The sequence below is a fragment of the Mauremys mutica genome, chromosome 5, assembly GCF_020497125.1.
Source record: "Mauremys mutica isolate MM-2020 ecotype Southern chromosome 5, ASM2049712v1, whole genome shotgun sequence".
Taxonomy (NCBI): Eukaryota; Metazoa; Chordata; order Testudines; family Geoemydidae; genus Mauremys; species Mauremys mutica.
The window spans coordinates 79,652,648-79,724,736 of NC_059076.1; the positions used below are offsets into that span (position 1 = coordinate 79,652,648).

A 72,089-nucleotide genomic window follows, 5' to 3' on the forward strand; every position below is an offset into this window, starting at 1 on the left:
CCTCCTTTCACTGCATTTATGTCCATAAACTCATTGGGGCAATGACTCTCTCTTTCTTTTGTGCTTATACAGCACCTATCAAAGGGGTCTTGGTCCATGACTGGAGCTCCTAGGCACTACCACAATGCAAATAAACAAAGAAAAATATTGCACATTCAGGCCCAGTTACCTTGATAGTTCTGAGGTTAATAAAGAAATCTCAGCATCATCATTACTGGATGTACTGCCACTTTCCCTTCTATGACTTCCAATCTATTGAAATCAATGACTGCTCAGCCACTCTCAGTCTCCTTCTTCTGTTCCTCCTTCAACTATTTCTGTTGCTTTCTCCATCTACTCTCCACTCTCTCAATGCTTTCACCATTAGGATATGGGTTGCAGTAGTACAACTATGCAGAAACCTATTTTGGTCATGAGCACATCTTGGGTGTTTTGTCAATTTTTATTTAATTGTGTTCCCATATAGTGATTTGCTTAACACTAATACATGTCTGAAAGTCTGCTCTGGGGCCTTGGACAATCAACTCATAAAATAATGCTGGACACTTCCATGATACTTGACATTCTGCCTACTAGATGATATAAAAACTGTCTGCTGCAGATATTATACCTGTCCAAAAAGAAGGAGGAGGGGGGAGTGTCTTAACCTTAGCTATAATAACTTAAGCTCTGAATCATGATATTTCCGATTGTCACTTTTTCTGAGTTAAAATGATGCAAATCCTTTTTGTCTGGTTGTAATTTTTTAAGCTATCAGACCCCCTAGAAACAAACAAATTTGTTCAGTTTAAGGCAGGTCGCTACCACACTGGCAGGTATAGTTACTAATGCTGACTCCATGTACTCCCCCCCCACCCCCCGAGGTATGGCTCAATTCTGCTCCCTGTTGTTTCTTGCTTGGATTGGCTTCTTTCCACTCCTGATGTGGGTTGAGTCCTGGGTTCTTTTTCATGGTGCCTGAACTTATAATTGACACACCGACAGTGACTCCACACTGTGCCTGAGATATGAGCTGTTCCTTTGGAAAAGAAATAACGGTACAATTTCTGGCAAGGAGAATAAAACCCAGAACACAAGAAACAAAGTTCATCAGCACAAACCCCAGCAAAGAAATGATGTATCCAAAAATAACAGTACAACAAAAGGGGTTTTTTTATTGGGAATGGGAAGATAGGCTCTGGGGAAGGAAAGGGCTAGGATTAGCTAAGAAGCACTAACATACCAGCAAGTTAACAAATTTTCCACCTCCCAGTACTCCCAGTTCTTCCCAATCCCCAGGTGCCTCCATGGCCCCTGCTCAGGCAGATGGTAGGCTGAGAGAGTCCAGAAACAAGGGCTGCTGGGTTATGAATGTTGGCTCTCATAAGCAAAAAAAAAAAAAAAGATAAATCAACCACCAAGCGCTCTCCCATCGACTCTGATACTCCACTGGAGCAAGAGGCACAGGCAGAGTCAATGGGGGACCGTCAGCAGTCAATTTACCACTGTGAAGACACCGCAGTAAGTAGATCCAAGTACGTCGACTTCAGCTATGTTATTCACGTAGATGAAGTTGCATAACTTAGATCGATCTCACCCCTAGTGTAAACCAGACCTTAAAGGAGTCTCTGTCTCTGAATCAGGCTTTCCCTCCCAATGAGGGGGCAGGATTAGCAGCCATGGCTCATCAAGCAAACTGCTTCACCATATTATCCCATGCAGAAGCCTACCATTTGGCTTCAGTAGGAGTTTCTAGTCCATTTTCCCCCCACCTCTGTCTCCAGGCATGTTTGTAAATGGTGTCAGAAGGCTCTGGTCTCCATTATTATTTTAGTCTATAGGGTAATACCACCTAGAGGCTCAATCTAGAGTTCCAGGAACTGACAGACTCCATTTCCATTTTCCCCAGTGTGTTTCAAGGCTTCCAATAGGCAGAGATTACAATAGAACCCAAAGAGCAAGAAAGCCAGATAAAAATGGTATGTTTTCTTCAACACACAAAGTATGTTCATGGTTTGTAAAAACTGTAAGATTCTGGTAGAATGAAAGAATTTATGGCTGTCAAGAACCACCATAATATGTTGGGGAAAGCCTTGCCAGCCCCCCAGGATTGTCCTGTAGTCTCCAGGAATTAAACATTAATCTTCAATTAAAGATTGTCATGTGATAAAATCTCCTGGAATATGACCAACCAAAATTGGCAACCCTAGTCATGACTAAGGCACATTTCTTTAAATGTCAAAACAGCTGAAATCCATGTACTAAAATAATTCACATAAACCATTAGTGGAATAATTTTGAATAACAAATGCAAAAGAATTTGTCTGTTCTGGGATAATTTGTGAAAAGAAATCAGTTTAATGAATTGATTAAATTGTTGGTTTTGTGTGGGAGATAAGATCCACTGCATCACTTTCACTGTCTGTTCCTGGAATTAAACTCTTTATATCAAAGCCCTGGCATTCTTAGAAGAATGCCAATTCAGAATTCATTTCCTCCAGTGGTTTGCCAGAGTCTGAATCAAATGAGTGTCAGAGCACAGTGCAAGACTTAGGTTATGCAGTTCAGCCTACCTGATGTGAATAGCTGTGCTCACCAAAGTGTTGTAACTCCCTTATATGGGTGCTGTGGGCATGACCTAAAAGGCTCCCTGTTTGCATTAATGTTTACATTACAGGATTACATGAATTCAAGCTACGGACCTTTCAGTTTGTGCCTGCAGCATCCACATGGGGGAGTTACAGAGCAGCACTTTGGTGTGCACTGCTATTCACACCCAATAAACAAGCTCTTATTTTTCTGGTCAAGAATGAATTTTGGTTTAGTTTAATAATGATAATTGGGACTGAGGGTTTTAAGTTGTTTTGGAGAGGGGTAATTTATTGCTGACTTTTAAGATGAAATGCTGGTGTAACGGAGTGTGCTTGTCCCTTGAGGAGCAGGTGCTGCTCAAGTGCCTATTACTGGGGCTTGGCCCTTTAAAGCCAGACATTTAGGATGGTTGTGGGGATTCCCAGAGATCTCATGTGACCAACAAGGAACCATGTGACTGGGGACAGGGCTATATAAAATGCAGCCTTTCCTCAGAAAGGAAGGGGTTCTGGCTGTTTGCTGGGAACTTCCTTCAAAGAGATTAGACCTATTTTGGAGCTTTTTGCAAAGAAAGCTGGGGAAGCACTAATTCCAGGAGCAGGTTGCAGAAAAGGATGGTTTAAAAAAACCCAACAGGATGCCGGGAAGGATACATTGTTGAAGACCTGAAGAGGTAGGATTCTGGGGATGAAAATGTAGAAAAAAGTAATAATAGTAGAAGTACTAGTTGTCACTTTGGGGCACCTTGACTGGATCTTCCAACATTTGCATCAAGAGAGTAAGATTTGAGCCATGAGGAAGGACACAAAGACTGTTTTGTTGTTTGTTTATACTTTTTTTATACTAAGAGGAGAGCTCCTAATGAGACTTAGCTGGGGCGGGGGTCAAACTATTTTATCAGAAGAGAAACTAAGGATGAATTACCTTACTGCCAGAAGAGATGGTGTCCAGGACACAAACTACTTTATCAGTGGAGATGTTAAGACTAAGTACTAAAAGGAAGATTGAGATGAAGAAATGGAATCAATGACACTAGAGAGATAAGAATTCATTACAGTTGATATTTGTCATTTTATAGCTGACTAATATAAACATAGTTCATAAGTGCCTAGTAATGGATGCCGGTACATTTTTTGAAATAAATGTTTCTCATTAAATTCAGGGAAAAAAAGCTTCCTATTGGTGATATCATTCCCAATATTTGATGAAAATAACTAATCTTTCAAACAACATTCTCTAATATGCTTATAAAGAAATCTCATTATGGCTACATAGAAAAAAATGTCCATTAGCCAAGTAGGTAAGGCACAAATGGAGAGTTCAGAATAGAATCTATGGTGACATTCATGATGTCACCCCCCAGACTTTGTGTTGCCACAGAAGCAGATAATTTTTGGGTAGGTTGTTTCTAGGTATTATGTATGATGAGTTCAACTGGGCATACACTATAGCATACACATTAGCTTCAAGGAAGAAGCTTTTCTTATGGTAGCTAGCTTTTGTTCTTTATCTGGACACTTGTTAACATGCTCTTATCTGTGGGCTAATGCATTTGATACAGTAGGTTATAAAATATGTAATTGTTTCTGCCTCTAAAGATTACAGCAGGCTATGGAGATAGGCAACAGATCTGGCAGTGCACGTGTTTCAGATAGTAGCTTCGCCCTTGTACAGTTGGCAGTATACAAAGCCAGGAAGATATAATATCTGTTGTAATAATTGGGCCTACAAATTTACTGTAATTGTGAGGTCAACTGTAAAAAGTAAATGAAAGTTCACAATGACATGTCACTTACAGTGACAAATGTTGAGGGAGAGGGAAGGTATTAAAGGGAGGCAGACTGAATTATTCCAAACAAAAAGGCCTACTGAGAACTCCTCTTGTTTACCTGGCATGATCATAATATAGTCCTTGAGTTAAGAACAGAAAATTAAAAAAAAAAAATTGGCGTCAGAAATTAGACCAAATTAGTGAACAAAATAATAAGGGGGTGGGCTATTCTGCCATCACTCCCTTCTAGGATCCTTTTACAAAGAGATTTTGGGGAGAAAAACTGGCTACTGGAGCGAGATTCACCAGCATGGCTGCCATTCCCACCATCTTCTGAGACCCCAGATCTTCTTGATCCTAATCCTGAGAGAGGTCCTCACCAGACTGGGCCAGTGAGTGAGGCAGATGACATTGCTACCTTCACCAACTCCAGCTGAATCCCATATACCAGCTGGAATGTGAAACTTCATCACACACACACCCTCCACCCACCCACCCACACACACCCCACCCACACACACACCCACACATCCTCTCCACCCTGCATACATACTCCTCCTTCCCCACCTTATTTCTGCTCTTTCCTTTCTTTCTCCCTTTTACTTCTATCTAATCAGAGTCTGGTTTAGCCAGCCAAGACTGCATATTGTGCAATATTGCTGTAAGCCTGTGATCAGAGAGGCAGAGAAAAGTAGTGCCCTAAACAGCCCAATGATGGTATGAATTTGCCAGGTCCCAGAGTGGCTGATAAGACCTTGTGCTGTGCCTGAATTTTTTCCAGCAATGAGATCACAAGTGAGACTCAACATCAGAGACAGAAGCTGCATTTTCTATCTTTGCTGCTCTTCCCTTTCCCCCTTTGTGCATGTTTGTCTATTTTTGCCTTGTAGCAAACAGATTTGGACTTTAACAACAACTACAACAGATCCAGTCCATATCAACTAACTTCTTCACTTTTCTCAAAAAAAACCAGTAGTTCTTTAATAGTTCTTTAATACCATCTAAAAGATTTTCAAAACAAATTTGAAACAAGTTTTTTTCCCCTTGTAAAATCTCTCTCCAGCTAAAGGGAAAGGGGAGAGATGTTGTTAAAATGAAATACTTAATTAATACTTTAAATTTCAAATGCTTTAACTGTTTCTCTTCTTTTCTGTGTCCTTAATACAAAGTAAAATGGGTTTTTTTACTGGTCTGTTTGCCATGGTACTAAGCAGGCTATACCAGATCCCTTGGTTAAAATTGTTTCATGTTGGACACTTTCATAATCATGTTAACGCTTATGCCTGCCTGCCTAGCCAGTGGGATAGCTTAAAGTTAATGGCTAAAACAACACGAGTAAGTGGGTCTTAGTTCCCTGTTTGTCATAAAACCATTCTTCAGTGGTAGAGTGGAAAATGAGCGACAAGAGGTTGCTAAAAATGTCAGGTGCTAGACCAACATGGAAAAGGACAACCTTCGTTGTGTGTACTTACAATTGTAGGTCACTGGCGAGGGAGGAAACGTTAAACCATCTGAAGGAGAAGAAGAAAAGGATAAGATGCGATATCCTTGGTATCTGCGAAACCCAATGAAAGAAGGAGTTGGAAGTCAGCTGGAAGGATGGAAGCACTGTGAGGCTCAGAAAGGGAGATGGTGCTAGAAACATTGGAGGAGTCGAATTTATCATCAGTAAGGATTGGGTTTCGAAAATCAGATAATGCCAGCTAATATCATCATGTATTGGTGTGCTGCATCTTCAGATGGAGTCAAAAGCTAGCCTCAAGGTAATCCAGGCCTACGCTCCCACACGTGCAAGTGAGGACAAAGAAGTGGAAGAACTCTACCAAGAGCTCGAAAGAGCCCTCACGCAAAAGTCCACTTACACTATCACGATGGGAGATTTCAACACTAAGGTCGGGTGAGGGAAAGCTGGCAAAAGGTTCATAGGGAGATAAGGCAGCGGCGAAATAAATGAAAGAGAAAAGAGGCTGGTAACGATGGCAGAAATGAAAGAACTGAACGTGGCAAACACCTGGTATGAAAAAAAGATCACAAAAAGGTGGACATGGATCATGCCAAACACGAAGAGTACGGATGAAATCGACTATATTTTAGTCAATAAAAGGTGCATCGTTCAAGACATCTGAGGTGCAGCCCTTCAACACTGGCAGTGACCATCACCTGCTTAGAGAGAAGTTGATTTTCGACGAAGTAGTGGAAAAGAAAGCTTTACAGATGGCAAACAGGAAACAGTTCCTAAAGACATTCGATGAAGCAAAGCTGAAGAAAATGATTTCTGGGTTTGACTGGAGCCAGATGGAAAAGTGTGATGAGGACTATAGTATCTTTGTTGACAAGCTGAGACAATGCATAAAAGCAGCTGAAATTGAAAAGATGAAGAAGGCAAAGAGAAGAATCTCAAATGAAATGAAAAAGCTTGTTAGAGAGGCAGAGAAATATGAAAAGGAGCTCGGATAACAACCTTGTATACTCCATTCTGTGCAAGCTTATACAGCGAAAACTGAAGGACAACTTTGAGAACTTCCGGAAAGAAAATTTCCTTAAAACATCTGATTCACACAAGAGCCTCAGGACATGCAAGAGGGAATTGGCGCAGTATAGATTGAGCGTAACAGCATTGAAGAACAAGGATGGAGAGACAGTAATTGACAAAGCAGGGATGGAACAGGTCTGCAAGGACTTCTATACAGAACTGTTCAAATCAAGAATCAATGTCCCTCTCCCAGTGCTCCAAGTGTCAGAAGAACGTGTACCCCAAATAATCGTCAGCAAAGTCCGAAGGGCACTACACTAGATGAAGAAGGGAAAAGCTCCAGGCAAAGATGGAATAACATCAGAAATTATTTCCGCAGGAGGCGAAAAACTTTGGAAGGCCCTCACTTTAAGATTCAGTTGATATCTCGAAGAAGGAAAAATACCATCAATCAGGAAGGCATCAAATACCATCTTGCTGTACAAGAAGGGGGATCGAGAAAATCTTAAGAACTATCACCCTATATGCCTCTCTCATATCTATAAACTCTTTACAAAGGTGATAACAAACCGACTCTCACAGAGACTGGATGAACAGCAGCCGAGAGAGCAGGCAGGGTTTCGAAGAAATTTCAGCACGATCGACCATATATTTATCCTTAGCCAGCTCTTAGAAAGAGCAAGGGAATACAAACTCCTGCTGTGCATTGCTTTTGTTGACTATGAAAAGGCCTTTGATAGCGTCAAGTTCAATGCAATATTAAAGGCACTCACAGAGCAGGGCATTAACACGCAGTACATCAGTCTGTTAAAGGAAGCAAATACTGGATGTACAACAGACATTACTCTCCTTGAACCCTTCCGCATCCCAATCGAGAAAGGCGTAAAGCAAGGAGACACGATTTCACTGAAACTATTTACTGCCTGCCTCAAAATGGTTATGAACAAGATCAATTGGAGAAGTGGTGTTAACATAAATGGAGCAGTGAAACGTGCGCACTGACAAAGAGAGAAGAACAGCAGCTGTTGGTAGCTGAAAGGGCAATGGAACGAGCTATGTTGGGAATTTCCCTTCTGGATCGTATCCCAAATGAAATTACTAGAGAATGCAGCGGCGTGAAAGATATTGTCATGGAAAGCAGATATAATAAGATACGATGGGCAAGCCACATAGCATGGCTCACAGACAATAGGTTGACTGCAATCATTACTGAGTGGTACCTGCGAGAACAGAAAAGACCATCTGGTGGGCCTCCAAGAAGATGGGAAGATGACATTGTTAAATGTTTCAGGTGAACATGGAGAAGAAAGGCAAGAATGTGAGAAGAATGGTGGATGTGTAGTGATCAGCGCAGTCTTAACAGCTGAAGACCGATTGATCCAGGTGATCCAGGTGTTAACACTTTTGGCTCTCTAGGCCCATATATTCCATCTAAATTAATACCACAGACCTGTAGATGGACCCATATGCAAGAAAAGAAACTATCTAGTTGTTGTCAACTAGTATCACTGAGGGGTTCATTCTGTAGAAGGTGCAAAAAACCTGACTATTGGAGGAGAGCCACTGTGATACAAAGAGCACACAGGAGTTAGAGCAGAATATGTTACTTAATGACTGTAGAGAGCTCAGTTGGCAAGAATTTACCTCCTTACACCAAGACTAGTGAATCTGCTGCAGGAAGGTATGTAATCTTGTTTCCCAGTTTCTTCTCTCTGTCATTTTGACACAAACTAAACTGTATAAGACTGAACTTGTCAGCTAATGTCAGAAATGAGTCTCTGTGTGTGTGTGTGTGTATGTGTATATTAATACTCCAATGATATGGGAGTGCAGTTTCAGTTTTTCAATGTAGCCTGTTTTATTAGTAAATCAGTGCAAGCTGATTTTCAGTGGCACTCACACTGCGTGGGTCCTGGCCAGGGGGCTCTGCATTTTAATTTAATTTTAAATGAAGCTTCCTAAACATTTTGAAACCTTATTTACTTTACATACAACAATAGTTTAGTTATATATTATAGACTTATAAAAAGAGACCTTCTAAAAAGGTTAAAATGTATTACTGGCATGCAAAAGCTTAGAGTGAATAAATAAAGACCCGGCACACCACTTCTGAAAGGTTGCCGACCCCTGATATAGTGTTTTATGTCTCTTTGTATTGATAACTTTATGATATTAGCACTAAACATGTGCCTAAAACTGACATGCCTGTGCAACAACCTTTCTGATGGAAAGGATGAACTTCCTTCAGAAGCTGCACACATTTTACAGACTTGCCCAGTTCTCTATAATTTTCAGTTGTAAATAACACTCTATTTTTCTGATTGTAGCTTTTTGAAAAGCAATGATAATAAGAGCCTGTCTTTCCCTTAATGGACTAAAGCAATGTGCATCTGACTTAACATTTCTGGACAGATAGTTAATTTTTTCAGGACAGAAATTGCTTCAATTTTTATCTAATTAGAATTCTATCTGCTTCATATTTTTTTAGCCTACATAAAAATAAATACAAAAGATTTCTACAAATCCATTGGTTGAGGTATGTTTCTTTACTTCTACTGACTTCCTCACTTATTCTTCCACTTGTGCAGACTTATCACTCTACTGATTTGAGGAATGGACAGGGATTAATATTTCATGAAGGAAATAGGTTTTAATGAAGGATTTCAAGAAGAAAAAAGGTGGTGTAAAGGTCCCAGTGAAAGCTGTCAGGAAGGTGAAAATGAAAAAAGAACACAGGGAGTATGTGAACAAATGGGATGTAGTCCATTTTGCAATCAAAATAAGACTTGCTACGCAGCATGTGTTGAGGCAATTCTTGTAGCTCTCAGGGAAAAGTAACTCAGCACTGAAAGTTCTGGTGGATGAGAGGAATCCTGTAGAAATCCAAAAATGATAGTGAGGGATGGGGTTTCTAATCTGAAGTCTGCCCATGAATAAGTTAAGATGGAAATTAGAAAAATGATTTCTAACCATCAGAGAAATGAGGTTTTGGAACAGCCTCCCAGTAGGAATTGTGGGGGCAAACAACCTAATTTAGTTTTAAGATACAGCTTGATAAATTTATGAATGGAATCATCTGCTGTAGATAGGCAAAAGGAATGAAACGTAGTTAAAAGGCTTCAATTAAATCTCCACAGAGGAGTTCCTTCCAATATGTATCCTTTGCCTTGCCAGCAAAAGTCAGAGCAATTGAATGAGCCTTGCAATATGCCATGAAACTAAGCAAACTCAGGTACTGTCAGACCAGCAAGGGCAGTATTTTATGTGATTTTTTGTTTGTATATTTGATATTTCTTGCACCCTTTGTTTTCAGTTTTATATTACAAGTTTGTTCAAGACAGGGACTGTCTCTTGCTCTGTCTGTAAAGCACCAAGGAGGTTTTGATAATTTATAGTACCCCTGTTAAGACTGATTCCCCACTCTGGCACTTTGAGTGCAGAAGGTGGGGCCCACAAGGATTCTAAAAAATAATACCGACCACTCCAGACTTGTATTCAATTCCCAAGGTTACAGCTTCTCTCTGACCTTGGATGGGTAGAAGCTGCCATCACCCAAGTGCAAAAAAAACCAAAAACTCTTTTGAGAACCCAAAAAGGAGCACTTGGGAATTCCTTCCTGTGTGGTACCCTCAAGACCTTTAAGCCCCCACCCCCATTCCAGGGAAGAGCTGAGAAAGAAAACAAAGGAAATCAGCTGTTGCCACCAGCTAATTAAATAACATATGCACAAACCTCTTAAGACACCAAAAATCCAATCCTGTTCTTAAAAAAGGTAAATTTTATTAAAAACAAAAAGAGAAAATACATCTGGAACTTAGGTTATTGCTCGATTTAAAAAAGAGAAAATATAATAATTAAGCATCAAGAATGATTTTCTTGAGGTCCAGCTTAAAGGTTACAGGCAAACGAAAAGCATTTGGGGGTTAGCACAGGGTGAGAGTTGTCCACAAGCCTTACAGAAAAAAATAAATAAATCTAATCACATCTTCCTAGACATCCCTAATCTACTTACATATCTGGGATTCCAGATAAGTAGATCTGATTTGATTTTTCATACCTGGTTTTTAAAGCTTCTTACAGCACTGCTGCTCTGTGTCTCCTCTCTCCAGAGAACAACAACAGGTGGACAAAGGGAAAGTTTTTTTCCCAATTTTAAAAAGTTCTAGCCCTCCCATTGGTTCTTTTGATCAAGTGGCCACTCACTTCCTTTTACCTATGCATATGTCAGACTTTAAAACCCTTTACAGGTAAAGAAGAGAACAGCTACAGAGAGGAATGTCTGGGTGTCCATAAAAGGGAACAACACCCCCCTTCCTTCATTTATCACAACCCCTATAATAATTGTGTATTCTGGAGTACAAGCCCTATGCCAGATATATAATAGTTCTGATAGTGTTCAATGTGAATGGCTTTATCTCAGTTGCCTTGAAAGGAACATGAAGAGAAATTACCTCTAAAATAGACATGACACAAATCATAAGGGATGTTATACATAAAAAACAACAGATTTGGATTGGGGGAGATGGAGCCTCACTACCAACATGCAGGAGGCTTCATGGATTGCTCATGGATACTTTGACTAGGGTATTAGATACACTATATTACTGTACATCACTGAGTGCTTTCCACATATAATAAGTAACAAATATATAGCACAGGTGTATGATAAATGACAGATATCTTTACTTTTTAAAAACTTCTGAAGATGCCACAGTCCAAGCACAAGACTGCGGAAAACTTTTTTGTTGCAACCAATGATTTTTCAGGAGACCTGAACCATGGCCACCACTGTCTTTTCAAACACATTGTCAAATGTTTATCCTGGAATAGTACAAGTTAGTGAAATAAATGTTTGAGCAAATGTTATGAAAAGCTGATGTTTTGCAGAATTTTATGACAGCCCAACAAAGAAAACTTGTGGGGACTTTTCCTTAATCTGAGTGAGAGACTAGATGAGACAGAAGCCATATTATTCTATCCCAAGAGCAGGCAAAAGTTGTATTTATAGAGTAAAGTTGAATGCCTGACTCATCTTTCATTAGGAGCACCACTGGCTTAGAATGGAAAATAGAAAGCTTAGACTCGCAATTAAGACTACACAGTCTGAGATTATTGAACACCTGCATAAAAAGAATCCTGCTGAATGATGTGGCCTAGTTATTTGTTAAATTATTTGATTTAAGGTTGGAGAAAGATATATCAATATTTAAAAAGATATTCAATCCCAACTTGGATGAATTAACTCAGACTCAATTGTGTATCTCTTATAAAAGATAAAGGACAAATCTTTCAAGATGTGAAAAAAAACAAAACATCTGGAAAAGATCTTCACTCTTCTTTACTTGAGCCCTATCAAGAAAAGCATAAGGAAAGAATTTATGAGAAATTTATGGATGATGGATTGTAAGTATTTTGGGTGAAATATCTTCTCTAAATACATGTTTTTACTGGGTTATAAAAGCAGCAAGTAATTTCCTAAAAGATTCCAAAAAAGACAATGCAAAAATCTCTGAAGACTATATGCTTCCTGGATTCATGAGTACCTAAATTCCCCCTCCTCTACCTCGGAACTATTAAATATCACCTTGTCTCTCAAATACCTCCAATGTTAGGTTATTATCTTACTCCACCATAGTGGGTGTACGGAGAACTCTAGGAATTGTGTGGGGTTCAATTAATTTCTTGTCATAGTTTTATAAGCCCTATTCAAATTGACTTGTTTAATGCTTTTTTAAAAAAGACTGTGAAGGACATTCTGAGCTCTAGATGAGCACTCCAATTATAGTTTCCAAAAAAAAAACCCTAAATAAATATAACCTGAATATTAACAGTTCATTTAGTATAGTGTTCTCTTATGATATATGTTATTTTCCTGGACAGCACAAGGATAAGAGTTTAAAACTTCCAGGGGCTAGATCCTTGATTCTTAAGTCTTCCTTGCACTACTCTGATAGTCCAATAGAGACTTCAAGTTGCTTTAAGGCAGCAGCTGAGGATTCCCCCAGAGTAAGACTGTTACATTATATGGACTCTTCATTAGGAAATTATATGTATTGGGGATATTTGGCAGAATGGATCATATGTTGCTGACTTACCTGACATGCCGGCCAAAAATGTGTGGAGTTTCATTCAGCTGGATTATTAGTCAAACAAATCACAGAGTTTGAGATAGCTCAATTTCTGCTTTATGAGCTCTTACCTGTGGCTTCATGCAGAATTCAATCTCATACTCCTCTTGTCTTTCTACATATATTTAAAATATATATAGGAAATATGGTTAGGTGACGTTCTTTAATGCAGAAGGCACCTTGTTCTAAGCACTCTTCATGCCAAACATCTCTGGGTGACTGAGCAAAATGATCTAGATAAAGAACAGCTGGCTGAAGTAAAACCAGGTCAAGACAGATGATGCTGGCATTTTGATGGACTGACTAAAATCATAGTAACATACTCCATTAACTGTGTCTCAAGGTAAGTCACAGCTTTGGGGTCCTTCTGGATACTTTTGCAGCTCTTGAATAAACAGATAACAGGAGGAGCAAGATATGCATTTAGTTTAGCCAGGAACCTATGCCCATTCCTATCTAATGATGATATGGACCATGTATATTCACATATTCATTGCCTCTCGGTGCTGTTTCTTCAGCACACTCAGACGTGGTTATGATGGAATGCCATGAAGAATATTCAACTAGTCCACCATGCAGCATGCTTTCAGAAGAACACATCGTTCTGGTGATCTGAAATCTGTGTTGAGTGCCCATTCTCTGCAGAATGTAACTTAAAACGCTGATCTTAGGCACTGAATTCATTGTGCCAAAGAACATATCTGAAATAACTTCACACAACAGCATAGGTCATGGGAATTATGTAGTTTACAGAAGCAAGAACAAGAATTGTAAGGGCAGGGAAGGGAGGCTTCTCAGCAGCTGGCTCATGAGTCTAGAATTCCTTGCCACCTCACTACATTTCATCACATTCAGAAATGTAGCTTTCCCTCGTAATTATTTCCAAGAATAGGTTCATGTGGCTAGACAGATTAAGGAAGAAACTGAAGAGTAAAGGGAAGTTGAAGGAGCAGGAAGTAAAAGAAAAAGGAAAAAAGTAAATTATAATTAAAGCCTATTCAAGTATACACCCCAACAGCATTTATAAAGAAATGATAGGGAAAAAAACTGCTCTCTTCTTGCATGTCTAAATTTTGTTAGCACGATGAGGCATACATTGTAAATAACCAGACTGACATGTCCCATGGACATTTAAAATATGCATTATAGAACTTATCAAGCATCCACTGAACTCAGAGAGCCTTTATATTGATTTCAATGGGCATCAGACCAGGCTGTTTGGAAGGAAATTGAATACAGCTTTGCAAAGAAGATACTAAAATACTTCAACCAAAAGAGTTTAATTTCTGGAAATTGTGTTTAACTTCTGTGAACTTTGGGGTAATTGGGCTGCCTTAAATGGCATAGATTTTCACGAGACTGTGGCTACATCTGCCCTTGGATCTGGGAGTATGATTCCCAGCTCACACAGACATACTTGTACTAGCTTTCATCAAGTTAGCACACTAAACATAATTGTGTAGCTGGGGTAGCACCGTCAGCAGCAACACAGGTCAACTCCCCTTAGTATGTACGCATGGGGTTCAGGCAGGTTTGTACTCAGCATGGCTAGCCCATGCCACTGCTCACTGGTGCCCATACTACCCCTCTTTGTTAAACCTCTTTGTTCCTTCATGAGACCAATGGCCTTTGAGGACTTTATTATGTCATTTAAGGGACTCAAATATTTTCCTCACACATATAGTAGACTATTGCTTTCTTCTTCTGACTCTGCCATACAGGTATGAACAATGCTTCAGTGCATTACACATTAATAAATACTATCCCATATTTTCAAGTGTGAAACAGGGTCACCTTATGAGATGACTCATTTCCCCATGTTTTACCTGCCCAGTTACTTACACATTGCTGACTGTCCCTTTGCTGCTGTCCTGAGTCTGTTTTTCTTCTGCCTCAATATTTTGTGTATGAATTTTCCTAATTTTCTCTTGTGTTTACATTTTCAGATTGCTGTGTTGACTACAACACTGGCAGCTAATATTTCATTTTATTTAAATGCAAATATGACTGCCATATTTTTCTACCACAGTACAATAGAAATATTGGCTAGCTGTTCTGATATGTACCAGCTTCAATTTACATTAAAAATAAAAACACAACAGCTCCACTCATATATATTTCCAAGCAATGTAACCATGTGGTCCAATAATTTTTGAAAGGAGACTATTACATCATTAAAGGCATATCAAACACATGTGAAACATAATTTTCCTCTTACCAGGAAAATGCAGCTCAGTTATTTATACTGAACAGTAGCATCAAAGACAAACTTGGCAATAGAATTTTTAGTGAATAATTTATAAGTCCAAAGTAAAGCCAGGGGTGCAATCCAATGTATATAAATGTACTTCATTGTTTGCTGGACTCAAACAATACATCAAACCAAATAACTTACAAAAGCCCATAGACCATATGTGAACTAAATAAAATGAAATTAGAACCTCCTTATCTGGGAAATCACCTTGCCAAAATTTCCATAGGGTGAACCAGCAAAATAGGTTAATATTACATTGGCATTATGCTGTTTAGCATGTTTGAACAAGACAGAAATGGGATCCAGTTTCATGAAATGTGTATATGACACTTGTTTCCTTGTCTGTTCTGGAGACAATGAAAAGCAAGTGACTCTATTACAAGATGGTAGTGACAACCTTTCACTAATGTAAAGGTAGTGGATCCTCAAAGTCAGATATCAGGTCCCACTCCTTAACAAAGATCTCTGTGCACTTTCTGTGGACTCTGTACCTGATGCCAAATCCAGCATTAACTTGTGCACAGCATTCCACTGGATGTTCATTACAATCTGGACCTTAATGTTTCTGAGGACTGGGTTCTGAACTTGTGTTTATTTGACTAATTCCCTCTGGAGTTCTGAATTCTGTACTTCAGAATATGATACTACCCTTTCGTCTGCAAAAACCTGTTGAACGCCTCTATGCAAGACTTGAAATCAAAGACAGAATCTGATAGTGGATGTTGTTGCTGATCACTCAGAGTATCTCGGTTTAAACTGACTCATTCCTGTTTGTTTGTAGTTTGGAGGTTGAACATGTAGTATTTGATTATTTCAAGTGCATGTAAATGAGCATGTAACAGAACTTTGAACAAGTTATAAAAAATGTAATTTAATGGAAAAGTTGCAATCTGTGCACAAAACACTAAATTATGTAATATTTTTGTATAGAATATTTGAGCTATATTTAGCTCTAGCTGCAATAAAACTATATTGGCATAAATTTAAATGAAGTTTTATTTGATTGTTACCAGTTAGGCTGTCTTGAAAACAATAGTATTTTTTGCTAAGTTAATTAGTTTTTATTTTGTGATTTCATGCAAATATATTCTAAAGCTGAATTGCATCAGCAGGAAGTCAGAGAATCATTTTCATCTTTCTAAATCTGTTTTCATAAAATTTGCCAAAGCTCAAACAGATAATGGGAAATTTTGCAATAGTATGCCACTAAATTAATACTCAGTATCCGTATGGAATCTAAATTTAAAAAATCAGTGGGTTCTTCATGTTGCTGATATAGAGTGATGACTCTAAGATATGGCTCTTTTAGGGGGCACAGATATGCAAGAAGATAAGGGAGGAAGTGCACTGTTTAAATGGTGGTCTCAAGAGACAAATATTTAGTAAGGTGTAATGGCTCCTTGGTTCTTGGGAAAGCATGGTGACTCATGGGATTTGCTGCACCCTAAAAAAGTGAAACCAGTGCTGTCCTACCAGGCCCTGGCAGTGTGATACATGAAGACATGCTCCATTCCCTACCTTACTAAGACCACACCACCTCTGTAGCAGTAAACCCAGCAGGCAGCACTGGCTGGTCAGCCTTTCCCCCACCCCCATCCTTCCCCCTGTACCTACAGCTAAATTATGGTTGCCTCCTTCATGGGTGTGTGGGAGCTTCAAGTGCTATTCTAAAACACCTAGCATACCTGCAGACCCAGCCATAATTTGGTCTATAAAAATTTGCTTTTCATCCACATCTTTGTAATGCACTTTCTAAAAATTATTGTCCCCATTTTTTAAGAAGAGAAATTAAGTCATTCAAAGGTTGAATAACTTGCTCAAGGTCAAACAGCAACTAGAGTAGAGCTGAGAATAAAGGTCCTAACTGAACAAAGTACTTAAACATGTGCCTATGTCCCATCGACACACACATAACATTGTTAAATGGTACATGTACTTACGGCCCATTGAAGTAATTTTACATGTTCAAACATGCAGGAAGGGCTTTGCTGAATTGGGGACTTAACACTGAATTGGAAGATGCAGGGACTGGTACCCTACATATTGGACCAAGTTGCTTCCATAAACAATAATGTAGCTTTCATTATGATTCTCAGCTGGGCAAAACTTGCTGAAGTTCATGGGACACAGTCAATGGGAGTTTTGCTTGGGTAACAGCAGCAGGTTTTGGCTGCAGAGGAATAAAATATGTTGAGCTGTGTATATTTTTAAGGGAGTCATTGAACTGGTATTAATTTTAAAGGGCTTTACCATAGTACATCAACAGCATGAAAGCAGTTCTATAATGCTTGAAATATAGGGTGGGAGTCAGTTATTTTCCTGAGTTAGAACTTATTTTTGGATTTGTAAAAAATCTCTGTTAGATAATAACATAGTGTCAACACTGCAAAATGAATGATGAAGTCTAAAGTGTTCAGAATATCTGAAAATGGATCCTTCTTTATGGTATTCAAAAGTTATGTCATTTTTGTATTAAGCAAATGATTATAGCTCCAGCCATTTGGCAATACCTTCTTCATAGTACAAAATGTGTTATTTGAAATTAATAACATTTATTGTCATGGATAAACAGGTGCCATTATATAAAATTGAATATGTTGCTGAAATGAAAGTCCTGCAGCGGGGATCATAAGTGAATGAAAGGGGGAGAATTGTCACGGGAATGAGTAAAACAAACAAAATGTGAAAGTTTGCCACTTTTTTGAAACAGTTCATATTAGATTCAGCAACATGTATACAGAACTATTGCCAGTATATTGAATCAAAGATTGTCCATAACTTACTCATGTTTTAAACCTCTATGAACTGGTGTGACATTCAGCTGTAACATTCAAAAAATACTGTACTGTAGTTTCTTATTTACTGCAGGATTTTGCTTCTGCTACATACAAAATGCCACTGTTTTTAATAGAGTTAAGCGAGCATCTTGAGAGACAGTCAATTAAAAAAAAATTCTTGTGTTCATAAAAGACCTGATCCTTGCTCCCATAAAGCTGGATTCTATTGAAGTGAATAGGAATAGTTGTGAGAAAAGTTGATTTCACTGAGTCAGAGTGTGGAAATATTGGGTTCCTGAATACTTTACTGCTTAGGGTTCTGGAAATTTTCTCCTGTCATCCAATCCAAAATAAACATGTGCACATACAGAGAATACTCCTGCTACTATATGAAATGGAATCCTCATATACAGACCGTATTCTGCCTTTCTGAATGTACAGGGCACATTGAACCAATACATTGAATTAACCAAAGAAAGGAGAAAGTAAATACATTTTAAGAAAAAGGAATTCTTACATTTCTTAATTTTTAGAGGAAAGCAACCTGCTATCACCTTATTTTAGTATAGGACAAGAAAGGGTGCTAAACACACTTAGGGAAATGGAACTCATGACATTGGCAATACAACTTGATTATTGAAGAAAACATATGTGTGTGTGTGATAAAAATAATCTAATGTGAAAACTAACTTAAGTCTTTCAAGCAACATACAGCAATATTAACCATAAATGGTTCAAAACAATTGCACAAATCCTATAATGTTTCATTAATTCTGAAGCCCTCATTCTCCCCTCTGCCCCTCCCAGCTCAGCCTTACTCAAAGTAATAATCCATTAGCAACCTCTCCCAGTGGAAACTAGAATTACTGCTATTTAATTAATTTTTTCATGAAGACAAAACACTTTTTAATGATCATTTAATTTCAATATACACTAAGTCAAAGAGATATATTTTTAAAAGGAAATTAATATGTAACAGGAATTAAGATGACCATAAACTATTTTTTTTAAAGGAATTGAACCGACAAATTAAGAAATAGTGGACCAAATAATGCTCACCTTAATTAAGTAGCCTCATTGAAACTGATGTGAATAAGGCAATACAATTTGACTGAAATGTAACATTTAACAACATTTTTACAACTCTAATATCTGGCGAGTAGTATATTCTTCCTCAGAGCATCTTCTATTGTAAATGTTGTATGAATAGGAGCAAGAATGCTAGTCTTTGCCTTACATCTACTTTCTGGGCTGGGTTGCATGGCTTTTATTATTGCAGCAGTGCTTATGCAATTCAAATCTATGGTTGCTTTTCATTATTTTCCAGCAAGGTCTGTAACTATGTTTGAGTATCTTATATCGGTCTCCATCTGGATGTCTGTTTTTCTCACATAAAATACGGACATCATAGAAGATGTATTAAGACTGTCTGGAGTACATATTCATTAATTCCTAGATATCCGGTCAATGTCTTTGTTTCCCGCATAGTCAGCCAAGAACTAAGGTGTTCTTTTTTTCTTGACATTGTTTTTATCTCACACTGATTCTTTAAGTTTTGTTAATTATTGACCTCATTCATGTACACTTAGCTGTTTCTGGCTGATGAAACAGTAAACCATGCTCTTCTGACTTCACAATAGGACTAATGCACATAGCACAGTAGCCAGGCTTCTTCCCCTCTTGATTGCTTTTCTGTAGCTGGTTCATAATCTATTAGTGTTTATTTTTCTACTTCTTTTATGGTGCTCATGTTGCACCTTTTGTTGCTGAGTTGCATCCTTTAAATTCCCAGTTCTTAAACTTATGGTGTCATTGTACTTGTCTAATTTCATGGATGTATGTGTTCTTATACAAGAATATTTGGGGACTACCTTACTTTTTTCAGAGTAGGCCAATGCTTTGTCCAGTATTTTGAAAATGGCATAACATGGACATAAATTTAGAAATTACTAGTTATTTTGAGTGTCTCAATTTTGGGATGTTCACCTCAACCTGAGATACTTTGGGGATTTTATTTTGAGGGTGGGTGCTCAGCACTCTCTAAAATCAGACCCCTTTAAAGTTGTCATTCAATTTGGGCAGTCAGAATTATCTAGTCACTTTTGAAAATCCTGGGCATACTTTTTTTCATCCAGTCACTTTTAATTGTATATTAATGGTGATGAGCATAAATCATGCATTAGCATACTAATATATTACTCTAATGGGATTGTAGCCCACTTGCCATTAGGTGGTTTGAAAGAAGCAGCTCCTGTAGACAGCACCAAATAGGTAGAGGATCGGAATCTGAAATTGTCTATCTAGCCTGTGCCTAAGATCCAGACCAGTGATGGGGGCTTGGATGGAGAAGAGGTGGAGTTCATGCACCTTAGATCTGACTGACATTCTTGGACAAGCGTCCCCAAAATAGGCTGCACAAGGCTGGGACCACCCAGATGTGTGCCAAGCCGAAATCCACACACTATTTAGGAGAGAGTACATCTGCTTCCAGCCACAGAAGCACACAGATGTTCACAAGCAAGTGGGCCCTATAATTCTTTTACTCCAGGAGTAAATTATGCAAGCTCCATAACTGGAAGAACAAGTCTTATTGCTTACTAGATGTTTCCGGAATCCATCAAATGTTATTGTCATCTGGTGTAGAACTGGCTGGGAATTTTTTTATTTTTATTTATTTATTTATTTATTTTGTCAGATAAACTACACCAAAACATTTTGTGGAAACATCAGTTTTGATAAAAAATTTCTCAGGAAGGAGGGAGATAGAAATAATTAGATAAGTTCATGGGATATAGCTCCATCAGTAACTATTAGCCAAGATGCTCAGGGATTCAATCCCATGTTCTGCGTACTCAGCCTCTGACTGACTACCAAATCCTGGAACTGGACAACCGTGGAAGGATCACTGGATAATTACCCTGTTCTGTTCTTTCTCTTTGAAGAATCTGACACTGGCCATTGTCAGAAAAAAGGATTGGTCTGACCCAGTATGGTCATTCTTATGTTTTTACACAGCAAAGTACCCCCCAAGAGCCAGTAGCCTGGCTAGGGCACTCACCTGGGATGTGGGAGACCAAGTTTCAAGTCCTTTCTCTGAATGTCCCAGGAATGTGCCCTAACTGCCGGGCTATTGTCTATTGCAGGGTGGGTCTTTCTTTCTTGTGTTCACACAATTTAGAAAGGTCTCATTTATGTTCTGCATTGGAATAAACAGATTTTGAAAACTCATTATTTTTCAAAATGGAATTCTTGTTTCTCTGTCATCCTTAATCTGATGCTCTTGCCCTAACTTTGGCATGGTTGGTGTTGAGGCATCTGTTCTTTCTTGAACCACCTTTATAAAGTGCTATCCTATCCTTTATGGCAGAAGTTCCACAGAATATATGCATTTAGCCATAAAACAAAACTGGAAAATGAGGCCTCCATACAGCAAACTTGGGTGATTGCCTGTGTTTGTAAAGGAACCTGTGCCCTACAAGATACAAATGTTAGAAAAGATTTGCTTCACAGAACTCACACTTCAGTAGGGGTGTTTTCAATTATCTTTACTAGTAAGTATGTTTACTCCTGCTCTGATTTCTGTGACACAAAGCAACTTGAGGCTTTTTCATAAAAAGCCATAGTCTTGGTATAGTTTTGATTATGTATAGTCACATAATCTAAAGCACGCTTTCCAAACAAGATTTGCTAGCTGGGATGTAACTTTTATATATTTTTCTGTGAATTTTGGTGTATTACTATTCTCGTCTATTTAGTGAGAGAAATAAACTTGATGATCAAAATATATTCTGCAATGAATTTTCCATTTTACTAAAATAATTTTTGTTTTGATAAAACTGTGACTCTTCAAACTTTTGCTGTCACAGATAGGCCACAACAATTCAGAAAAGGACAGTTGGTTTGCATGCGGACAGGTCTACAACAGTCTAATAATATGGTTGTGAATATTTTAAGTACTTTTTAAAACCCCATTACCAGAGTATCAGACCTTATAGTCTTTCAGTGTAGGATCCTCACAGCATCAATATATTCCCACAACACCCTGGTCAGACAGAAAGAAAGGAAATGTTCAGGGATATCCTTGGGATCATGCCCCCAAGTTGAGAACTTCTGTTCCAAGATGTAAGGGGGGTGCAGTACACTGATGTTTTGTGTAGGGTTGTTGTTGTTTTGTGTATCACAGGCTTTGTCTAGTTTAATCAAGTTCAATTTCCATAGAGCACAGGGCCCACAAATTCTTTAATCTGAAGCTGGTGAGAAGAAGCATTGGTCCAGCCCCAGATCTGCATTGGTCATTCTGTTTTGTAAGATGCCTCTTCCTCTCCACCTCAACTGCCCTCGTGCCTGTGTTCTGTTGGTAGATAATTCCACGGCTCTGGTGGAATGGAACTCTCGGGGGGGGCTGTGGTTGTAGAGGGATAGGTCATTTCTCAGATAGCTAGGTCTCTCCCAGGTCAGAGACCTTACAAACAGCTTTGCAACCAATATCTCTTCTCACTGCCTCACTGCCTTAAATATAGACAGGGAGTACTGGGGCAATGGGTCCTGGCAACATGAGCAACTAAACTACAGCATTTTGAACAAGGTGAAGTTTTTTAGTTATGTCAACTAATCCAGTCTGGAGGCCATGAATGTCTGGATAACCATGGACAAATAAGCGATAATCAGGGGCACAATCTTCTGGCCAGTTGCAGATGGAAGTGGAGTTTTTGCTGTTATGACTATGTGGGCATGCACTCGCATCGAGGTGATCAGAAGGACCCCAAGCTTGTAGATAGACTGAACTATCTAAGGGAAGATGTCCTTGATTAGTGGGGTATCTATCCCTTCATCCCCTTAATTTTTCATCTCTGTACTCCTGAATTGTGTATGATCCCTTCTAACCACTGAACATATTTCCTTCTCTTTTCTTATTATTAATAATCTAAATCCTTCCCAGTTGCCCTAATCTCTCAATTGCCACATATTCATTTCAAACAAATCATCTCACCTCAATATACCTGCTGAATCTACTCATTCACAACTGAGGATATCTGAGAAGGCTACTCAGCACTGAGTGCAATGCACTAGGTGTCTTGGCAGTCAGAGGAAGACACAGATAAGAGTGCGTCAGAATTTCTTTTATGGTCTCCCTCCTAGAGTGGCCTAGCTGCACATCACCCTTACACTAGGCTGAGCCCACAGGCTCAATAGAGACCTAAAGAAATAAGACTGCACATACAAATGCAACAATACAATGCCTAAACATACATTTCCATTTGTATTCAGTTAACACTTTATTGAAGAGAAATGAAAAGTGGAGACTTAAACTGTACTGAAACTAATCTGGCCTGAGTAACAGAAGGTTAGCAAAACACTTCAGAGGTAAATCTCCCATGGTCTTACCTTGATGTCTGAATACCTTTGATCATTAATACAATAGGAGCCTCCAGAATCAAAGAACTCCTAACTGCGAGTGAAAGACTGTCAGTGTGAGAACACTAGAATTGAGTTACTTACATCTTGGTATTGTAAGCAAATTGGGATTTAGTTTTTAATGGACAGGGAGAGATTTGAGAAACTGTTAAAAAAATAAATTTTCCAGAGTTTTGCTTAGATCTTGTAAGACCTAACAAAGGGATGAAAAAGGTTTCAATATTTGACTAACAGCAAGATGACTTATCAAGTATCTTTTTAAAAAGTCACCTTGGTTCAATCTCTAGACACCTTTTTGGAGTGTACAGGGCTGACTACATATGAGAGGGACTGTTAATACTGTCATGGAATTGTATTTACTTTAATTGCATTTTACAGTTGTTGGCACTTCTAATCATAGTCAAATTGTGTTTGTAGTCCTCTACAGTGCAAAGACGATGTATGCAAGATGCACTATCCCTTTGCTTAGAAGAACCTGCTTCCTATCACACTCAGTCAGCACTGCAGGCCAGTATGTGAAAGAGGTCAAGCAGTGATCTTAAGGCAAAAAAGGAGTACCCCTGAACATATGGACCGTAACTATCCCTGGCATTGCACAGGATGCACAAGTGGTTGGGGAAACGTTCCTTGAGCAAAAGGTTATTATGAACAGAGGCATTCTGTAAGATAGTTATGCCCATGTCTATGGAAAGCTTTGAAAATCAGGACTGAGTTAGAATTTGACTCAAGAGTGACCCTAAGAACCACTCAGTGCCAGCTGACAAAGGGTTCATTGTTCTGTAACAGTAACCCCTGGCAGGCCTGATAAACTCACTACACCCAACACATTTTTCATAGTATTTATCCAAAGAAGGGATAGTGAGGTAGCTAATAAAAACTTATGTAACTGATCTTTGTGAGATGTACATACAGATGATATTTAGGAGTTCTGTACATATTCTAGAAAATATGTTTTAAAGTCTGAATCAAAGCAGAATTGACAAGCAAGTTTTGACTAGACAAAGTATGTATATGTACCTGTCTACTTAGTTCACATGTCAAATAAGCACTGTAAGCCAACACAATGGAATCCTGTTTTCACACAACATCAGCATGAGGATGTGAAAGTAACACATAGCCAAAGTATCAGGGAATAAACCACAAGTGTCATCTTGAAGCTGAGGACAAAACAATGAATTTTGGGGGTACAAGAAGCCAAACGTACACCTTTTCCTCCTTCTCTGAGGAAGCAGAAAGGAGACCGAGCTTTTTGCTTTCTTGAATGCTGGATCCCAGCCACATTATTGGAGATGCTGGGAGATTTCTTTGAGTAAGAAACTACCTTTGACAAGGGTTTTAGCCTCTTAATGTTAAATTTAGACTCTAGAAAGCATATATGGATTTTGTTTTATATGCAACCATTTCTGTTTCCCGCATTATCCTCATTCACTATCTCTTAAACTTAGCTTTGATAATAAACGTAAGATTGTTGTCACTGTAAATATATCTCAGGGCTGTGATGTTATTTTGGAGCTGGTATTCAGTTGAACCAAACAAGCTGGTGAGTGCATTTTTCCTTTTGGGACAGCATACCTGGTAATTTTCTGTGAATGTCTAGTAGTAAAAGGTTGGACGGCAGGGGAACATTTCAAGTGGACTTTGATTATATTGAGAATCTTGCAATATTTGGTGTCTATATTTAAAGGCCTTGCTCGTGGAATCAGTTGAATACATGATAACTCAATTCTCATTTTTCTGGGGGAAAAAATGAAATAAGCATCTATCTCATGGCTGTGGAGAAAAGCTTGAGAACATGATCTATGTGCACCTAAAGGCTCAGAAACTAGAAGGCAAATTAAAAGAATCCAAAACATGATTTATATTTTTAAATCATAATTCTGGGGACATGGTTCATGATTCTTGAATGCTTCAGGTTGATAATACTGTGCAATGGGCCCATACAATGGAATGGTGGCTACCATACTGGACTCCAGGTGCACCTACATTTTGGTGTAGCAGTTTGTTGTTAGCTATGGCTAGCAGTGTCAGGCTGGGATGCTAAAGCTATGCTGTTGCTAGTCCTGTTAGGAGGGGCTCCTGAGGCCTGAAAGGTCTGGCAAAAAGACTCTTATTAGGACCATTCTCCCTGTGCTGTTACCTCTCATTTATTAGCTATGTTGATGTTGATGTTGATGTCAAGGCTGCCCAGAGGATTCAGGGGGCCTGGGGTCTTCGGCAGCAATTCGGCGGCGGGGGATCCTTCCGCTCCGGGACCAGCCGCTGAAGTGCCCCGAAGACCCGGAGCAGAAGAAGCTCCGGGAGCCCAGGCCCCATGGGAGTTTTCCGGGGCCCCCGGAGTGAGTGAAGGACTCCCCGAAAAACTCTTATGGGGGCCCCTGTGGGGCCTGGGGCAAATTGCCCCACTTGCCCCCCCTCTGGGCAGCCCTGGTTTATGTAGTCACTTTGCCAGTTTCGAGGCTTGATAAAAGCAGCTCTCAGACAGCAGCACAGAGACTGGGGAAATTGAAACTTAGACTAGCTGTGTAGTCTGTTTGAAAGACAAACAACTTATGGAGGCTGAATGAGCAGTCGGACTAAAAAACAGAACAACCAGCTCCAAATACTGGATAGCCAGCATGTGGCTGGGACTACCTAGACAATGGGAGCTGAGCCCAGGCAGGCACAGTGCTTGTAGAGAGTTGACTGCAGGGATCAAGTTAGAGCAACAGGAGAATATACAGTTTCTGAGCTGTTCTCTGCTGCAAAGGACCTAAGATGCCATTTTGTGTCTCAGCCTGAGTGTAATGCCTGACAGCTGATTCCTGTAGGCCACCCCTGTACCAGGACCCAGCGGTCCTTGAGCCTGGCCAGGAAACCCTGCTGCACAAAGAAAAGTGAGCCTGAAGACTCTGCCTTGCCAGAAAGGACTGAACACCAGCTGTGCCTGGTAGGCCTCCACTGCACTAGAAATCAGGGACCAGCCAGGGCTTCCTAAAAGGTCCCACACTCTGTCTTTGGGTGTCAAGTCCAGAAATCAGCTAAGGCCTGTTTGTGGGGATGCTTTTGGGGGAGTGGTGGGATTATGTTTATTTTTAATGGCTTTTGAGGGAGGAAGTATTTAATTATTGCAGTGGAATATGTTGGTTTCTCATTTACTTGACATTCACAATTCCCTCCCTGTTCATTTTATTCCTTTCTAGAGTTGCTCAGGAACCACAATTCCTATTCTGTGGGAAATACTGTCATTTCAAATAAACTTGCATTTTGAAATCTCAATTTCCTAAGAAAAATCCACTCCCCTGCTCAATGATTTAGGACTATCAAGATATTTTGTTTTGATGTATTAATCTTACTGTACTTATTTTGATATATTAATATACTCTGTTAAATTTTAAATATAAAAGCCAAAATAAAATGAAACATTTTGACTCTCCTATTGAAAATGTCATCAAAATTTACATAATTCAAAAACATTTTAATTTGATAAAACTGCATTTTTGATGGAAAATTGTTCCACCAAAACAAATTTCAACCAGCTCTGTCTTTTTTCTTTCTTTTAACTTCTTTCCCCAGGAATGAAATGTCTATCATGATCTGTTGGTTCTTTATTCACTGCAACTAGAACTTGTAACGTCACAGGGTCCATGCATTAGTTTATGGACCCATCTCCTAGGTGGAGGCACTCAACACTGAGAGCCCAGGGCCCATTGGCCCAGGAGGGTCACCAAACCCTGAAGAGGGAGGAATAATGGGCTATCCCATAGTTGGGATTGGGGTTTCCCCGAGAGAGTACTGCATATAGAATAGTGCTTAACTCCCAGAGCAGTGGGACAGATGTGTCAAAATTTTCACAAGGCTCTTGAGCTAAAGCCCTAACAGAATGATCTCCCTGCACTCATCCCAGTTAGGACTCTATCCAAACGTGCCAATTAGTGTGTTGTCCACTATGGGGAAAACAGACATATAGGGACTCTGTGATGGGGCAGGGTCTGGGGAGCATATTTGACTTGCTTCAGAAGCCAGGTTCTACTGGGATTTTGGTTAAGGAGAAATTAATTCTGGAATAAACAGGGGCCTGTGACACTATCATGAATAAAATTATTCTTTTGCTGCAATCAGAATTTCTTAAAGGAGCATTAATTTTTATCTACACAAAATTCTTAGGTACATCTATTTGCATCTCTGTACATATGTAAGGATCAGAATGATGTTTCTGGGATTGCACCAGCTGCTTCTGTCAGTTCTATAATTTAGTTAGTGAACTTATTCTTTTACAAATGGTGATTAGTGACAAAATAAATATCAGTCACGTGCCTGAAATCCACTTTCCCCAAGCAGCCATATGAACAAAACATCACTCATATGAATGTTTGTATACAATAGAATAAAAAGAGTGATGTACATGGTTGTATCAAAGATTTAGCATATATGAAATATTTGTTTAATTTTTCCAAGTACATTATTCACTCAGCTCTTGTAAAGAGTTACTTAAAGAATGAAATTAAACAGAACCTAAATTATTCAACAGTAATTGCAAGTGCACTATAAGTAGAAATTTCCACTACATGCATCCGACGAAGTGGGTATTCACCCACGAAAGCTCATGCTCCAAAACGTCTGTTAGTCTATAAGGTGCCACAAGACTCTTTGCTGCTTTTACAGATCCAGACTAACACGGCTACCCCTCTGAGACTATAAGTAGAGGTGATCAGGAATTTGATTAATGTTTGTAGGGTTTTTTTGGTCAAAAAATTCCAGTTCATCAAAACCCAAACTGTCTGTGGTTTCCAGGTTTCTTATTTAAAACAATATATTTTTTTAATTTGTGCTAATTAGATGAAAAATGACAAGTCAAAAATGAAAAAAAAATGTTTCAAAGCATTTTTTGATTCATGAATATTTTTGAGGGTGACTTTTTGTCCTGATTTGAGCCAGGAAAATTTGAACTCTCACATATTTGAGAAACAGTCTGTTTACTGCCCAGTGCTAATCAGGAGATAAGTGCTGTGTAAAACCTAAACTGTCATTATGCAATTTATAATCCTATTTTCTTCACTTGTTAATGTGATTTGTCACTGGAGTGCTCCAGTTGGTTACAGAATGTGAAACCATCTAGGTTAAAAGCCAGATTTACTTTATATTTTTGTTTTATCTTTTCCATTTATCATTTATAATGCTCTGATTACCATAGTATGTAGGCACTTAAGAAAAATTATACCAGTATAAAGATGAACTCTGAAAGTACCAGTGCTATTCACTTGCAATTTTTAGCCTCTTGGAATTGGATTTTTTAAAACTTTTCTCTCTCCTCCTCATTGTTCTCTGGCTTATTATTATGGGAAGGTTATGGGGCAGGCAAGAGACAGCAGGGGTTCAATACTCTACATGGTGGCCATGTGAATGAATTAATTCACTAACATGAATTAGATAGCTGCTGACACTGTAAAATTATTTTTATTATACGTGGAAACATTTAATAGTTTAGGGTATCCTGATTTTTAATTTCAGTTCCACAATAAAATTAGTTTAATTGTTCTGTACTTCTGCCACTGTTAACTACAGTTCCAGTCTGAAACCCAGGTGAAAGAGGAGGGCTCTGCAGTTGGGTTTGCAACCCACTCAGCTAAAACTTCACGGCAAAAATACCATATAAACATAACATCACCAGTGAGATGAGATGGGCTGGAGTGGCAAGATGGTGTCTGATGGTGCTACAGTCTTATACTCAGGAGGTGGAACACATGAATGAGGTGTAGGAATTATGCTGGATAACATCACAGCATAGACCCTGCTGGATTCAGAGCTAGCAAATGCCAGAACAACAGCCAGGCTGAATACAAGACATGTCAGGTGCACGGTAATCCAAGTATGTGCATCAAAAAATGTAGCAGGCAACAGTGAAAAAGGATACATTCTACGAGCAGATGCAATAGTATTGTATGATATGCCTAACCATGATATCAAGTTGATGATATGTGACTTCAATGCACAAATAGGCAAAAATTCTACTGTCTGGGAAGGAGTAATGGACACAGCAGAAGGAGACATACCAACTGATAATGGAAAACGACTCTTGAATCTGTGGCACAAACATCTCAAAGATAAGAAGCAGTCTCTTCCAGAACAAAAGGATTCACAAGCTCACAAGAATATCGCCAGACAATGCAACTGTCAACCAGATAGACCATGCATGTGCATCTCAGAGAGGGCATCTTCTCTGAGGGATGACAGAGTCAGCAGAGGAGCAGATGTTGGCTCAGATAATTATCTTTTAGTGGCCATGTTACAACTTAAAGTAAAAAAAGACAGACAAGAAGAGTGTTATAACAGAGAAGTTCAAGGACAAAGAAAGACATCTGAGATTTCAGATTGCACTTAGCAACCATTTCAGTGTTTTACAGGACCAGGCTGACCAAAGTCAGGAAAACAGTTGGTGAAACTGGGAGAAGAAGGTAATTGAGACATCAGAAGGTGTACTGTGATGCTGAAGAGGCCAGAAGAAAGATGCATGAAGTACATCTGGAACATGGGCTATGACTGACAATCAGAAAGCTCTGAAATACAAAGAAGTACAGTGGAAGACAAAGGCAGAACTCAGAGGCGGATGCAAGATAGAGAAAAAAGACCAAAAAATAAAGAAGAGATGCAGACAAGATTGAAATGCCTGGATTCAAGAGAAGGCTGCAGAGGCAGAAGCAGCAGTACAAAGGGGAGACCTCAAGCAGTCTATAGAATACTGAAAGACTTCTCAGGAAGAATCAGATCATCACAGGTGGTACCCATAAGGGACTCTTATGGCCAGACGTTGAAAACGTATAAAGAAAAAGCCAGATGATGGAAAGAACATTTCAGTTCCATAACAAATTGTCCAGAGCTGATGATCATACACAGGTTTGAGAGAAATCCAGTGCTAAGTTAGAAATAGAAAAGGGGCCAATGAAATTAAAGCAGCCACCAGAGGTCTCTGACAAGGGAAATATCCTGGAGTTGACAAAATTCAAGCAGAGGTACTAAAGGTGGAAGGTGAATTTCTGATTGAGCAGCTAACTAAATATGGCTAAAAGAGCAAGTGCCACAAGGCAGGAAAGATGGTATTGTGACATTGCCAAAAGAGGGTGATCTTACTCAGTGTCAAGCTCTGGTTTCTAGGAGGTCATGCTTGATGGGTTGGAGCAGTGGTCAAGAACAGATACCAAGGCTCAAAGCTGAATGTAGAGTTGAGAACGGGCTGAGGCCAGTGCTAAAACAGGAGTCTAGGGACAGGCTGTGAATCGGAACCAGAGTCAGAGTCCATGGATATGCCAAATCAGGATTGTATGTGTCCGGACGCAGGTCAAAGCCAGGTTGGAGTCCAAAGATCTGGGGGTGAGAGGCAGGTTCAGGGCAGGAACAGGGCTGGAGTGAGGTCAGAACAGGAATATGGAATCCATTGAAGCTGTTTGGGAAAGGCTGGGGCAGGATTTAGGGTAGTCTGGAAGGCTAGCGAGTCTGTAACACTGCAAGGTAGCAGAAGGGTTCCTAGACCAGTGGTGCTGTTGCACAGAGTAAATTGAGGCTCTGGCAGTAACTGTGAAAATCTTGTGCCTGCAAGTCATTTTACCTGGGGCTTGCCCAGGGACAGACTGCTGCAACATGCGTGAGGGATGAATTAAGCTCTGCTGGAGGGATGAGCCATTATAGCTGAGTAAGGAGCCCTGGTCTAGCTGCAGGTTTGTCTCACACTCAGTACATGAACTGGAGAGGTATTGTACTGCTATCAATCCCAGGCAAAGTATTGGTTACAGTTATGCTGAACAGAATGAAGGTGGAAGTGGATGAAATATTATGAGAACAGGTTGGGTTCTATCCAGGTTGATCATGTTGTGAACAAATATTCACCCTTTGACAGATCATCAAAAAAGCTACTGCTTTGCAAAAATCCATCTTAATCAACTTTAAGAAAGCATTCAATATTGTCCGCACAGAGACCCTGTGGCATATTGCTGGAAGATATGGGACACCAGACAAGCTGATCAACATAATAAAAAGCTTATCATAGAATATTAGGGTTGGAAGAGACCTCAGGTAGTCTTCTAGTCCAATCCCCTGCTCAAAGCAGGGCCAACACCAACTAAATCATCCCAGCCAGGGCTTTGTCAAGCCGGGTCTTAAAAAACACCACCTCCCTAGGTAACCCATACCAGTGCTTTACCACCCTCCTAGTGAAATGGTGTTTCCTAATATCTTATATGATAGAAGCAGATGCATTGTAGTGTGATGAGGTATACAAATCCCACACCGGACAACAAGTGTTTAAGGAGCTGCTCTGGCCTCAGCCAGCTCCACCACACCACACCAGCAAGGCATGTGTAATCTGGAGAAAGACCTTAAAAGGAAACCAGAGCAGCTCACTTGTTGACAGACCAGGGAAGAGACTAGACCTTCAGCCCTTAATTCCTGTGGAAAGGGGTAACTAGGGAAGGAGCTTCCCAGATGACTGCTGCCTGATGGCCCATCCCCAAGGGAAAGGAAATCCAGATTCTGATACACCCTGAAAGGGAATTATTCCTCTCTATTTTTTATTAACTTTGTTTATTTGCATTTATTCCCCTTTCTTTTCTTTTTCATGGATTTTCCTGGAAGGGGAGAGACTTTAAAGAGACCTGGTCATAGGGCCAAGTCACAGAAAGAGGTAGGTGACTGCAGAGATGGGACAGCCATCAGCAAAAGACACACAGGGTCAGAGAGCTATTACTCTATGCCCAGCCACAAGGAGATGCCAGCAATGAGCCAACCCCTTCACAGCAGTAAGATCAGAGGTAGGCCTGGATTAGTGATTTGATATTGTGATTGGAGTTAGACAAGGATGTGTATTATCACCAATCCTCTTTCTGTTAGCAACAGACTGCATGATAAAATGGATAGCAAAAGGCATTCTGAATAGTGTAAAGTGGACTAGCAGAGATGAGATATACAACCTTGACTTTGCTGATGACATTGCTTTACTAAGTATGACATGGAGCAGAATGATTGCCCTTACCTCAGAGGCAGAACAGGAAGCAGCAAAAGCTGGATTTAAATTAAATGCAGAGAAAACCAAGATTATGAAAGTACAAAACTGAACAATAGATTCAAAGGTGTACATGGATGGAAAAGAAATCAGACAGGTAGAAGAACGCTGCTATCTGAGGAGTATGATGTTTGAAGGTGGCTGCAATAAAGATATTCATACAAGATTAGGAAAAGCAAACCCCACTTTTGAAAGAATGAACAACATCTTGTCAAATGGAGATTTCAACACCAAGATAAAGGTCAGAATATACTATGTGGTTTTACTGAGCATGCTACCATGTGAACCAGAGACTTGGCCAATGACTGTGGCTAACAAAACAGAGATTGGAAGCTGCCCATCACAGATGGCTGAGGAAGATATTACACATTTTATGGAAATACAAAATAAGAAATGCCAAAGTAAGGGAGCTGACAGAGATTACACATTAGAAAATAGCATCAAAGAATGAAGGCTTAGGCTGGGACATGTACACCATATGGAAGATAGGAGACATGCTAAGCAAGCACTGAATTGGGCACCCAAAGGAGGAAAGAGAAAATGAGGAACGCCAAGGGAGGGAAGTGACAGAAAATACTGAATGCATGAGTATTGCCTGGGAAGAAGTACCACAACTAGTGAATTGACCATAATCTTTGGAGGAACTGAACTGTCTCATGTGTCATCAGCACAGGAGAAATGGTTAGTCTGTGAGTCAGTAGGAAGGAAATGTTAAAACTGTATACGGAGCAGATTTTTAAAGGTATTTAGGCACCTAGTGGGATTTTCAAAGCTGATAAGCACCTAAAACCCATTGAAGTCAAAGTATTTTAGTCATCCAGATACTTTTGAAAATCCCACTAGGTGTCTAAATATTTCAAAAATCTGGCCGGGACCAGTAGAGTTCATTAAATAACTCCCTGGCCCTGAAAAGCAATCTATATAGCACCTAAAAATTGCAATGCCTTCAGAAATGAAAATGTTTGAGACCTGTCAATTGAATGAATAGATTGTTTTCCATTTATTGATACAGTAAATGCAGTGCTCTTATCCCTCAGAGGAGTGTGGTGAGGATTAATTATCTAATGTTTGTACAGTGCTTGAAATATGTAAAACATTGTGTAAAGTACATGCCAAGTATATTTTATGTACATATTGTTCTTAGCTCTTAAGATTATACTTCATTAATGACATCTTTTTTATAGTAACTCAACTAGAAATTCTGATTTGATACTGGGGAAATATCAGCAGTATAACTGTAAAGGAAAAGGGCAGAGCCCTTGTCATTTTCTTTAGAGGTGGTATCAAGTCCAGTGCTGGCCTTGAAAATATCTAATGAAAATGGCTCATATCTGTTAAGATGATAAATAAAGGTTCAGGGTTTTATCAAGAAAAAATTCTGAAATCACTCTGGGAAAAATATTTTACACTGTACATGTTTTTGTATAAAAATATCAACGTATATCATGCTAGGACTGTTCAAGGCACTTTACCAAATGTAACTTAATGAAATCTACAATGAAAGCAAAGGAAGGAGTGCTCAGCTTTGACTTGAAAGAGGAAGAATCCTTGACACCTTTGGGTAAGACTCTCAGAAAGAAATTGCTAAATGACTACAACAGTTGCTTAGTGTGACCTGATTGTTGTTGATACACAACTTATCTTCAAAGTGCTTTACAGACAAGTAATTTCAGATGTTTGACAAGTAAAGTTAGATGACCTTACTTGACAGTGGAAGATTTACAGAAGGACCAGGTCAGAATGTGTTTAATTAATACCTCATAGGGTTTTACAGTCAGTGGCAGCCAGTGTAACTTGGTCACCATTAGTGTTCATAATTTGCTGTATTGAGTGTTGTGACAATCAGGGTCCAGACACCACAAGAGGAGAAAAAGGGTTATGAACCCCAAAGAATAAGCAATTGGATCAACTGGTTGTATACAATGTTATTGTGTATAAATGTCAGGTAAGGTCTTTTATGAAAGCTTGTAATATTCTAAAATCAATGCTTATTCAGAGATATGTATAGGGGTTATGAATATGTGCCTTTATATATAGGGTGACCAGATGTCCCGTTTTTATAGGGACAGTCCTGTTTTTGGGGACTTTTTCTTATATAGATGCCTATTACCCCTCACCCCTTGTCCCGTTTTTTCACAGTTGATATCTGATAACCCTATTTATATCTGCATAGAATATTGTAATTGTAATTAGGATGCAACTACAGAATCATCTCACGATAGTGTGGAGAAGTTATCAGGCAGGGACGGACATCTCCTGGGGTAACTGTTTACATGCAACTAACTGCAAGCACCTAGCACTGTACAACCCAGGGAAAGACAATGGTGGACCATTAAAGTTAATTGAAAGACATTGAAATTGAACAAGGAACCTTCTGCAGAGGATGGGTGAATACCACCAGGAAAGTTTCCTAGAGATCTCTCTGGAGGATTCCCATGAAATCTCATTGTGCATTAGCACCCTATTCTGTCCCACTGCGTAGCTGCACAGGGGAATATGAAGCACTTGGAAACACAGCTAGTCTTATTTCTATCCCTTAACCCACTTCTAGCATATAACAAAGCAAAGGCCAGCTCTACCTCATGTAACCAAGCAGCATCAACTAAAAAAGATCACTTACCTGAGCTCCCTCTCCTGCATCATGCACACCAGAGACAGAGTGCTGGGACTGGCTCAAATCCTCCAGGGTTGAGAAGAGATCCTGGCTCACCCTGGAACTGGATGACCCTGTCACCTGTCCCATCTCATCCTCCAGCTCCACTTCCTCGACGGGGTTGAGTCTGCTGTTGCCACCCCCCTGAAGTGTCCACAGGGCTCTTGGCGGTGGAGGTGGAGTCACCATTGAGGATGATATCCTGCTCCTTATAGAAGTGGCAGGTCTTTGGTGCAACACCAGAGTGATGGTTTGACTCCCTTGCCTTCTGGTACGCTTGCCTCAAATCCTTTATCTTTGTGTGGCACTTATACATGTCCTATTCATAGCCCTTATCCAACATGCCACAAGAAATCTGACTGTAGGTATCCAAGTTCCTATGGCTGAAGCGGAGCTGGGAATGCACAGCCTCCTCTCTCCACAGAGACAGCAGATACAACAACTCTGGTGTGCTCCAAATGGGAGAGCGTTTGCTGTGTGGTCAGCTGGGAAGATGTGATGTGAGCTCTCGACACCGAGCAAACAGGAAGGGGAGGGACAGATGCCCGTGTAACTGGGTGCAGGGCAGCGGAGTTTGAACTGCTGACCAGAGTAGTCAGGATGGGCATTGTGGGACACCTACTGGAGTCCATTTACAGTCATATAACCAAGCGCAATATGTACACTGACACTTTGTCATTCTAAATTTATCACAAAAACTCTAGGATTCTCATCAAGGTGGTTTTATTTTGTTGGCAAAGCAGGAGAGTTTTGTTGGTGGAAGGAGAAAATACCTCCACTGTTTTGTCGACAAAGGCTGACATCTGTTGACTAAACTCTGCAGTGTAGAAAGGCCTCATTTTCTAGCAGAGTAATGAATTTAAGCTCCCAAGCTCGTCTTTTTAAAGTGTTTTGCAGGTTTCCTTTGAGGATGAGGACTGATGGGTCAGATAGAGAGTGGACTAATCTGCCTTGAATTGTCCCTAGATTCACAAGGGAACTCTGGCAACATTCAAAAGTCTAGACTCTGCAGTCTGGTCTCACTCAAGCCATTTCTGTGTCACACTTCCCATTTCCTTCAACAGGAACCAGCGATTTTCCTGAATGCAACTACCAATTCCAATTACCTTAAATCAAGGTTTGTTGGAGAAAGGAAACAGAGAAAATCAATGTAAATAAAAGTTAAGCTGATTAAAACATGTCTCTGGTAGATATAATGCAAATCTTTGCTAGACAGTATACATTGTGTAGTTATTCTGTGTTGACTTACGCAGGATTTAAAGTTCTGAATTCATAAAATTCCATCCCTGCACTCATTCTGACAGGTACCTCCCCATTACTATCAGGGGATAAGTGATGTTCATAGGTCATCAGACTAAATCTGATCTCAGTTGGGTGTAAATGTGGAATAACTGCACTGATTTCAGTTCATTCAAATGTATACGGTGTAATATAGAGTTTAACACATCACTTTCTTCCTGGAAGTGACACTCATAATCACTTGTTTAGGTTTTTTGGTTCTGTCCCCAAGTATCCATCTTCTATTTTGGTAAAACACAGTTTTACATAATTTCACATGAGATAAAAACAGCACTGTCTCTCAACTGTACATGGTCCTGGCAGACATGAGCAACTGGCTGAAACTAAATCCAGGAATGATCAAGGTGATGCTGGTGAGGAGAAGAGAGCACTTCAAAGTAGCTGTGATCTCCTGATGCTATGCTCCATTTGAAGGCTGTTGCTCTCAGATTAAGATGGTGCACAGCCGTAAAGTCTGAGAGATACTTCACAGTTTCTGGATACCCAAATAACCACAGCTACATTTTAAAAATCACCTTTCGACTTACAGCTGGCAAAGATTTGAGACAAAGATCCTATTTGTCTCAAATGTAACTGTGGTGAGCCACACATCTGTTAGATTCTCCAACTCATTCCTTTAATTTTAAAGTCACAAAGCATAGATCATGCTGATTTCATGTGATCTCAATCATTAAAAAAGAAGATAAACATTTCTAAAATCTTGAAAGATACGTGTCTAACAAGCAAAACTCCAACTCTTTGATTCTAAAAGTAAAATTGCACTTTATGCAGGAGTTCTCTATGTTGGATACTTGAATTTTGTAGGAGAATCTCTGCTAGATAGTCTCCAGTGTTGCAGAACTTTTAAAAGTACTTCACTGAATAGAAACTTTGGGATATCTGGAGATTATAGTAGTCCAAAAAGGAAACTGCTTATTTACTCCAGAGAAATTCTGGATACTTTTCCATGTTTTTACCAGGAGCTTGATAAATCTGAAGTATGTCTTCAGACCAGAAGCTTCTTGGCAGTTCCTCTTGCTGGGGGGGAGCTCTAATATTATAAAGCAGTTATATAAAGCTCCCAGTTTTATTTGAAAAAATGCACTTTAGATCATATAAGTATTTGACTAAACCCCAGTATCTTTGAATCTGGGTTTCCACTAGAACAAATGCTGAACCAACATTTGTCTGTTTAAACAAAGGAACCTCCTGCAGAAGGTGTCTCTTACTGGCCAATTTCATTTGATTAATGCTGATACAAAAATCTTTATTGCAAGTTCTGTTTAATAATTTACTTAAGTTATTTCTCCATTAATTAACCGTGTGTAGGTTGGCTTTATGCTGGGGTGATTTCCAATTTTTAACATTAGCCACTTGCTTACTATAATTTTGCATGTGGCATAATTCTTTCAAGATCAGGGATCATTTTGCTGAATGTGGAAAAAGCATTCAATCAGGTGGAATGGGCCTACTTGCTTTTTAAGTGTTAAAGCATGGAAATCTTACAGTTTTAACTTCAATGGGTCCTCAGACTTTGTCTCTCCCCTTAATTTACTCTTTTACTAATCATAGGCAAGGAAGTTTTCTCAGATGTAGTCACCTCATACCTGGGATTTTTTTTTTAATTTATGATTCTTCTAAAATTAGTTTTCTAAGGGCAATCATGCAGAAATGTACTGCAGCACAAATCATGAACATACCATTTCCTGAACATTGTGTAATAGCTTTTTATGGACTTTATGCTGCTGCCTTTCCTAACACTGAATAGTACATCGTTCCATGAATGGTTTCATTCTGATCAGTGAACCTGATTTTCTTGGATAATAATGCCCCCCACCCAGTGACAAGCATCATGCTGCTGATTAGGCACTACCAGGTATAAAGCTTCCTGTTCCTCTTCCACGCCTTGTCTGAGCAACTAGTTGCTAGGCCTGGTGCTGACCAGACCCCTGCCTCCTCATTTGGTTCCCACTACAAGTTCCTGTTACCACACCTTCTTCCTGGTTCCTGCTTCCTCACTCTAGCTCCAGTTACTGACTCCAGCATGACCCCAGGCATGACTGCTGACTCTGACTCATGCTTAATCCCAACTTTGACCTATGACATGTCTTCTGACCATGACCGTGAATCTATCTCTGGCTTTGACTATTAGGTCAGACTGCCTCATTACAGGATATGCTCAAGGGCTAAGTTTTAGCCTAACTCTGCTCCTATTGAAACCAACAGTAAAAGTTCCATTGACTTTGGTGGGACGAATGGTAGACCAATACTTCTGAAAATCCCACCCTAATTCTGCAAAAACACCTATGACATTTTCAATTATGTCCTTACACTCTGTGAGTTGCTTAACTGTTATATATATAGGTGTTTTTATATATATAATGTGCCAGGAGTTTTAAATGGGAAAAAGTCCAAGCAAGAAAGAGAGTGCAGAACCTAGAGTGGGAAAGTCCAGAGAAGCAGAGTTTAGGACTAAGAGTCCTGAGAGTAGACAGAGCTCAGAAGGAGAGCAGAGCGGGCTTGAGAGCTTCAGGGGTGGGATGGCCTGAAGGAGGGAGCAATAAAAGTTCCCTAGTGGTGAGCAGTGGAGCCAGATCAGGCTGGTTAAAAGTAGAAGGCAGTTGTGGGATAACCTACAATCTTCCCCAGGATGGAGATCCATGGTCAGAGAGAGCTGAAAGCTGAGAGCAGCGAAGGCGGCACCGGCCAGCTCTCTAAGCCAGAGGGCCAGAGAGGGCTGAAGTCTGGGGAATGATGGACAGGTGAACCTGCTGAAGTCTCCAGGCAGGAGTTTAAACCATAACAGGGAAGAAATCAGGTGGTGGAAGCTAGGGGGGCTGGTCAGAGGCCTTGTGAGAGACCTTAGAGCCTTACCTGAAAGGAAAGGCATGGTGAGACATGCCAGAGCTGTACTTGTGATAACTGGGCTGATGAATTTACCCTAAAATTAGGGTAAAATATATATGAACATTCATAAAATGTCACAATAACTATAATAACTGCTGTGGAAAGTAGGTCAAGTTGCTTTCAGTAATGAATGTTATAAACAGGAGCAAGAGAACCAGACTGAAACACTAAATCAGTTCAAGGACTATGTTCAAATCATACTTGGTAAAAATGGAAGATATGGAACAGGAAATCAATGAACCAACACTGGTGTGTTGGATATTAGACCTCATTATTTGTAGACAAAACAATGAGGGATGGGTATTCCACCCATCATTCCCTTTTTTGGGTCCTTAATAAAAGAAACTTTGGGGAAAACAAAGGAAGAACAGACAGTGGCTACCAGAGCGAGCTTCACCATCCTAGCTGCCACTCCCACTGTTTCTTTCCCCAGGCCTTCGTCATCCTGAACATAAGAGTTGTTCTGACCAAATCGGGCCAGAAAGAGAAATACAGGTGATATCACCACCCCTGTCAGCCATAGCTGAATCCGAAACTGCAGCTGAAATGAAAGGGATTGGACTTTAACAGCAGCTTCAGCTCATCTCAATTAACCTCTTCTCCCCAAAAGAACAGTTATTACTGTTTTGATACCATCTACAAAACTGTCAAATGAGGTTACCTTTCTAAAAGCTCTCTCCAGCTAAAGAGAAAGGGACCAAGGTATGTTATTAAAATGAAAGCCTTATTTAATATATTCTATTTCAAATGTTTTCACTATTCTTGTCTTTATATTTAAAGGGATGTTTAATGGCATGTTTGCAATGGTCCTAAGCAGGCTGAAGTCTCAGTATACCAAACCCTGGACCTTGTTTAACACTGTTTAATGTTGGATAGTGACTGGGTTATGTTTTGAGCCCTGAAAATCCATGGATATAAAGCGGATATCCATGGAACATTTTTATGGATTGTGGATCGGATGCGGATACAAATTTTGTATCCGTGTAGGGCTGTAAATATAGGATCTCAAAGGCTGGGAAGCAGCTGTCTGCAGCTCATAGCCTATGAGGCTGCTTCCCCACCTTCCAAATCCAATATTACCTTTCCCCTGTATACAGAGAAAGGGATGGTGATCGATCAAGATAGGCAGCAAAATCCCCCATCCTCCTCTTGCCACAGTTTAAGCAGCCAAGCAATTTAGGAAACCTCTTCCAACTTCATTGCTATATCAGGTCAGCTGGAGAGGGAGGCAACTTCTTTTCCAAAGTGAGTGAGGAAGCTGTACTGACTTACTTTGCAGAAGCAGCTGCCTCCCTCTCCAACTGACCTGCTACTGCACAAATTAAGCACTGTATGGGCAGCTGAAGAGTACTTTCACTACCCTTCTGCAACCCTAACCCTTGCACCTCTGTCCTGTGCCCCTCACCCCTGTACTCTCCTCTTCATCCCTAACTGCTGCACTATGCTCCTAACCCTTGCCCTCCCCCTGCCCCGTGGGGAAACTGACCTGGAGTCATGGTGCACCTTTTGTTCCTCCTGGCAGCCCCCAGGAGGATGACCTGCCAAGCCGAGAGGTGCCAGGGCTCAGCCTTGGCAAGTCCTGGAAAAAATTAAGCATTGTAGCTCTGCAATACTGCTCCCCTTGCATGCTTCCACAGGGAGAACAGTGGCTGGTGCAAAGAAACTGGGATTGCTAAGCTCCAATTGTGCTGACTTTATAAATCACACGCTAAATAGGCAGCAGATTTTTTTATCGTTCATGTGTCATTTTGAGCATTATTGACTTGAGATGTTAATTTATTATTTTTAATGTAAAAGGATATTTGTTCTGATGCCAGTTGTATAATAAGATTGATGTTTAAAATAATAACACTAATAATAATAGCGCACACATTTATAAAGTCATATAGCTTAGACACTTTTCCTGAGAGGCACTCTGTGGTGCGGGTGGGGTGCAGATGCGGATACAGATAAAGATGGCATGCGGATTGCAGGTCAGATACATATTGATTCTTGCAGATGCAAATCAGATGCAGATCCACATTTTTGTATCCATGCAGGGCTCTAGTTTTGTTAACACCTTTGCAAATTAATACAACAGTGTTGCTGGACTGTTGGGACTTGAAAAAAAAAAGAATGTCTTGAATAACTTGATTTTAGTAAGGGGTTTGAAACAGTCCTACTTATCATTCTCATAAGCAAGCTAGGGAAATGTGGTCTGGATGAAATTACTATAAGATGGGTGCATAAGTGGTTGACAAGCTGTATTCAAAGAATAGTTATCAACTGTTCACTGTCAAACTGGGTAGATGTATCTAGTGGAGTCCTACAGAAGTGAATCCTGGAGGTCCAGTACTATTCAAGATTTTCATTAATGACTTGGATAATGGATTGGAGAGTATGCTTATAAAATGTTCAGAGGACACCAAGCTGGGAAAGATTGCAAGCACTGTGGAGGACAGGACTAGAATGCAAAACGACCTTGACAAATTAGAGAATTGGTCTGAAATCAACACGATGAAATTCAATAAAGTAAGTGCAAAGTACTTCACTTAGGAAGGAAAAATAAAAGGCAAAACTAGTGCACTTACTAGTGCATGATCCACTATAACTCTCAGATCACAAATTGAATATGAGTCAAAAATGTGATGCAGTTGTGAAAAAGGCTATCATTCTAGAGCGTTTTAACAGAAGTGTCACATGTAAGACACAGGAGATAATTATCCCACCCTATTCAGGAGTGATGAGACCTCAGCTGGAGTAGTCTGTTCATTTCTGGGTGCCACACTTTGAAGAAATTGGAGAGTGCAAAGAAGAGCAACAAAAATTATAAAAAGTGTAGAAAACCTGATTTATGAGGAAACATTATAACAAAAAAACTGGGCACGTTTAGTCTTAAAAAAAGAAAACTGAGAGGGACCTGATAACAGTCTTCAGATATGTTAAGGGCTGTTCTAAAGGAAACAATGATCAATTGTTCTCTGTGTCCACTGAAGGTAGGACAAGAAGTAATGGGTTAGTCCACAGCAAGGGAGGTTTAGGTTAGCTATTAGGGGAAACATCCTAACCATAAGAGTAGTTAAACTCTGGAATAGGCTTTACAGAACGTTGTGGAATCAACTTTATTGGAGGTTGTAAAGAAGAGGGTGGACAAACAGCTGTCAGGGATGGTCCTGCCTCAACATAGGGGGCTGGATTTGATGACTTCTTGAGTTTTCTTCTAGCCCTTTCTATGATTCTGTGATACTGCTTGGGCTGTGCTGGGGAATTCTGGATTATGGTTCTGGAATTTTAAAAATAAATTAACCCCACAAAGGGCTATTTATACTTGGAAAGCTACGGTGTGGAGTTAATGGGGACTCTGTCAAGATAGGGAAAACTGAGGTATTTCCACTGGTGGTTGTGCCAAGGTCTGCGACGCGAGGGTTCACTAAGTGGGGATTCCTTCTTACATATGGTGGAGAATTCAAGCATGCAATTGGCCCCTGGAAAGAGGGGATATTAGAAGAGGGAAATTGAGAATGGGCTTCTTTCAGGGTCATCTGGAAGCAACTAGGTGGTGCCCTGCAGGTGGTTAGTCTGTGCAAATGAAGTGAACCCCAAGAAAACGTTATATTAAAAGATTATTTTTCTTGTCCTAATCAGGACACTTCATAGTTTAACCTTTGTAATAATTTAACCCCACTTGTATGGGGCTTGTACTGGAATAATTCAAAAAAAGTTTGATAAGAAAACATATGGAAACAGAATGTATCATCCTGAACAAAGATTAAAGAGCCTATGAACAACTAGATATTATGGAGATTTTTTCTGTGACCAGAGGATCTTCTACATTTTGTTGTACTCTCTCGGCATCAAGAAATGGTGGTGCACAATAGAAATATGAAACATAAGCTACCATGTCTAATTTATATAGTGGATAAAGCAGAGAGCAAAAGAAAAATGCTTCTAGTATAAAGAGAATTTGTAATACTTAAGGGGGGAAATGTTTATTTCCCACAGCACACTCTTCTTCAAAGAGTACAAAACAAAGATATTTATGTAAGACTAAGTTGTAAGACTTTAAAAAAATGTAGTGCTTGTCCAGGGAGCAACCCACAGGTTAGAGGTGCCCCTTTAGCACCTGGGCATGACCAAGTCTGGTTTCTACCTCTCTAGTGCCCCCCACTGGATATCCAAGGTTCCCCTTCCTCTTTGATAACTTGGCCCTCCAGCCAAGTCATATACCATAGCTTCCCAACCTAACTACCAGCAGAAATCCTGTTCCAGTCTCTTAGGGGACCCTATTTCAGGCTCTCCATATCTGGAATTTCTGTTTCCTGCTGGCTTTCTTTCAGAGTCAACCCCAGGTCTCCCTCCTCTCTTCTCTCAGGCTTTGCAAGCTTCCCAGCCTACCTCTCTTAGGGCTGGTCCACACTAAGAAGCAGGGTCGAACTAGGGTACGCAAATTCAGCTACGTGAATAGCGTAGCTGAATTCGAAGTACCCTAGTTCGAACTACTCACCCGTCCAGACGCCACGGAATCGAAGTCCGCGGCTCCAAGGTCGACTCCGCCACCGCCTTTTGCAGTGGTGGAGTACCGGAGTTCGAACTATCGCTTCCGGAGTTCGAACTATCGCGTCCAGATTAGACGCGATAGTTCGAACTCCGAGAAGTTGAACTCACCGCGTCGACCCGGCTCGTAAGTGTAGACTAGCCCTTAGACTTCCTACTTAGCCAGGAGTCCCAGCCTCCTGCCACCCAAGCCTCTGTGCTTCTAGCTAACTGTCTTGGCCACCTAGGCCTCTGTCCACCATACCTGGTTGGGCTTTCCCCCGGTACTCTGAGGGCTAGCTTCCTTGTAGGCCTGCTGTTGCAAACACACCCCTTTCCCAGGTGTACCAAAGCAATCCCAATTAAGATCACACACATCCCTGTTCCTGGTGTTATAACGCAGTCCTAAGTAAGACCATCTTGGTTTCATTAACCTTTTTGTGGATCCTGTTCCTTCTTACAGAAACTCCTCTGGGGGTGTGAGGTGGGGTTTACTCTTTCAGCCCTAGGGATATGTACCAGCCTCATGATAGTGCTCATCTATATAGAAGCAGATACACAAACTTTCATTACTCGACCAGCTATCCCTGTTCAAACAGAGAACTAATACATTTTATAACAGCAGCCCTTTCTTACATCCTGCACTTTATGCAATTGTTTAGTGCTTATTTATTATTATTGATTTCCAATTAATTAGCAATTAAAGATCTGGGGGGATAGGGTATAGTACCAGAACCAGCCACAACAGAATCAAGGTTGTAGAGTCCATTATCTGGCTGAGAACCCTGATGAGCACAAGGATGCCACTCACACTGAGGGCAGAGCAAAGCTTTCCCCACTTTTATTGCCACAATTAGTAAATACACAAATGCTTCAAACCACAGGAAAAAAATAGCAAAAATACAGAGTTAAAGTAATATCTTATACCATTCCTCACATATATTCACACCCTTCCTTGGGGATCTCATGGTAAGGGACAAAGGGCCCACTCTCTCCTTAACATGCCTAACAAGGCCGATGTTCTAAATTCCCCCTTTACACCTATCATGGGGCTTAGGGGCTGTAATTAATATTCATACAAATGCCCATCCTCCTTGTCCATATTTAACTTCTTCACCATAATAAAATTGGGCTGTCCTTATCCTCTAGGTTAGTATATTAATGATTTTATCTTATTACTATGCATGTCAATTTGTTGCCAAGGCAAATTCATAGTTAAGCATCTCCCAATGTTTTTTTGCTAAAATACCCAAGCTTAGTATCAGTTCAATGTTCCTGTGGTTACCTGGCATCACTTTGTTCAAACTCCTCCCACATATCTTGAAGCCAAAGTTCATAGGCCTCAAAGCTATGCTAACTGCTTAAGTTAATGCCTTACAGGATAGAGGCCTGTAGGTTCCCTGTATTACTGCCAAGTAAAATGCTAACACTAGCTCTATAGGCTATAACATGCCCTGCTTTTAATCTCCTTGGAAGTTCATTGTTTGATTTCTCCACTTTTAACTCAATTTGCCCACAAAAAACAAACAAATAATAATAATAAAAACCCCACATACGAAGCCTCTCACATTCTTTCGAATTAAGATCTCAGTAGTGAAGAACATTGGGGTTGAGAGGTAATGCACATAAGATGCATTCACTGACTCTTTGGTCCCCATTAATATTTTACCTTGGAATAGTAATGTTTATTTAAGTAATGTCTAACATATATATCTAATTACACCACTGAGGTCTGTAGATTATTTTATTTATTGTTATTGAAAGTTTATTCTATGAAGCGTCACTAATAGCATTGCATGTGGGCCAAGTTGTTCTAGGTTGATCTCTGAAAGTCCTGGATATGGAGTCTCCTGGATATGGTCCCTGTCCTAAAAATAGGGTGCCATCAGCTCTAGAAGGATAGCATAAGTCCAAATAATGCTCTACCATCAACAGTGGCATCAAAATGCAGAAGTAGTTGTAAATATGTGAATTATATAGCGTGGTAGCATGGGTATCTCAGTCTTGGACCAATCTGAGGCAGACTTAACCCAGAAGCCTGAATGTGCTATTTAGCACATTCTTAAAAAAAAAATTACTCTTGGTTCCTCTGTGCATCTGTGCATCCTGTGGTTACTTGAAAATATAGTTACATAACTTCAAACAATCAATTCTAGAAGTAAATCATGTGTCAAAGCAAACACTTGTTGTGTAGGCTGTCTGAAACAGGATGAGCAGCTAGCAAATACAAGAAATAATAGCAATCAAGTGAATTTTTGTTTGTGTATATACTTCAGCTATATAACGGTCACTGTTCCTGACTTTCAATGTCCTGTATTCCCATTTAATAGAATTAGTCACATGCTGAGTTGGTCTCCTATCTTCCCTTGACCTTGAAGAAACTCAAGCACTGTTGACATTGTTTTATGATCTTTATCTACTCCACCACACCCCTACCAGCTTGATTGTTTTGATCAGTGTTGTTTTTCTTTCCCCCTTTCTTCTTGGAATGCACCATTACAAATGAGATTCTTCTATTTGCATCCATTGTAACAAACTTTACCAAGATGGAAATAAAAGGCTGTAGACTTATTGGAGGTAATTCATTATTTCTCCAAAATATCCAAGTACAGGCAAAGATAGTCAGCATCAGCCCTGAACTTGGAAAAATTAGGGTCTGGTTTCAATCTTCTAGGAAAAGTTGGTCTTTTTGCCAAAGCAATGGTCTGGGAGTCAGAAGGTCTGAGTTTTATTCCCCGATCAGCCAACAAAATTCTTTTATGACTTTGCTTATGTTTGCTGTACTTCTGTATTTGATTGGTAAAATTGATATAATAAATGCCCTGTAAACTGTAGCGGGGTTGTAACTGGTGTTCATAAAGTGCATTTAAATCTGCAGATGGAAGGTGCTATAGAATTGCTAAGTATAGAGTGGAGAAGGCTCTAATCTCCTAATGAGTGTGGGAGTGGGAGTGGAAGTGGAGTGTTGTAACCAAGCCGGACGGATTGTTTCCTAGGGAGTAAGCAGCAGTGTGTGCTTCTCCTAGCCCCACTCGGGGCAATGGTGGCAGCATGAAATGGAGCAGGTTCTCTAACCTCCTTCCTGTCAGAGAAGAGATTATTAGAACTGAGGTTTGCATAAGGAAAGGGAAAGTTTACATATGGACTTGGTGTGTCTTCCCTTTGACACCAACCATGGCTCAGTCAATGATATTCTGGTTGGTAAAGAGGGTTTTTTTCCCAATTATCACCTAGAGGCATGTCCTTTTGACCCAGCTGTGACCAGTGGGGCACACTACTGATGTGATGGCAGCACAGTCTCAGAGACCCCTAAAATGGCCAATGTTTCTTTAATTTTCAACACAAAGTTAGGTAAAGATCAATTTTCTGAGGTTATTAATGGCTTATTTCCTTAACTCTAAAGATCACATACGCAGAGCACACAGCATCCCCACATATACAGGCTTCTATAATTAATATCATTACATTTTTCCCACCAGGCTTAGTTCTAGCTTTATTCTAACAAATTATTTCTTGAAGAATACTGGGAATTCTGACTCATCTTAGACTGATGACAATACTCTGGTCTGAAATGCCAGTACAATAGAGCACCAATCCCAAATTAGGGGCTCCTGATGCTATCACAACACAAATATTAATAACAATGGTCCTGAGATATTGGAGTTATTTCCGATACCTACAATAGGTAATAACTGCAGTATCTCAATTCCACTGTGTGGTAACTGTTGGCAAATAGTAGCTTGCTTGTCACCATAGTAACAGAGTGCCCTCTTAAATAAAAATAATCTGACATTTCCCCCCTACTGGTCCTCATCACCATGAGAGGTCTCATCTTTGCTCTGCAAAACAATATGCTTGATGTCTCCTTTCAGTGGCTTGCCATTTTTTTGTTTTACAGATGACTATGTGTGGTTGAGTCTGCCATATTTTGTTCGCTATAAATTTCAGCCTCACAGTGTTTGTGACCTGATTGGACATCAGCAACATATTCTCTCTTCTTCAGGCAAGACCCTTCAACTACCATAGTACTCACTGACTGTTCTTGCTAGAATTCACTGTGGTGCAACTAGAATAATTTTATTTTACAAATGGCACTTGAGAAGGTTTTCCTACTATAGTTTATCTGTTCTCAAGATTAGTCTATGTTGATAATCTCTGTCTGAGTCTGTTGTTCCTACAAATGGCAATAGGCTGAACTTTGACAATATCCTCTTGCAGAGTGCCATGATATAGTGACATTTTTGTGTGAATTATGACTGAGCTTTTTTTTTAATGAAACAATCTATAGTGTGTGACGCCAACTGCCATACTTGTGAAAACTGGAGTTCTCAAATACTATATTCTTTTTAATAAATGTAAAAAGAAATTGTCTAGATGATCCATGGTATCTTTCTGGGAAGGAAATGATGTTTCTAGTCTCAAAGTTTCAAAAAATCTTTTGGACATCTTGTTCAGCAAAGTTGTAACATCACGGAATCTTGCTGGCTATCATGTGTCACTTCTGCTGCTTCTGTAAAGTTTAGAACTGTCTTACCATTTTTTTCCAGCATTTTTGCTGATCAGGGACCCTTCAGATCAACTGGAGGGACAGAAGCACCTCATTACTGCTAATTATATTTTGTATATCATATGAATAATAGCTAAACTGATATTACTGGTATAACCAAAAGAGAGTTCTCATTAGAGCAAACTTGCCTGTGAAATCTAACCAGTTCCACTTCTCTGACCTATTGTGTCTGTCAGAATTAATCTTTATATTTTTGTCTTCATTTCACACATCATTATTTCAGTTCCTAGCTTCTGCAATTCTATGGCTACAGCACTAATCTCTTGAGCATTATGCTAGCATTTGTTCCCTTTAATTATCCAATTAATTGCTGATTAACTACACATCTAAAAGTACCTCTTCTGATCTTAAACCTTGTCTACTTACAAATTTATATCAGTTTAGTTTAAATGATCCATTTAAACCCATTTAGTTAAATCTGTTCAAATCCCTGTGTAGACACTCTTATTTTGGTTTTGCTTAAATCTGTTCCTAATCAATTTAAGCTAAAATTAAATAAATCTGTTTTAAACCCAACTAAGAACATTCACACAGCCTCTGGCACTGATTTAACTAAATTGCTTTACAATTGCCCCTTAGACTCAACTGTGAAATTTTGAATGGAGAGAAGCCCTTTGACAACTCTATAGTAGTAGCTTTTAGTACTCAAGTGATTAGAAATGAGTGAACCATTTAGAAAAAATGAAGTAGAGAGAACCTTTACTGGTCTCCCTTTCTTGGGATTTTGAGAGGTCTCTGGAGAGCCCTTCCTCTACAAGATGGTTTTTGAGAAGAGCTAGCCAGCCTAATCCCACCTTCAGATAACAGGTCAGCCTACCTTCTCCCGTTATCAGCACCTGTGTAGTAGAATGCAGTAGCCTCTAAAGTGGCCCCACTGCTACCCATCTCTTTGCTCTTACCAGTACTTGGGTCTGTTCTAATGTACACCATGCATTCTGAATTCCTGTGTACACTGAGACTTGAGAGATATTGGGTATGCCCCCAGGTGCAAGTAGTAGAGAAGTACAAGGAAGCTGCTCATCTGGAAGAAAGCAGCTAAATCAAGGTTCAGTAGAGGAGGAGACTACATCTATTCCCCAACTACAGCTGCTGCTGCCACCACCAAAGACCTGCCTACTTCAGAGAACAAGAATGTGCCCCCAGAAGTCTGATCTGCTCCACAGGAGGAGAGAATACTACCTGATTGGCAACACTGAGGCCTTGTCTACACTACAGGACTATTTCGAATCTACTTAATTCGAATTTGTGGATTCGACCTTATGAAGTCGAATTTGTGTATCCATACTAAATACACTAATTCGAACTTCTGAGTCCACATTAACGGGGCCGGCGTCGACTTTCGAAGCGGTGCACTGTGGGAAGCTATCCCACAGTTCCCGCACTCCCCGCTGCCCATTGGAATGCTGGGTAGAGCCCCCAATGCCTGCTGGGGGAAAAAATGTGTCGAGGGTGGTTTTGGGTAACTGTCGTCATTGAACCGTCAATCACGCCCTCACTCCCTCCCTCCCTGAAAGCGCCTGCGGGCAATCTGTTCGTGCACTTTTCTGGTCAGTGACAGCGTGGACGCCACAGCACTGCAAGCATGGAGCCCGCTGCGATCCTCGCCGTTTTCTCCTCCTCGCACTTTATCGTCCACCTCTTCCACATTCAGCTGCTGAGAAATTGGGCTACTTTTCAATGGTTCTGCAAGCACTGGGGGACCATAGGGGACGTTTTACCAACATGAACGTCGTATGGCCGGGCAAGGTTCCTGATGCGTGTGTTCTCAGGAACTGTGGGCTGCTCAGACGCCTGCTGGAAGGTAGTTTCTTCCCGTACCACGAAATAACTGTTGTGGATGTGCATTTGCCTATAGTGATCCTCGGTGACCCAGCCTGCCCGCTAATGCACTTGCTCATGAAGCCCTATACAGGCGCCTGGGACAGCGACAAGGAACTCTTTAAATACCAGCGAGCAGCGTGACCTGTGACTGTTCAGTTTCTTTACAGAGAAGCTGAACCTGCCCCTGTTTCTTTACCCAGTTACTGTTGACTCTCCTCTTCGGTTAAATACCCCGTTCTCCCCGTTTCCTCCACTTCCAAGACACGTGTAAAAATAAAATACATGTCACACTGTTACTGAGGAGAGGTTTCTTTATTCATGACTTTTCGTTAAAGGGTCGAAACTGGAACGCAGACTGCGGTGGGTAGGGTGTGCGCTGATGTAAAGACCGCCTCTAAACTCAAGGAATGACAGGCTCCTGCTCCTACAGCGGTCCGCATTGCCGGACTGCTTGTTTCAACGGAGCCTGCCATCCCTCCTTTTTGGGATTCTGTGTGCGGGGGGCTATGTGGCCTTGTGGCGGAGGAGGACGGATACAGATTCCTCTGCTGCGTGACTCAGCGGTCCACGACAAGGACCGCTGTATAAGATCTGTACCTGCCCTCCCCCGCTAAAAAGTCACATCCCCACCGCCCACACAGAACCTGGAAACCACCTCCCATACCGACCACGGTGCCTGCTGACTGCACTGTGTGTGTTACCCGCTGCTGATCCGGCCCCCGTGTCTGTACCCTGCGAAAGGTGCCTGTCCTATGCAATTAGCAACGCACTTCCCCACGCACCCCATTCAAACACAGTCTTCAGTGAAGAAACATGACGGAAACAGTACTTAACAGCAAAGTATTTTTATTACTTAAGTACACAGTTATGGGATGGGACTGGGATTGGGACTTGTTTGAGTCCGGAAGGGAAGGACTTATGCAAACGTAGGGTAGGAGAGCTTTTGGTTACTTGAGCACTCTGCTGGGGTGCAGTGACAGTATTCACGGCCCAGGGCGGGCATCCTCCTGGTTATTTGAGGTGAGGGGGGAATGTGACTTTGTGGCGGGGGAGGGCAGTTGCAGAGATACTGCCGGGGGCTCTGTCCTGCAGCGGTCCTGCAGAACATACACAAGTCGCCGGAGCGTGTCCGTTTGCTCCCTCAGTAGTACAAGCATTGCTTGAGTCGCCTGCTTGTGTTCCTCACGCCACCTCTCCTCCCATTCGCTGTGTGAGCGCTGGTACAGAGAGACTTTCTCCCTCCACTGCCTCTGCTGGTCCGCCTCGGCTAGGTAGCAGCCCACACATTCATCGAAAATCGTGTCCCTTGTCTTTTTCTTTCGCCGCCTAATCTTCGCCAGCCTCTGCGAGGTGGATGCTGTGGCAGGTCTGGAGACAGTGGAAGCTGTGAGATGGGAAACAGTTAGTTAATTCCTTGCAATGATACTTTTTTGCGAACAATTAACTGAGTCTAGGCTGTCTCTGTGAATTTTTTGTTGAGACCCCTGTGCCTGCTGTTGCACAAATCATTTGCGCGGTGGATTCTGGGTAAATGTCGCCAGTCATTCCTTCCTCCGGGAAAGCAATGGCAGACAATCATTTCGAGCACGTTTTCCATGAAATGCCCTGGCACACGCCATAGCGTGGCAACAATGGACCCTATTTTGCCTTTTGTGTATGTCACCGTATGTGTACTGGATGCCGCTGACAGAGGCGGACCAGCAGCGCTACACAGCAGCATGCTTATGCTTTTGCATGACAGCAGCGATGGTTACCAGGCATACTGCACCGTCTACCATACCATGAACTGGTAAGAAGACGGTAATAAGATGGTCATGGTTACCTGTCCTTTTGCACTGCGCCATTTGGTGCTGTCATAAGTGCCCCTGGTCGATCAGCCAGGGGCGCAAAAGCAAAATTTGGGAATGACTCCCCGAGTCAATCCCTCCTTTTTGGGTATCTAAAAATAGAATCAGTCCTGCCTAGATTATGGGCAAGTGTACTAGAGAACCACTGTATCATACAACCAGAGACCACAGCTGCTCTCTGTCCAATCCTGCATAAATTTTGAGCTGAACGCTATTCACAGGGTGTGCTCCTGAAACAACCCCACCTGTTCATTCCATTCTTCCCCCAGCCTTCCTGGGTTCCAATACCATTGTCCCCCCACTTGTGTGATGAAGTAATATAGAATGCATGAATAAGACACAGGTAGTCGTTTGTGAGAAATGAGTGGAAGGAAGCCTCCAGCTGCAATGATAGTCCAGAGATGACATTAAGGGGTGTGGAGGAGGGAGCCACTCATCCCTCTGCTAGTCCAGGGGCAATTGAATCTTTTCTTTACAATGAAGGGTGGGGGCTGATGGAGCTCAGCCCCCTGTTGCAATGATGAGGACGGTTACCAGCCATACTGCACCATCTACCATGAAAAATTAGCAACAGGCGGCCTTGACCGACCTGTTCCAAGCAAGTTGGTACGGTCGTTATGGTTACCAGTCCTTTTGCACTGCCCCATGTGCCAATAGGCTGATGATGAGGATGGATTTCCATCTTATTGTACCATCAGCCATCCATAGCGTGGGGGGAGCAAGGATGTTGTTGTTGAGTGCTGCACCATCGCGTCTATCTGCAGCATTCAGTACAGATACGGTGACATGTAAAAGAGTCAACAGAGGATTGTTTTCCCTTTAACTTCTGGGGGTCGGGGGGCTGCGTAAATTGCCGAGCTATGCCCCGACCCACCGCGGACACTGTGTTTGACCCTAGAAGCATTTGGAGATCAGCCAAGAATGCAAATGCTTTTCGGAGACAGCAGGAACTGTGGGATACCTTGCGTCCTCGTTCCCCCCTCCCTCCATGAGCGTCCATTTGATTCTTTGGCTTTCCGTTACGCTCGTCACGCAGCTGCGTGCTGAGTCTGTGCTATGCTGTCTGTCCGTTTATTTATTAAAAATACTTTGGACCAGGCATAACGTAACATTTCTTCCCCTACTTAGATGCAGGAGTCTCCGAGCGAGATCACCGTGAGGACGGGCACTGAAGGAGATAGAGAGCGCATGCTGCGTGAAATCTAGCACGAACCACGGACCTATGCAGCCGTGCTCTGGGAGGCAGTGCTCCCTGAATACCGCATGAAAGCCTCGCGCGGAAAAGTGTGCTACCACGGAGCACCCAATAAGGCAGCTCTCCCCAGGAACCTCCTGCTGATGCTTATCGATTAACGGCAGGAGAGCTTCGTGGCATTCTCCCAGGAGGATTTCTGTTCTATCACCATATATACAGAGACCTCCTTTTCACACACTTCAGATTCCTGTTATATTAAGAATAAAAGTTAACATGGTTAAAGCACTTACCGACAGATCCTACCCCTGATTCAGGATCCGGGTTCCTGGCCGGGGAGGGTTGGTAGGGGATCTCCGTGACGGTGATGAATAGATCCTGGCTGTCGGGGAAACCAGCGTTGTAAGCGCTATCGCCTGCCTCGTCCTCCACAAACCCTTCCTCATCTTCCCCGTCCGTGAACATCGTCGAGGAACTGTCCGTCGACACTGTCCCATCATCAGAGTCCATGGTCACTGGTGGGGCAGTGGTGGCAGGCTCCGTAGCGTCCGTTGGCCGCTTTGATTTTTTGGTAGGCTTGTCTGGGGTCCTTGATTTTCACGCGGCGCTGCGTTGCATGACGGCTGTATCCTCTGTCTGGATCATGGCTTTGGAGACCTTCTCGTAGGTCTTTGCATTCCGTTCGTTGGAGCGCAGCTCCGAAAGCACAGACTCCTCGCCCCACACACCGATCAGATCGAAGAGTTCCCGGTCAGTCTATGCCGGGTCCCTCTTTCTATTCAGAGATTACATGAACTCCTCTGCTGGAGAGCTCTGCATTGCTGCCGGTGCTGCGGAGCTCGCCCCGATGTGCAACCAGAACGTCAGATTCAAACCGCCCAGACAGGAAAATGAATTCAAATTTTCGCGGGTCATTTCCTGTGTGGCTGGGCAGAGAATCCAAGCTCGGGCTGCTGTCCAGAGCGTCAACAGAGTGGTGCAGTGTGGGATAGCTCCCGGAGCTACTAAGTTCGATTTCCATCCACACCTAGCCTAATTCGAACTAGCCATGTCGAATTTAGCGTTACTCCACCTGCCGGGGTGGAGTACCAAATTCGAACTAAAGAGCCCTCTAGTTCGAATTAAATGGCTTCCTGGTGTGGACGGTTGAGCGGTTAGTTCGAATTAACGCTGCTAAATTCGAATTAAAGTCCTAGTGTAGACCAGGCCTGAGATTCTGTTATACTAGGGTAAGTACTGATTTGGAAGTTTCCCATCACTATTATTTATACATGATTTAACAGTAGTGCCCATATTACAATCTCTCATACTGAGCACCATATGGATTATCAGAATTCATTGGAACAGTTTATCCTCCAAAGACAGCTACAGATGTTATTGGACACTTTATTTCTTTTCATTCATAATAAAGTTATAATACAAACATTATATCTCTGTTTATTACATTTCCCCCATCTTCATGCAGATGTCCCCTAAAAGTACAAACAATTCTGCAATCACTAATTCTCAAATTATTACACACAGGTGGCCACAAATAATAGAATATAATTTAATTTTTTTTTACAGGCATCAGTATCTCCTCTATGTCCCAAAGATCTGAAAGTTCTCCTATAAACAAAGTCTTACTGTAACTTAAGTCTATGCTACATATAACTGCTATAACAGTTACTTCCATACTGGAAAAAAGTGTTGTAAACACTCCTGTAGACAAAAACAATAATAAGGTGTACACATATGTGTCAAAAATACTAACAATCCATTCACTAATATATTTCTGTACTTTATGTTTCAGGTTTAGTAGAAGCTCAAAATATCTTTTTGCAAGCATGTCTCTGCCTACAGTGAAACCAACAAAGTAATTCATGAGACAGCAACATTAACATTCGATAACCTAAACAAAATCCTCACTTTAGGCTTAGTTCTGGGATGCCCAGAACCCTAAAAACCCACTGATGCTAATGGGTTGAGTGTGCTCAGCTCGGGTTTTTAGAGATGGGCGTACAATGGGAGGACTGAGCTCGGGTTTTTAGAGATGGGCGTACAATGATAGCCTTCACTTTTGATTTTTGAAAAAGCAGGATTTAGTTTACAATTCATCTGAACCATCAAGGTGGAGAAGATTTCAAATAAAAGTTCCATTTTTTCTCTGTCTCGCTTACCAATAAATGTACTTCTGATGCAGTAGATGTCTAATCCAGTTTTTCTTCCTTTCTCATTTATTTTTAACCTATAATTTCCTATGTGATTATGAGTAATGAATATTTCTCCCACTACATAACTTTTTTTAAATCAAAGTGCCCAAAACATCATTTCTAAATATTTCATTATAAACCTGATTAGTGTTGCAGTCTTCAAGTGTGTCAAAACATAGCCCTCAAATTACAAAGTAAGCATTTTAAAGGGTAAAGCTTGGAAGTAGAGCCCTTGTGACAGGAAATTATTCTTGGAAGCTATATTGCAACAGGTGAACAGGGAAGAAGGAGCTCATCAGATGGAAAAAATGCAGTTACACCTATAATTTATCATGTGGTGAATTGCCAGGGAACAAAAGACACACTCCAGAAATGAAAAGCTGGGTATTGAAGAGGAAACTTCGGACATTCAACAGGGGTAGTGACAGGAAGGAGGGTCACAGAAAATGGTCGCTTGGTATCAAGGTCTGGAAGGAGCTACAACAGTTCTTAAATTGATTATTGGCTCTCTGGAGCACATCTATATGGTTCCATAGGACTAATAGGCCAAAAAATACATGTATTTCTGGGGAGTGTCTAGTGCTGGAATATCTGAGGAAAATGTGGGTCACATTTGCCTTTAAATTTTACCTTTTCTGCGAGAAAGCTTGAACTAACTATCTTTAAAACACAGAGTGGAGTATTCTCCCTTCCAATAAAATATGAGAAAAAAGTTCAGTTTTCTTTCAGTTTGCATTCAGCCTCACTGTGTATATTTTTCTTTAAAACTTTATATTAAGACTACTTAATTTAATAAGGGCATCCCATCACTTTGAAACATACTTGCTTTCTGAGGCTATGAAGTTGAATGCATTATATTTTCCCAAAAGCCACTTCTCTGCCACCCTACATTTGTAGGGATGATACATGTTTTAGAGTATTCAGTAGAGATTACTGCATTTTTTTATTATTTCAAAGGAGTAAAGAAAGAGCCAGTGACAATACAGTGAGTACAAAAGTTTGCAGAGTCAGGCATATGGTGCTGTTTGGCATGGTCTAAGCTCCTTTCTGACGTGGTTTTCAAGAGTCCCCCCCACACCAAAAAAACCACAACATGCTTTCACAAATGGAACGTCTGTTGGCAGTCATGGAAAAAGAGGATATGGCTTTAATAAACGTGAAAGGTGAACTATCCCTCCACATTTGGTGTGTGTGGTTGGGGTGAGGGGTTCTTGGCTGAGGCCCTGTAGCAAGGTCAGGTGTGGGATAATATAATTTTGTTGCCCTTGTTGCACCGACTCAGTAGACAGATGGAGGAATTTGGCCTGCATTTCTGTCAATGGATCACATTTAATGAGCACTACATTTATTTTTATATATGAGGCCTACAAAAAGGATACAAGTTTTACTGGAATGTGTGACACTGAAATTGCGGGGATATCAGTACCAATTTATATCAGTATCTATGCTACTACTACACTAATAGTGTTTTTATTCCAATAACTTGCAAATTAATATGAAGGCTGTTTAAAACAATCTGGTTTGGCTTTTCACTGGTTTGTTACAGAACAGCCAAATTGGCAAGTTCATGTCATGGCTTCTGAGGTTTACATGAAGCTTCATGTTCACACTCCCACATACGCTATAGAAATTTGGAGCAAAACCTTGACATCTTAGTTTTACTTTGCCAGCCCACTTACCACAGTCTCCTCACCCTGCACTTTAAGGGAATAAGTAGATACTAAAAGGACAAACAAGTTTAGATAAGTACAAGGGTGGCAAAGGGGTGGAAATGCGTAGAGTGGGAAGATGGAAACCAAGCAGATTTTGGGGATTGCTGGTCCTGGGCCCCAGGTACAGCAAAACACTTAAGGACATGTGTAAATTTAAACACATGAGTAATCCCACAAAAATCAATGGAACTATTAAAGTGATTGATGCTATGCACATGTTTAAGTTAGATCTGGGCCTTGTTCAGGCTACTGTTGTGTAGAGGATGTGGGTACTGCCCTCCCTAATACTTCCCTGTGATGGGGAGTGTGTGGGACCACTCAGAATGGAACATGATTTTTCCTCTGCAGTAGTGCATAGGCTCAGCAATGCATAGTGAGAACACAGCAGTCTTTGTTACTCTGGGTGGTTACTGGAAAGTTCTTGGCCTCCACTGTGCACATCCCAATAGAATGGGAAGTATGTATCAGGTGCCTGGTGATGGCGTCTCTCCAAACAGGACCAATCCATTTTGCCTGCCTAAATCCCCAGAAAGGCTTTTATCTGAGTACTGAATGTTGAGTTACAGATGTTCTGCTACTTGGCAGGAAAGGTGCATGTAAAGGTATATAGAAGTATCCCCAAGCAATGCAGAGGTTCTTTACATGAAATGTTTTCAAAGCATTGCTTTGGGGGGAAATGTTTTTTTATTTTACCTTTTCAATTAACTTTCAGTGTTGATTGGAGTTTTATATAAAGGATTAATTCAAATATAATAGGGGTGAGGGGTAGAAGACTGCATTTATCAGTTTCCACGGTCTCTGCTTTGGAAATTCTCAAACTGGAATTTGAGAACAACTTGCAGCATGGCCCTAAGAAACCAGAATGTACTAAAATAGTTTGGTCAGGTAGCTGAAGTAAAAATTATCTATCTATTGTGATAGAAAGTACTTGGTAATGATGAAAAGGTAAATGATGCTTGACCTAAAATGAAAAATAATTAACTTATTTATCCGACCACTTAAGACATTAATTATAAATGATACATTTGTGCTATCAAAGTTAACTTATGAACTTAGTCAAATGAAAATAGTTATAGTTTTGAATAATGTATAGGTCAGATCTTAAATTGGTATAAATTGACTGTCTAAGAAATAATGTCCTCTTTCAGTAGAACTATGCCAATTTACACAAATTTAGGATCAGGTCCATGAATTACTGAGCTAACCCTATACCTGAAGTAAGTTTTTTATAAAATAATTTAAATTAAATATGTCAAGTTATTCATTAAGAGAGTTTAAAGACAATATTAATTCCACTGACTGACACAGAAAATCAAGCTAAAGACAGGAAAAGTGTACTGAAAGGATTTTAACCAATTTGTTAGAAAATAAGACTATTGTTACATTTTCCAAAATGCTTAAATGACATCACTGCTAAAAGCAAGCTGATTAGGACAAGGAGACTTAGATACATTCCAAAAATACATGCAAAATAATTGGCAAACTATCTGATTTCCAGAAATTCTGTACTTTACAAACAGGTGCCTACAGCTTGCCCAACAGAGTATGTCAAACCATTTCAAGGCAAAATTGGTTCCAATTAGTTGACCTTTCATTTGGTTCTTCAGTCTAGAATTAATGCAAGAAAGATGTAAAGACATAAAAACGGAGGACCTCGTCCTTACGAAAGTACACCTTGGATGCAATAGACTACTCATATGCAAGGTTTTACAAGATTATGTGAATACATTGTCCCAACATAGAACAATGTTCTACACAGGGATTACAGACAACAATTTGTTCATGAAAAACTGTACTATAATTTTTTAAATGGTAGGTACAAGTGATGATATGATTTCACTTTTTAAAAAAATTCTAAGTATGTTGAGCATTACCATTCAATTATTTGCCTTGTCATCTCTTCTTCAGCAGTATGGTGTTTTCAGGTTGTGACTGTGTACTGCGTGCACTTTTACATGGAGGGATTCTCCCCCCTTCTCCCACAAAGGCAGCTGAAATTTCATCTTCAGATCCAACCAGCTACAGAGCAGACAAACATATTGGTTGTGTCTATGTTGGTATTTTAAAAAAAAATAGTTTGCACCACCACTGACAAGAATAATAGTGGGAGTATGAGTGTAGACTGTCTGCCAGTGTTTTGGCCACTGTACCATCTAATTTTGCTTAGAGCAAGTCTAGGCCACTAGGTGGTAAAAAGATGGCAACCATGTTAATACTTGACTGTTTCTAGAGCTGGTGAAATTTTAGTGTGGGGAGATTGTAAGAGTAATGGCAATGCAGACAAGGCTATAAATGTACTTGCTCATGAAGACTTAACTTCGTTCTCTTTATATAGAATTAGAGCTGGTTGGGAATTTTAATTGGAACCGTTTTTTTCATGAGAAAATGCCCATTTGTTGAAACCAAAACTTTCCATGGGGATGTACCAATTTCAATGAAACTTTTGTCAGGAAAGCCACCCCTCCCAACTGGCAATAGCCTAATGGCTAGGGCACTCACCTGGGTTAGGGAAAAGCTGGGCTCAAGTCCTTGTTTCAATGATTATTCAATTGTTGAGACATATTGGGACAGCTGTAATGGGAGAGATGGTGAGAGCCAGAGACTGACTCTAGCCTGATGATTAGGTGACTCAGTGGGGCTATAGGGCACTACATTGGGTTGAGCAGGGAGCTGAACCTGGGTTTCCCACATACCACATGAGTGCACTAAGCACTGAACTGTTACCTAATTTGGGTGTGCATGCTCCCTCTGACTTTTCCACAAACAACTTCTAAAAGTCATGGGTTCATCCCAATGTGGCATAGGAATATATGTTACAATTGCAAAAAGTTGGGCAGAATAAAAAGTGTCCCTCACAGCTCTATTTAAAATAAAGGTGATTCTGATGGAAGAGATATGGCTGTTCTTTGTGGCTGCAACAGCAGACTACTTATTCTGAATGTTGGCTGACAGAAGGTTAGTGGGGGGAAGGGGAAATAAGCCAAACATTGTAAACGGTTGAAAAGCCATTGATGAACAAAACAGGAGAAAATGTCCTATTGAATATTTGCGAGAGGTTATCTACTGAGGGCAGATTAGAAACCCAATGAAGCATACAGTCCTTGAGTATTGCTTGCCAAAATGAAGAAAACATAAATACAAACATATTACACAAATTATTATTGATAAAATGTCTGTGCTTACTAGCAGAGGTAATAACAAAATTAAATGTGAAGTGCGCTGCTCTAGGCCACTTTGCCACTGCTGCTGTAAGCAGCTGCAAGTTGATCAGCCAATGAATCCATTCACACCAGTGGTGTATTTAATCATCTGTTTCATTCATGTTTCAGTGAATACCAGTAGGTTACAACACAGGTATAAATAGTCAATCATGTCCTGGGCCAGTAGGGACTGTGAGCATCACAGCAGTATTGTACTTGGGTGAGGGAAAGGAGCAGTCTGTCTCATCAGTGGCTCCACTGACACAGTGTTAAGTAATTCATTGGCAAGAGTTTCACCCAATAGTACTCAGTCACTGAGACATATTGGGGCTTGCTATGTTAGCATTTCCCTCCAAAATCTAAAAGACAACAGAGCTGTTTTCTTCTTTCACTGTAAGCTGTTTCCCCCCTAACATTTTGCTCTTTAATCTTCATGTCCAAAAGCTTGCTCACTGACAACTCTACACACTCACACCATTTCGTCACCTCCCTCTTGAGCCTCCTGTCTCTTTCTTGGCCTTTATACAAACTCTTTAACGTCTCCTTCAGCCAGCTGCTGTATAAGTGGAATTTGTTATTGTCAGTCATAAAAGCCAGCAATTTCAGGTTGGGTTATGAGCTAAAACCTTGCTTAAAGAAGGTGTTGAACAATTTAACATTTAATTTATAATAGGATCCAAGTGGAAAGATTTCCAGGCTTGCATCCAAACTTCATTCTGTTTGCAAACAAATTGCCCTCTGCCTTCTCTCTCATAACAATGGATCAGAGTTGATAGTCAGTCCTGGAGTGGATATTCAGCTTTCTGAACAGAAGTGGATTCAATATTCACTGAAATGGAGTCTCATTCAGCATACTGCTTTCACTTGATGTCTGATGTGGGCTCCTCTGGGTAGTCCAACAAATCTCTCTCCGACACTGAAATATTTCAGCAAAAAATATAAATGATAAATGCTTCCTAACAAATTCACTCAGATTTTTGCATTACTTTCAGTAGCACATTGTTTGGGATCACTCGCACTAACAGGAGCTTCATCTGTAAGATCCCAAGTGTTAGGCAAAAAGTTATTTCTACTTAACTTACTTGATTATATCTCAAAGGGCCAGTCTGTTGGCACCACTCCTACACAAGGATCTATAAAGCACCACAATTCTATTTCAGTGCTTAACATGGGGCATAAATAGTGCATAGTAACCTCTGCACCACTTTGGATGAATTTTATTTGTCGTGAGTTAATGACACGATCAGGATTAGAAAATTGCTACTAGCTTCTTATCCATGTTTAATCCACTAGATTATTCTGCTTCTCTATATGTTGCTACATTTATTCACTGTATATTAATATCAGTTTTTTAAAAGTAAATCTAGAACAAATTAAGGAGCACTCAGGTCTATACAGTAAGCATGCATATCCATCGGGGGTTTCTAATGACAGTTTGAACTACAAAAGCAAAGTTCTCCTCCAAACCAGTAAATAAAATTTACTTTTATTATACATAGTTGACTTACTATTATTTAACACTGCCAAAGCAGTTATTTAAAATGGGCTCCTTCAACTTATTTTATAAATCAACAGAAGTACTTTGCAGGAAAAACATTTTACACACTTAGCAGGCTGAAAGATGACACATTATTTCTTAGGCAGCACATTTACCTTTCTCCATTTGTTGCATTTGTTCAAAACTAAAATGTCACTTCAATGAAGAAAACTGCCAGTTTAAAATATGCCTGTTTTCACATTTCTGTTTTCTACGATCAGTAAATCAAAGTTTTCTTATATGAAATACTAAAATAATAATAAATCTGATCACTAAAATGCTATGAAAACTCTCAGTCAGTTTCAGGCAGACAGCCAGTGCAGTTAATAGAAAAGGAATGTAAAAGTCATAACTCCCCCCCTGCGCCCCCAAAAAAGATTTTTTTCCATAAAAAACCATGAGCAATGTATTAAATGAAACACAAAGCACATACTATGACACAGTTCATAAACATTTATTCCCTAAATATAAAAAGGCTAATACATTGTCCAAAATCCAAAGTTTACTATTCTTCAACTAAAACACAAGAAAAATAGAACCCCCAGCCTACCACCTAGTTAAACTTATCTGCCCTTCAATACAAATAGACTTTTACCAATTTATTTGCTCTTTCAGTACTTAAATTCATTGCTGTAGTTGAAATGTTATAAAAACCTAACTGATGCTGAGCTGGCTAGACAGAAGTACAGGCTGGTCTTTCAAAGCTGGACAAAATTCCTAATTCAGTTGCTGAGTTTTTAGCAAGTTACTGCCACCGTTTTCCACCACTGTGATGAAAGTAAACTGTGGCATAAACTCCTTTGAATATATTGGGAGTACAATATGTAGCTCCTCAGTGTAAAAAAAAAAAAAAAAAAAAAAGCTAGATGAGAAGGAAGTTTCTCAGGATTAACTGACTCAATTCTTACACTGATGATTGGTATTTGCTAAACCATAATCACCTATTAACAGTATTTAAACAGAAACAGTAACTTTCATAAATACTACAGTTAGAATGAATAACAACCATCTAGTGAATTCAATACTTTAGACTAAACATATTCTATATGAAATTAACTAGAAAAATCATATGACCAGATCATTTTTCAGAAGTTTCCAGAGTCTACCAAATGAAGCCCTCACTACATGTTCACAACTCAATCCATTCTATCTCTTCAGGTGCCATTAATTGATTTCACACATGAGTAGGATGACCATAAATCCCTAAACTTGAAAACAGGACACTGGGTAAGAGATGGTCAGTGTTCAGTGGAGTTTACTTACAGAACACAAAAAAGATAAGGTAGTTTCATATATGCTCATATATTTTATAGTTTGATAAATTTTTACTTACAATTCAGTAGCTACAAGCATTGTTCCTTCTCTTTCCGCTGTCCTTCAGGGCGTGAACCCATGCGTGGATCGCCCAAGCAACCTGGCATTGCCATTGGCTCAAGCTGCCTCACATCAGCACTGACCCAAGCCTTACCGTCTGGAGCTGGCCCGAGCTGCCTGGCATTGGGTCAGGCCTGAACCACCTGGCATTGCTGCTTGCCCTCCCCTCCCCCCGTGAAAATTCCTCTGTCCCTGGGGGAGGGGTGTGCCCCAAAGTTTTAAAACCTCTGGCTTATGATCCAAATACTTTTTTTAATAATATCATGGACAGGGCCGGCTCCAGACCCCAGCGCGCCAAGTGTGCGCTTGGGGCGGCATCCCACGGGAGGGCGGCAGGCGGCTCCGGTGGACCTCCCGCAGGCATGCCTGCGGAGGGTCCGCTGGTCCCGCGGCTCCGGTGGACCTCCCGCAGACGTGCCTGTGGAGGGACCACTGGTCCCACGGCGCCGGTGGACCTCCTGCAGACATGCCTGCGGATGCTCCACCGGAGCCGCGGGACCAGCGGACCCTCCGCAGGCACGTCTGTGGGAGGTCCACCGGAGCCGCGGGACCGGCGACCGCCAGAGCGCCCCCCGCGGCGTGCCGCCGTGCTTGGGGCAGCACAAATCCTAGAGCCGTCCCTGATCATGGATGCTCTAAATAATAAAAATGGTTTCATTTCAAGTAGAATAGTCTATTCTGACTAGCCTAGAAATCACCAGTTGGCAAGAGTAAATGGGACAAATGTCCAGTTTTCCAAAAAAGGCATGATGTCCAGGACAGAGCTTAAAAAGGAAACTGTTCCAGCCAAATGGGTATGTATGGTCACTCTGCACATGACCCTCACTCTCAAGTCAGCAGTCTTTCCCTTCTAGACTTCTGACAGTTCTATAATCTTTGTGTTGCTTCTTTTTAGCTGTATCAAGAATCTTAATGTTCTCATCAATTCCCTTTTCATTTTTTTAGAACAATTAAAGTTTTCAGTAGCAAAACTGAAATTAGAGCCTGTCTCTGGGATCAATAATATTGTATGAGTGACACAAAAGTTCAAATAATGAAAAACCCAGAGGAGGAAAAAACAAAAAAACAAAAACATGTTTTCCCTTTCATAATAACCACACAGGTTTTTCTCAACTCCAGTGACTGGAAATTCCAGTTTAGTGAATTTAGACCCAGGTTTTTCATGATTTATTTTTAACACACAGGAACTACAGCAACACAAAAAGAAGAATGTTAGGATGGTCTTACACAGTATAGGGATCACAGCTGTATAATGAGAAGCTGTATCAATAAAGATGAAAGAGGAAAAATGTAAAATAATAGTAATAATAAGGTGGAATTTTAGCATGCTAAGCTGTGATTTAGACGAGTAACTCTTATTAACAGTAATTGGATGTGTGAGGCTAATTAATTCTCTGAACATTTTACACCAACATTTTTATCTTTAAAATGGGGCCATACAACGGAAGTGAAAATGTTTAGACAATATTGATGATGAAAAGACAAAACTAAAAAATATAATATAGTCTCTTTACATATGAAGAATATGGATATGGAATCGATGAGAACTTAGATAAGAAGGGGCGTAAATGATGCATGTAAGGTTATATTATCCACTTTTGGATAACAGAGGTTTTCAGATAATGAGGTTCCATGGTTTTTATAATCCAATGTCTCTTGACACAAACTTAAAAGCCCGGTACTTCAGTAATCTGTCTTCTGGTGTCCGTGTCTTGTCATGGCGGGACAGCTTGTATGCGCTAACGATCCCCAGAGTCTGTGTCAGCGGGAGCTTTTTGCTCCTGGTAGGTTCAACCATGCCAGATTGTCTGTGGGGGAGGGGCCAGACAAAACAGACACCCTGGTCCTCCAGGTTGGGGGTTAGGCACAGGGATAACAACCCTGTCCCATAAAAAACAAAATATGTTACAGAAACAGCAACAGAGAAACCGACCATTACTTTGTGTGATGGCCTTCAGGAGTCAATGACCTGTATGACTGCCAGTGGTGAAAGCCAAAAGGAAGCCACTGTCATGAAGACTGAAGTGCTCGACATCAAGACAAAAAACAAACAATTTTTGGAACCTACAAACAATGTACAAAACAGGGAAGCTAGCTCAGGTCACAGCAGAGATGAGACGCTACAGCTTACACAATCAGCGAGAGCAGATGGACAGGATCAGGAAGATTAACAACAGCCTCGGGAGAAACTTTGCTGTTTTCTGGATGGGATGATGGACAACACCATGACAGTGTGGCCATCCTTTTGAAGAAGGGAGTGGAGCATTTCCTGCTTGAATGGAAATACATCATCAGCAGACTTATGAGTGCCAGACTGAAAGGGAAATATAATAATATCACCCTGATTCAGTGCTATGCTCCAACAAATGACAGTTAGGAAGTAGTAAAGGACAAATTCTACCTTACACTACAGGCGGAGTTAGAGAGAGTACCACACCACAACATAACCATCGTCATGGGAGACCTAAATGCTAAGGTCAGTAAGGACAACACAAACAATGGGAAGACATGGGTGTGGCACCATGAATGAAAATGGAGAAAGGCTTGTTGATTTCTGTAATATGAATGACCTATTCACTGGCGGAACCCTATTTGAACATTGTAAAATTTACAAGCTGACATGGTGTTCTCTAAATGGCAGCGATAAGAACCAGATTGACTCTATTATGATCAATGGCAAATGGTGACGCTCACTGACAGATGTGAAAGTGAGAAGGAGTGCAGATGTTGGCAGCAACCACCACCTTGTGACAGCCTCCATTAAGCTAAAACTGAGAAGTGTGGGTCCACCAAACAAGGGACATAGACGTTATGATATTGACAAGCTAAAGTCCCTTGAAATACAGAAAACCTTCCTTCTGCAGTTAAAGAACAGATTTCAAGCACTTACAGACCTTGATGAAGAGGAGGGGAATGCAGATGAGGAGATCAACAAGAAATGGAACAAAGTAACAGCAATTTATAAACAGAGCAGTGAAGCCTGTCTAGGCTACAGGCAGAAGAGATGGAAGGAGTTGATTACATCGAGCACATGGACTGCCATAGAAACCAGACGAGCCCTGAAGAAAAAAGTTTTAGACACAAAATCCCAGAAGCTAAAGGACGAATACCATGAGCAGTATAGCAAGGCACACCGGGAGGTCAAACGCCTTTGTGAGTGAACAAATGACATTATATTGATTAATCTAGCAACACAAGCAGAGGATGAAGCTGCTCATGGTGAATGAGGAACCGTCTACAAAATGACAGAGCTTATCAGTGATAAATGGCAGACACCAACAAATACTCTCATCAGGAACAAACAAGGACACCTACTAACAACCGAAAAAGAACAAGAAATGTGTTGCACAGAGCATTTCAAAGAAGTGCTGAACAGGGAGCCACCTAAAGAGGAAGCAAACATCCAGGAGGCAGAAGATATCTTGATATCAGCCAGACACCCCAACTCAGGAAGAAATCATTCAGACTATCAAATCCTTAAAACATCAGAATGCTCCTGGTAAGGATAACTTGAATGCAGAATTGTTCAAAGTAAATCATAAATTGGCAGCATCTATCCTGGCCCCTCTATTTACATCATTGTGGGAAAGGGAAAAAGTGCCAGATGAGTGGACCAACGGGGTTATAGTGAAGATACCAAAGAAAGGAACTCACAGTGATTGTAATAACTGGCATGGTACCACACTTTTATCTGTGCTATGCAAAGTATTGTGTAAAATTGTAGTCCAGCGTATATCAGAGGCAGTTGATAGAGTTCTCAGAAAAAAGCAAGCTGGTTTTCGGAAAGGGTGTGAATGCACAGACCAGATCTTCACTCTATGAAACATAATAGAACAATGACTGGAATGGCAACGGCAACTCCATAAATTTCATAGACTTTGAGAAGGCTCTTGATAGCATTCATAGGACCAGCCTTTGGTGCAAGTCCCTTGGCCCGCACCACTTCCAGCAGCTCCCATTGGCCCGGAGCAGCAATTCGCAGATTTGCTGGACCTGCAGACGGGGCAGGTAAACAGACTAACCCGGCCTGCCAGGGGCTTTCCCTACACAAGCGGTGACCCCTGTTTGAGAAACCCTGGTATAGGTTTGGATCTTACCCAAAATAATGCTGACAGCCATTCCTTTAGTGTCTAAAACTAAAGGTTTATTATAAAGAAAAAAGAACAAGAAGAGAGATGTTAAACGGTAAAGCAGTTACATGCACACAAAGATTCAAAGTTCATGAGGTGCCTAGCAGTATTGGTGAGTTTGCTTGCTTGAAAGTCCCTCTGGAATACATCCACAGGTTGGTTGGGTCATTCAGTCCTTTGTTCAGAGCTTTGTTTGTAGAAAGGTTACTCCAGAGGTAAGAAGCAGGAATGAAGACAAGAAGCAGGACTGATGACAAAATGGAGAAGATGCAGCTGCCTTTTATAATCTTTTGCCATGAGGCCTGTGCTTCCTTTGTCCCAAACACAAGCTGCCTAGTGGCTTGGAAGCCTTAGAGTTCTGTGCATATCCATAACCCAAAATACAAAGGTGATACAAAACACATAAATGTGATTATCACATCTGGCAAATTGTAACATTTTTGCAGCTATCTTACATGGCATATCTGGCATAACTCATTGCAATTTTACACAATTGGTATTCATCATATCCTAAAGTGTCCCCAGATTCCATAAAGTGTCACACTCAGTACCTCTAATAATCAGGACAAAGGTGTCTCAAATTTCGCTCTCAATAGCAGAAGAACCCCAAATCCCTGGTGACTTCAGAAAATGTAAGCCTAAATAGCTAGTTGCATAGGAAAGAAAGGGTATTCCAGTGGCTAAGGTGCTAACTTGGAACTCAGGAAAACAGGGTTTAGTTTCCTGCTTCAGACTTCCTGTGCAGTCTTGGTACAAAGAGTCTAACTGACTTTTATCTATCTGTAAAAATGGGAAAAATACTTTCATACAGAGGTGATGCGGTGGGAGGATAAATGCCTTATATATTGTGAGGTGTTCACATGGGCCACATGGTTAACAGAGGCCACATAAGCAGTTTAGATAGGTAATTACTCTCATTCTATTTTTAAGATCAAGAAACAAATTTTACTTGTTAATAATTTTGCTTTATTTTCACATGGTAGTTCTCCAAAATATTATGACTCCGTTTCTCAGCTGGTGTTAATCAGCATTGTCAATGGAGATGTACCAAATTACATCATCAGAATATCTTTCCCTCTGAGTTTTCATTTCTTAACCATTTTTTAAGACCAAAGACCCTGGCATTTTTATATTAGGTAAAAAATCTCACCAAATTTTGTTTTTGTGGGGGGGAGGCAGGGAGAGTTGTTGTCATTGGGTTTTCTTCTTTTGTTTTTCTTTGTTTGGTCATTGAAGACTTTATGTATAAAAATACAGAAAATGATTTAAAACACAAGATCATTTGATTTTTTAAAATATTTTCCTTTCACAGTGTTTTTTTTTCCAGAATGTCTTATCTTTACTTATTTTTGTAATATTCCCAAGATTTGCTGAGAATGGTTCCATAGATCTTACAGTTCCAGTAACTGTCAAATATGTTGTCGCTGTGGAATGAGGGATATTCTCTGTTAGTTTATTGAAGATTGTTGTGTTCTTTACATTCTTTGATACCATAAAAACTCTGCCCAGATAATGGGCAATGGCAATCCTGACAATTCACAACTGACTTCCCTTCCTTAGCTTTCTTGAATCAATAACTTCCTTTGTAAACTCACTGTATAAAAATACATTTCAGAAACCATTCTATTGGTGTGTGAAATTAAATTCCTTTACAGTTCTGGAATATCAGGAGAAAACAGATTCATTGTGTGAAACAAATCTTGTTTGTTTTCAGAAGTGTCGATTCCACAGCTGTCTAGGTGCTCTGCTCAGGCAACCACAAGGTTCCCTAGAGCATGCACAGTATTCAGAGGAAAACAAAGCTACTATGGAGGAGTCAGCAGAATTTTAATACAATTTATTGAAACTGAGTCTCTCAAATACAGTGAATACCACCAAATACTTTTAATTTTGAGGAGAGGATAACTAGACTACTCATTAAAGAGGATTGAAATATATGGCTAGATGAAGCAGCTGTTAAAGTAACTGTGAAGAAACTAATAAATGTGCTGTTATTTTAGAGCTAAAAATATTATTATATAATTGGAAAAAAACATTAGCCAAGGTAACTTTTCCAAATTAATTTAACCAGATTGGCAGATTATATAAGAAGATCACAGTGAGGAAAGAAAAAAAAGATCACTGACTATATATATTTCATAAAGTTTTATTAACAGTCTCAGAACATATGCATTTCAGCCAACACTCATAACTGTTATCCTAGTGAAGTGATTAGTAGTATGTTAGTCTATGTCTTTACTTGTCACATACTCAGTTAGTTGACTGTGTACATGCTCACACATGTTCCCCGTGCCCATGTTGAATGTCCCTATATGCTGTGCTGGAGATGGGTATACTGCTGTGTTACATGCAAGTCCCCATGGCCTCTTATTATGTGACATTAGTGCTTCCATTTCAGGGGCGGTATCCCAGTGTTCTGTGCTGCAGTGAAGAGACTCTTAGAACTGCCCTGCTGTGTGTTATTGGTACCCACCTTCACATATTTGCCAAAGACATTTTCTTCTCACCTCTTTCTCCTGCCAAACCAGGTGGAAAATATGGAGTAAGTGAATTATGATGTGGTTCTTCTTCTCCTTACTGAGAGACAAATGTTTATGCAGAGGAGTAGGCAATTGGTGAGAAACAGGATGGATTCTAGGAAGAACTTTCTGACATGCAGAAGATGGCTGACTGTAAGGGCAAATAACAATACATTCAGGCTCAGTGAAACAGGTCTTTTGAATGCTGGTATTGTCACGGTATACCTATAGGTGGACTGTCACTTCTGGTTTAGGAGAACAAGAATAGTGTCATGAAATCACACTGCTCTGGAAATCTGGGATGACCAGCAGTGGCTTCAGAACTTCAGAAAGAGGAACCAGACCTTCATTGAGCGGTGTAAGGAGCTTGAACAACATTTTCAGCTCTGAACACTCGATTCAGGAAAACCATACTGGTACAAGCAGCAAAGAATCCTGTGGTACCTTATAGACAGACGTTTTGCAGCATGAGCTTTCGTGGGTGAATACCCACTTCGTCGGAAGTGTATTCACCCACGAAAGCTCATGCTGCAAAACGTCTGTTAGTCTATAAGGTGCCACAGGATTCTTTGCTGCTTTTACAGATCCAGACTAACACGGCTACCCCTCTGATACTTGACACCATACTGGTACAGAAGTGAATGGCTGTTGACCTGTATATATGGTATAATATAATTTCCTGGTGCATATGGTCCAGTTGTTTCAAGAGGCATAGATATACATCCATTATTGTGCTGAGTGAGAGTTGTTGCTGATAAGGATGTGGCTGATTTTTCATGTCTTTTAAAATAATGTTACTGTTCAACATTATGTTTAAGTATACATTAAATGAGTTACAATGCATGTAACATGTAGATGTTAGAATCCTGTCTCAGCAGACATGGAAGATGTTGCTCTAGTAATTTGTTGTGATGGAAAAACCAGGCACTCAGAAAGTGGAAGGATGAGGTTGGTAATCTGAATAAAGATGGGTTCAATCCTGTGCTCCAGTACAACTACACTCAAGATATGACCCATAGAGGAAGGCAGAGATGCCTCTGAACAAATTAGGAGTGTTTTAGGGCTCCTACTATCTTGTGCCAGGTGGTAACAAGCCCCAAAGTTACACCAGCAGGGGATTGCCAGAGCACAGCAAAGCCCTAGCCCTAGCCAGACTCAGGGCCATCCCTAGGTGGATGCGGGACCGGGGGCAGAAGTGATGGATTAGTCTCTTCTGGGACTCACTGCACCAGCCAATTAGAACATAAGAACATAAGAACGGCCGTACCGGGTCAGACCAAAGGTCCATCTAGCCCAGTATCTGTCTACCGACAGTGGCCAATGCCAGGTGCCCCTGAGGGAGTGAACCTAACAGGCAATGATCAAGTGATCTCTCTCCTGCCATCCATCTCCATCCTCTGACGAACAGAGGCTAGGGACACCATTTTTACCCATCCTGGCTAATAGCCATTTATGGACTTAGCCACCATGAATTTATCCAGTCCCCTTTTAAACATTGTTATAGTCCTAGCCTTCACAACCTCCTCAGGTAAGGAGTTCCACAAGTTGACTGTGCGCTGCGTGAAGAAGAACTTCCTTTTATTTGTTTTAAACCTGATGCCTATTAATTTCATTTGGTGACCCCTACTTCTTGTATTATGGGAATAAGTAAATAACTTTTCCTTATCCACTTTCTCAACATCACTCATGATTTTATATACCTCTATCATGTCCCCCCTTAGTCTTCTCTTTTCCAAACTGAAGAGTCCTAGCCTCTTTAATCTTTCCTCATATGGGACCCTCTCTAAACCCCTAATCATTTTAGTTGCTCTTTTCTGAACCTTTTCTAGTGCTAGAATATCTTTTTTGAGGTGAGGAGACCACATCTGTACACAGTATTCAAGATGTGGGCGTACCATGGATTTATATAAGCGCAATACTATATTCTCAGTCTTATTCTCTATCCCCTTTTTAATGATTCCTAACATCCTGTTTGCTTTTTTGACCGCCTCTGCACACTGCGTGGACATCTTCAGAGAACTATCCACGATAACTCCAAGATCTTTTTCCTGACTCGTTGTAGCTAAATTAGCCCCCATCATGTTGTATGTATAGTTGGGGTTATTTTTTCCAATGTGCATTACTTTACATTTATCCACATTAAATTTCATTTGCCATTTTGTTGCCCAATCACTTAGTTTTGTGAGATCTTTTTGAAGTTCTTCACAATCTGCTTTGGTCTTAACTATCTT

At 40.5% G+C, this 72,089-nt stretch overlaps 1 long non-coding RNA gene across 1 annotated transcript; it reads left to right on the forward strand.

The window, feature by feature from the left end:
• Positions 1–26,142: 26,142 nt before the first annotated feature.
• LOC123371991 lies at positions 26,143–49,525 on the forward strand. The gene is made up of 3 exons (XR_006580039.1): positions 26,143–26,315; positions 39,689–39,957; positions 49,320–49,525. It is a non-coding gene; the product is annotated as an uncharacterized LOC123371991 (long non-coding RNA).
• Positions 49,526–72,089: the final 22,564 nt, after the last annotated feature.